Source organism: Tursiops truncatus, chromosome 15 (genome assembly GCF_011762595.2).
Source record: "Tursiops truncatus isolate mTurTru1 chromosome 15, mTurTru1.mat.Y, whole genome shotgun sequence".
In the NCBI taxonomy this organism is placed as follows: Eukaryota; Metazoa; Chordata; class Mammalia; order Artiodactyla; family Delphinidae; genus Tursiops; species Tursiops truncatus.
This window is the reverse complement of record NC_047048.1, coordinates 38,350,617-38,422,705: the sequence shown is the minus strand read 5'-3', so window position 1 is coordinate 38,422,705 and position 72,089 is coordinate 38,350,617. Positions and strand designations below refer to the sequence as shown.

The 72,089-nt window shown below is 42.8% G+C and overlaps 1 long non-coding RNA gene across 1 annotated transcript; it reads right to left on the bottom strand.

Annotated features, from left to right (window-relative positions):
- Positions 1-12,753: 12,753 nt before the first annotated feature.
- LOC117308277 (uncharacterized) lies at positions 12,754-26,867 on the bottom strand. The gene is made up of 3 exons (XR_004522260.2): positions 26,390-26,867; positions 14,921-15,023; positions 12,754-13,000 (listed from the first exon to the last, which is right to left on the bottom strand). It is a non-coding gene; the product is annotated as an uncharacterized lncRNA (long non-coding RNA).
- Positions 26,868-72,089: the final 45,222 nt, after the last annotated feature.

The window sequence follows — 72,089 nt, the reverse complement described above, 5'->3', positions numbered from 1 at the left end:
TCCAAAACCTATAGAATGTACAACACAGAGTGTGCCCTAATGTAAATGCTGGACTCTAGTTAGGAACAGTGCATCAATATTGACCCTTGATTGTAACACATGTGGGAGATTTTAATCACATGGGACATTGGTTGGGGATGAGGGGTCCATGGGAACTCTCTGTACTTTGCACTCAATTTTTTTCTGTAAACCTAAAACTGTATCCAACGAAGTCTATTAATTAAAAAAAAATACACAAAAAAGAAAAAGCTAATAAATCTAAAAAATTTTTAAGCCTCCAAACTTGCAGCTAGAAGAATTTACTACTGAAAATTGAATAGACGGGGGAAAGAAACCTAGAAAGTACTTTACAAATAACTGGAGAAAAGGCTCAGCTGGCTGAAGTTTCTCTAGCTCCAGAAAAAAGTTTAGCAATGAGAGTCTGCATGGCCAAAGAGTGTGCATGTTGGGGCATCTCAGGATAGAAGAAGGCTCCCTGTGGCCACCTGAGTTGCTGGCTCTGTTATTTCCTCTCCCCAGACCCTCTCCTCAAACAAAGTGGTGTTCTGCTGATTCATGGTTTTGCACCACCAAGCAAAAGAAGTCATCCATTTTTCTGTCCAAACACACACCACCTGGGATTTTAGATCCATTAAGCTCTTCCAAATGATTGGTAATGGAAAGCCTCGCAGCTTCATTAGCAGAGGCAAATATTTGACTTCATGAAGGATCAATGTCCTGTTGATTCCAACTGAAAGAGGCCTGAGACACAGGGCCGGCTGGTGATGCCCCACAAGAGAAGATCAGTCTGACACTTAACACCGCCCTGACGCTTTTGGATAAAAAGGACAACTGTCTCGTTTCTCACAGGTCCTGATGGCTCCTGCCAGGTACTTATTTCTGCATACCAATTTATCCCACACTTAATGCTTAAGGCAAACATTTTATTTTGCCCAGACATTTGGAGAGGGTTTGCCTGGACGGTTATCGTCTGATTCACGTGGCATCAGCTGGGACAGCAGGACTGCAGGATCCATGCCCAGGATGCCTTCTTTACCCACATATCCAGTGTCCTGGGGCTCCTTGGCCTCTTTCCTTTTTCACGTGGTGCATCATCTTCCCAGGCCTCTTCATGTGGCTTGGGCTTCTCACAGCATGGTAGTCTTGGGGGCCGTACTTGAACTTCTTCCACGGATCTGGCTTTCCTTGAAAGACAAGTCTTAAAGCGTGTTCTATGAGACAGAAAGTGGAAGCCGCCGGTCTCTTATGGGCCAGGCCTGGAGACACCTTGTGTCATTTCTGTCACATTCTGTTAGGCAAAGCGATTCCAGAGCCTGCCCACATAGGAGGGTTGGGGGCATCGACCCCCCCTTCACGGGAAGAATGTCAGAGAACGAGTCGCCATCACTAGTCGGCCACATAGCTTCCAGCACCCTACCTAGCTGGAAGGACGGCAGTGTCTAGTCTAAGCTGGCCCATGTCCTATGAACCAAAATAAAGACCAGCCATAGACAAACTTCTGGGGGGATACAATTCTCTTTTAGGTGCATCCTGTCACGTGATCATCAAAGTGTGGACAAAACTGAGTAACAATTAAAATGATCTAAAAGGATGATGGGAAAAATACCGTTGCTGCTCCATGACAAGACCCATATCCTGCATTTATTTTCATTTTGTATTTTGCTGTATCCATACATCACTTAGTGGCAAGCAAGTAGGATGCCTTGATGATGATGAATGTCCAGAGTAAGTTGCCTTGTCGTTAGTTTTGTTACCATCCCTATGTCAAAGTGTGGGAAAATTCTTGAAATGTTCTAGAAACTGTCATTCACTGCTATGTAGGAATCTTAGAGCCGTGAGCGATGTGTATACCATTTAGTACACATTCCCTTATTTTACATTTGACAGAACTGTGGCCAGAGTGGTAAGTCGCCTCGTCCAGGGTCCACAGTGATTCGGTGCATTAGCCAGAACCAATATGAGGCAGCCAGCTGGGTGCTCTGTCATCACGTCGTGCACTGTGGGAAAAGGCAGGACCAGTTTCTTAACAGGAATGCGGAAGAGCTTCTACTCACAATTCCTCAAAAACTACCACTGATGCCTGAAATTCTTCCCAAGGGGGGGTCATTTGATGTTATTCCTGGTAAAGAGTAATTATTACATTAAGTGAATGCCACTGTGTATAAGGGGAATGGGAGGGAGTTAAAACATAAAATTCCAAGGTTTGGTGTAGAACTGTTTCTTAGCCAGGTCTGCCCTCTTGTCGGCAAGGACCAGGAACAAAATAAAGAACATGGGAGATTCTGTGATGTGGATATGGCAGGGGATGTCAAAAGGAGTTCTTTACAGAGAACAGGGAAGATGGGGAGAAGGATGGGCCATGACGACCCTTTTTGGCTTTCCCATGTGGCTGAGGACCATAGTTAAAAGGACATATCCCCTGAAGAAATGAGAAAGAAATACCCATCCTTTCGGCCTCAGCTCAGAGCCCTGGAAGTGCAGATAGAAACAAGTGTCAGTTAAAAAAAAACCAAGAGAAAAACAAGATGAACAACTGTTAGCTGTAAATTGAAAAATAATTCCAGCTTAGATGCAGCCTAGCTGTTACTGTATATATCAGACTGTATCATGTGATTAAAAAAAATTAGCCATGTCTTGTCTGTCTTTTTGCCGGTACAGAAATGCTGCATGCCACAGATGTTTCCATAGAAAGATGTCAAACCTGAAATGACAGTGCTGGCAATCAAAGACATTGTACATCAGAGAATGCAAAATGCAGCAAATCACCATCTCCCAGCAGAAAATTCCCTCTGATTGCAGCACCCAGCCGGCTCCGTCCCAACTGTCAAATCTTACAGATGTGACATCGTATCATAGGCGACCCAGTTTCCTGGGAGCCGAGTGCTGCCCTGGACCATATGAAAGACACACAGCTGAGAGTCAGGTGATTCAGACTACCACAGCCATAAAATATATGAGCATCCACAAAGAGTAAACCTCCTTATATGAAGTATCAGCTTAGCCTCATTAAAAGGAGTTCTAGTTTGAACTTGCTGTGGAGGTAACACATCCCTTGCCTCTTGGAGACTCAGTTGAATGTGGGTACAATTTGGATATCCCCACGTGCCTTACTTTATCATACCATAAAGACATCTGGGGACAAATATCCAAAATGATATCTAGAAACCCCCAGGACAAAGGATTTGAGAACTGTGGAGCTGAAGAAGACTTTAGAAATACACTGATCCAAAGTCCATATTAAATATACTCAGCTTTGATTCAGTTTAACATAGATTCCCCTACTACCAACTTCAGTGTCCCAGTCAAGCTCTGGATACACGAAGATAAACAAAATACAGCCCAATGCCCTTAAGACATTTCCAGTGTACTAGAAAAGAGAGACAGGTGAATAGACAATTCGTATTCCACGTGATAATCTCTATACTCAAATACGCCTAAGAGGGATGGAAGCTTGGTAAGTGAAGCTAATCAAAGAGACTTCCTGCAGAAGGTGTCATTGGTTTTAAAGAACGAGTAAGAATAAGCCAGGTGGATGGGTGTCAGGGTGGTGAGGGTATTCCTGGCAGAGGGAATGGACCGTCTCACATATCACATGGCACAGGTATGGAATTGTCGGTAAGCAGACAGAGCTGTACCGGAGGATTGTGCCTGGCTGAAGTAAGCCTGCTGCAAAGTGCAAACCACTGCTAAGAAGCTGACTTTACTCTGAAAGAACAGGAGGAGTGAAACCCAAAGAGGTTCGTTGGCTAAGGCATTGTCAGCCGACTGAGGAAAAGGCTTCGGATTTGAGCCTTCAATGTGGGTAAAATTGTCTTAAATGAAGAAGGGCATTCTAGGGGTCACCTCCCAAAAAACAAGTTTCTTTTTCTCTTTCGGGAAAGCCTATGGAGCCTGTAGAAAGTGGATTTATTTTTGCTTGACGTACTAATTCCTTTTCCTTCTCACTGGCTCTGCTCATGCAAATGTCCTGTATTTGCTTGAATATTTGCTCTTTTTCTGCCTACCTAATCAATTCCGTCCTACCTACTTTTTCCATTACGCGTTTCCACATCTAGAAATACCCATTTTGCACTTTTATGCATTCATCCTCACTTTTTATCTCCAGAACTTAAAAAATATGACATTTTAACATGTGCTTCTGCTCTGGGACATCTAAAAAGGCAGGCTTCTCTCTCTTTGATCACATTTTCCTGTAACATTTTAAATGCATTTTTATTACAATATGAAACAAGGAATTCTGTTTTTCTGACAATAATCTAAGATGTGTTTGCTCATCACATCCTACTGCCTAATTTTGACTCTTTTGAAAAACTGATTTCAGTTATTACTACAGCATGATTGGAAAAAAGCTTAACCCATTACCTTCGAATTCCACGGCTTCTTGCTTGCATGTGGATTTTTGTCAGTTCTATTGGGCAGCCTCCCAGGGTGGAGAGCTGGGGGGCAGCGGATCTGCCAGGGGCAAAGGGAAGACACCCAGCACTCCAGGTGAAGAATATTATGACTCTAACATGAAACGGCAATTACTTTCATTGGACAACTATTTATGCACAACTTACAAAGCAACAACCAAATATACTTTGTTACCAATGAAACAGAAACAAGAAAATGCCCTGCAGAGATATTAAAACTTGAAAAGCAGTTTAGTAAAAAGGGACTTGCCAGTTCTAGATGCTTGTATTCCCAGAACCATGTCTGTGTACCAGCTGCAGGGCAAATTAGCTCTTCCCATTTTATGAGGCACTGTGGTGTAATGGGAAGAGGCATGTGGGACTGAACCAAGTTTTCCTATTTATTAGGAGTATGATCTTGGACTAGTTACTTAATGACTCTAAGTCTTAGTTTCCTTGTCTGTAAACCAGGAATGAAAATAGCTTATCAAAAGTGTATAAAGGGTGTCTCATTTTTTCGTTCCTCTAGAAGCTAATATTTGGTGACTATAGTTAATAATACTGTACTGTATATTTGAACGTTGCTATGAAAGTAGATCTTAAAAGTTCTCATTACCAGGAAGAAGTTTTTATAACTAGGTAGGGTGACAAATTTTAACTAGACTTATCATGGTGATCGTTTTGCATGGTGTGCAAATATTGAATCACTATATTGGACACCTGAAACTAATATAATGTTATATGTCAATTATACCTCAACAAATTTTTTGAAATGAGCCATAAAAACGGAAGCTAATCCTGAGACAAGGATTATCTGGATGAGGACCCCCAGAAACTTAGGGATGTGGGAAGTGAGATGGGGAAGGAAGCCAATCCGAAGAGCTTTAGAGAGCAGGATACAGTGAGGGCACCTGGGGCCTAAATCCTGCTGGGACTTCCAGGACACAAAGTAGAACATGCTTCCAACTGGTCCCACCTGAAGAAAACTAGGATATTTGTTTACCAAATTTAAAAAATCAAGACTCAAAGAATTGCATAACTTGGGGGTCCATCCATTCCCAGATGTCCCTGTGACATGACACTCCAGCTCTTTAGAAACAACCTTTCTACAAATATTGACAAATACACTTTGGTCACCAACTCGGAATAATTCAAGAGATCCCAATAGCCCAGAGACACATCGAACCCAATCATGCCAAGACTAGTTGTGCAACTTTGATTGTCACACTGGCAGCTACCTTCTGGCCAAGTTCCTGTAACACATGCAGAGTGAAGGCTGCAGCTGAAGTGTGTCCAGGGACAGCAGCCGCTGTTACAGAGTTCTAACTGGGAGGGACTGGAGCTGGGAGATAAACAAGCAAAAAAAGCTAAAATTTTGGAAATTTTTATTGATGGTGTTCTTTTTGGATGTTGTGTTGATGAAGAGAAAAAGCTGCAAGAGGGTAGGAGAGAAATTTCTTTACCTGAAGAAGAAGCACACTTTTCTCAAACCCTTCAATTATCTGAATGGTTCGAATAATTATCTGGTTTTCAGGAAGCAGAAGGAAGTTCTGAGGAAACCAGTTCCAACTTCTTGATATATTTGAGCTCAACTGATTAAAACTGAATCTAGAAGGCTATACCTCTTGGCGAGCATAATAAGTTTTTTTTCCTACCAGAAATAAGGGTTCATGTTAATTATTTTGACACATCGGTTGCTGTTAGCAGGTACACTCCTAGGTTGCATCAGCCAAAACTCAACAGCTCATGAGATTGCAACCTCACTGCTTTATTATTATTATCACCATTATTATTATTTACTATTATAACACATGGACCTACCTTGAATCCGAGCATCAGTACACGAACCTCCTATCGAAGAATTAAACCTTGAACCGCCCACTCATCACCTCTTACTGAAAAGGCAGCGGAGAGAAGCCACATTTAGGGAAGAAGTTGTTAGGGACAAGTCCCAGCTTCCTCCATGTTGTCTGAATTCTGTCCCTGTATTAAGTTTGATCACTGTCAGGCCCCATTCTTGAACTACAGCTGAGTAATTCCCTGAAGAACCACCTTGACTCTGTTGGATTTTAATATTTAGGCCCCCAGTAGATCCAGGGTCTATATAAACAACAGTCACATGGAAAGTCTTCAGTATTTTTTTTTTTTGGAAACTGGCCTCAGAAAATCACATGTAAAATTTCACAAGAAAAACATCTTTTAGAATTTGATGTCAAGGTAAACTCAACTTGAGGATCATGTTTGGGGGCCTTCAAAGTAGAGTTCACACTTGGGGGATTTTTGTAAACATTTAGGTGTGTGAATATTTGAAACCTAAACAGCTGTATTGGGACAGTCACTGAATATGTGAATTTAGTTTACACCAATTCTGCTTTAAATTTACAAAGTACTCCTCATATAAATACCACAGCCAACCATCTGATATCCTAGCCTGAAGCATGCAGTAAACCCTGGTGAACGTTCTCCGCTTATGTGAACAAAATACTCAACTCCGTTAATACTTTAAGATTAATATAAAGTTTGAAAAAACTTCTTGGAGGTGAACATACGTACTATAAAGTGTGTACTTAAAACGTAAGCATATAATTCAACCTATTTTTGCAAAACAAACACACCCTTGTAATCACTCCCCAGCTCATGAAATAGAGCTGCTAACACCCCAGAAGTCTCCTTGTGGCTTCTTCCAATCAATGCCCCTTGCCCTTCCGACATCCATCACATGATAATGTTTTTCATGTTTCTGAGCTTTATATTAATAGAAGCAAGTATTATGCACTTCCAGTCTAACCTCTTTAATTTAACATTATCTTGATAAGCTTCCTTCCTGTTGTTTGTTCTTTTTCATCGCTGTAAAGTATTTTATAGTGTTTTATGTATTCATGCTACTATTGTGAATGTAATAGTATTCCAGTTTGGGGCTTGTATTGTTTTCTAGGGCTTCTGTAACAACTACCACAAACTTGGGCACTCAAAACAACAGATGCTTTGTCTCACAGTTCTAGAGGCCAAAAGTTTGAAATCAAGGTGTCTGCAGGGCTGCGTTCCCCGCGAAGGCTCCAGGGGGAGATCCCTTCTTTGTCTCTTCCAGCTTCTGGTGGCTCCAGATGTTCCTTGGATTGTGGCTGCATCACTCCAATCTCTGCCTCTGTCTTCACATGGCCTTCCCTTCTTCCTCATCTCAGTTCTCCTCCTCTGCCTCTCAAAAGGACACTTATCATTGGATTTAGAGCCCACCAGCTACTCCAGGGTGATCTCATCTCAAGATCCTTACCTTAGTTACATCTACAAAGACTCTTTTCCCAAATAAGGTCACATTCACAGGTTCTGGGGATTAAGACGTGAACCTATCTTATAGGGGCCAACATTCCACCCACTCCAGGACCATTATGAATAGTGCTGCTGTGAACATTCTCGCGTACGTCTTTTGGGGGGCACGTGTGTGCGTTTCTGTTGGGTTTACACCTGGGAGTAGAAGTGTAAGCCACAGCGTGTTGTTTGAGCTTTATTACATCTCATCAAACAGTCACTCAAAGTGGTGCAGTGCCCCTTAGAGATGACTAAAACTAATCACAGCATGTTACAAATGCAAAATTGATAAAAAGGGAAGCTCAGATATGTTAACTAATTACCCAGTTTCACAGATGAGTAGTGGTAGAGCAGGAATGAACATATTTTTTAAAACAGCACAGGACTGTGCTTAGCAACATTAACATCCCCCCGGGTTTTCCTTGAATTTCACTTTTCAAGTAAAACAGGATTAGCAGATCCGTTTATTAGCCCAGATGCCCATATGCTGACATTTCTTTCCCACGTGCACAGCGTTGGCTCCCGATGGGCTCTAGGAGAATCCCAAAGTGGGGAATCACAGCTCCACTCTGGCATCTTAAAAATGAGAAACTCAAGTACAAAGATGGGAAGTGCCTTTCTTAATGCCCAGTTGCCATCATGATTTCAGTTAGATACAGGGCTAGCTTTTTTATAGGATCTTTTGTTTGCTATTGTTAGACAACCGAAGAAATTATTAAAGTGCTCTTTGGGATAAAAAGGGGAAGGGCTTTCAATTATCGGTCTTTGGAGAAGAAGAGAAAGAAAAGAGAGAGGGGAGGAAGGGCTGCATAGAAGGTCAAACCCCATAGTTGAAGGTGGCGATGGAGGACCAGGAAGCTGGGGTTGGCAGGGTTACCAGAAAGATTTTACGGAGGAGGAGCGCCTGACCTGTGTTTCTACAAGGCTTGCTACACGATGCACGGTGTTCTTCTCCTCAGATGCTTGATGTGAATAGGTATGTTATGCAGACAAGGAGGGAGAGACCAGGTTTTATGTGTAGGTTGAAACGATTTAAAAGAGATAACACATATTGAAAGATGAACCAAGATCAGAGGTACCACGGCAACATTTACCTCACTCCAGAAATTTACAGAAAACCTGGGAAATTGTGGAATTCTACATCATTTAGAAAAAGGAGAGTGAGGCAATGGTGTAGAGGTCTCAGCAAGCCAGAATGCCTATTGGATATTAAGGTTCCATTATACGGGTCCTTTCTAATAGAGTTGGTCTAGTACCAGGATTTTCTGACACCTAGCCTAGTGGTCCTTTCCGTAAATTAAATGTGGGTGAAATGCCTAAATATGGCTCACAAAATGGATGAAACCTTTGTGGCTGTCCTACACTGGGACAGGTATAATACCAACATACTCTTTGAACAAGAGCTTGGCTGAATTCAAATAAGATACTGGCAATCAATGACTAGCATTGCGGCTAGTACTTTGGGGTTTATAGTTTTTTCTCTTTGTCCTAAATCATTCCTTGGCTTTGAACTTTTCCTCCGCTTTCCCCAGGGTGACCCTTCAACCCATATTACAGGTGCTTCTTCAGCTGCCACTGAAATCCTACATTCCATCAAATGTTTTCCTCCTGACCCCGGGACAAGCCGATCTGAGAGCGACCATGTTTGGTGGCCTGGCAATTGGAAATCTTGTATCCGCTTCCCACTTTGATTGTTTTCTCTGATTCCTGGGGATTCAAATCAAACTGTCATCTCTGGGAGCAAGTGTCTAGTTCCGAACAAGATGCACTTTCCCAACAGCCTGATGGTGGAGGAAATTATATATTGTCTGGCCCCTGAGATTGATGAGTAAAGGAAATTGAAGAGGCCTTTGCCTGATTTGGGTTGATAAGGGGCACTTGGGCATGCGGACATTGTTTACCACCAAACACTGCAGATGCGGGCTTTGGGACAGGCCATACAAGGAGAGGCTGGTCTGATCGCCTGGGTGTGGATAAAACACCATGGTGTTCCCTTGAGAGCTTCTAAGGAGACTCCCACAAGAGGAAACAAAAGCCAAGGAATAGTCTTGGGGCAAATGTCAGCATTTACTCATGTGAGAGTGGAGGAAGGAGGGAATTAGTGACTTTTTTCTTTTTCCTTCTCATGTATGTGTAGGGAGGAAGGTGAATGTCAGCTCAATCAATAAGAGAGTATCAATGGCCCTGGGAGGGGGCAGACCTCTTCCTTGTGATAGTTTAAGCCATAAAGCTGAATGCTATGAGTGGCTACCAAGGCATGTGAAACATCCAATCAGTCTAAAATCTAAGTAAGTCATGTTATGTGGGTCTGAAGGAGAGCTTAACTCTTCTGGCACTGGAGGAAGTGGTACAGGGGCAGCAGGACAGGTCACCTTAAATGTAGAGAAGACCCTTCTAATTTGTAGACGGAGGGAAGGATGCATCTCCCTTTTAAGGTTTTCCTCCAAGAGAATACTGTCCTTCAAGGCACCAGGATTAAGAAAATGTTTTAAATAAGGATGAAATAGACTTTTATTTACTTTTAAAAATGTATATTTCATGGGATTCCCTGGTGGCGCAGTGGTTGAGGGTCTGCCCGCCGATGCAGGGGACGCAGGTTCGTGCCCCGGTCCAGGAAGATCCCACATGCCGCGGAGCGGCTGGGCCCGTGAGCCATGGCCGCTGAGCCTGCACGTCTGGAGCCTGTGCTCTGCAACGGGAGAGGCCACAGCAGTGAGACGCCCGCGTACCGCAAAAAAAAAAAAATGTGTATTTCAGAAAAGAGCTATGTCTTTGTCTTGAGGCACTTTGAGCTCATACACTTCATTCCGTTGGCTCTCACTGAAGCTTGCAGCTTGTGGAAACGTGAGGGTTTTTATGGGCCATGGAAAGACTCTGAGGATGGAATATGATTTTCTGTTTCAGGGCTTGAAAGCAATCCAACTCTATGCTTTGACAATGTTCCAGTTACTACTGCTGTGTAAGAAACTACCCTAGAAATTAATGGCATAAAACAATCTTTTTATTACGCTCATGGATTCTGTGTGTCAGGAATTTGGATGAAGCACAGTGGGAACAGCTTCTCTCTTCTCTTTAATGTCTGGGGCCTAACTGGGGAGATTCAAAAAGAGCGACTGGGATCATTTGGAGGCATCAGCAGGCCAGTGTCTGGTGGGTTTTGCTGGCACTTCACTGGGATCTCAGCTGGGCCATTGGCTGGAACATTTACACATGGACGTTCTGTAGGAGCCAGTTTGGTTTTCTTGCAGGGAGCTGGATTCCAAGACCAGTTGCACCAAAAGACCAAGGCAGGAGTGCATAGCATTTTAATGATCTATCCTGGGAAGTCACAGAGTATTATTTCTGCCATACTTTGCTGGTCATGGCAATGACAAAGTTCCATCCATGTTCAAGGACAAGGGACACAGAGTCCAGCACTCAATGGAAGGAGCCCTGGAGTCACATTGTAAGAAGACCATGTGGGGCGGGAGATATTGTTGCAGCTGTCTTTGGAAATACAACCAGCCACAGCCAACAATGATTTTTAGAACAACGTGGGAGATAGATTGGTGATGGGTAGACGGATGAAGGGTGCAGCCCAACTGTGCATTCAGAAATAGCTATGGTTGAAGTAGACCAAGGTCGTGGAATCTATACCTGTAGGCTCAAGGCCTACGGCCATTCTCTACCATGAACACATTTACAAATGCCTGTGGCTGGTCACAATTGAGACGAGGGAGGAAAATTTGAGTAGCTTGGTGAAAACTGATCTCCACTGCTGACAGACAACTCAACAAAGTGCTCTTCTGCCTGTGAGCTGGCAATGTGCACAGTCTGTATGTAGAAAGGCAAAGGTGCTTCCGAAGGTCTCAGTGTCAGAAGGTCTCAAGTCCCCTTTGCCTGTTGGCCAGTCACCTGGAGTGGCTACTTGATTAACTCCTGAGACACTGAACAAAGAGCATGTAGCTTCCATGGGAAGCACAAGCCTGTACTGTATTCAGCTGCCTAGGTCATTTGTTGGAAGCTATCATATTTTTAGAAGAACTAATTTTGGGTCTGGTTCTCTAGGAAATTTTACTCACAGTTTGCACCCTCTGTGGGAATTACAAATGAGCATCATCACCTTTGTAAAATCAAAGAGCAATTAATGGTCCTTATTTTCATTAACATTATATATAATTTCATACCTATATACACTCTTTAGAGAGGTTTAAAAGTCAGATGATTTATTTCAGGCACTTAAAAGGTGCCTGTTCAGTTAGCTTAGTACTTAATAAAATCATGAGGAAGTGCAAAAGTTCTGCTTCTCAATAGTGATAGAGGTTTTCAAAGTGATAAAAAGCTCTTTCATGTCTTAGGGTCTTTCTTTTGTAAGAACTACACTTGTGGGACTGACAATGGTAGCTCTTTCACTTTCCAGTGTGTTTGGGAACCTGCAAAGCATGATCTCAAGGCTGGATCCGCTCTGCTTTACCAAGTACCACAGACCTGACTCTGGCCACGTGAGTCTAGATCGTATATCACCTCCATGCATGACAACATTGGCTCTGATTCTAATTTTCTATTAACTCTCAAACAGCTACACATGTATTGAAATGAATCAAGACTTACTGGCAGCCCACTTGGCAACTGCATTTGCATCTGAGAACAATTGGGATGAGTTACCAGCCAAGTGGCTCTTGAAGATCTAACACAATCTTAAGTGTTTTCAATATGCTTAAAAAACAGTGATGCTGGGAAAGGAGAAGATGGGAGAGAATGAGAGATGCACAAAACCCACATTCTCAATGCTCTTTCACAAGCCTCTAATTGGAGAACCTTAAGAACGAATCAGACGACAAAGCTGACCTTCCTCTTGCCAGGAAAGTGGCATGGAAGTGCCTGCCTGACTGGCCCGATGTGAAGCACATCTTTCCCCAGGTGCTTCTATAACAAGGGGACTGGAGGAGGGAAGGAGAGGAAGGAATTTTAGAGACCCGGAATTGAGCTGTTCAAATGACTGAAATATTTGGGTTCTTCTTAGAAAGTATCTATCTAATTTTTTTTCTATGAGTGTTCTTCAAGAGGGTGTTTCCAACCTGATTTATTACCTTTCTCTTGAGAAAAGTGGATTTATGGAGCAACACTAATTTTACACAGACACATTTACACATACAAACATGTTCACACATATTCCTTAAACATTTCTGGGACAATCAGCCTTTCAGTAGGAAGACAAAGGGCAACAGCAGAAATCATGACCTCCACCTGTGCTGTTCCAGAAGCCGTGGGCTCCTCCACCATCTGCTTTCAAGTCCAGGAGTCAGCAGACAGAATCATCCCTCCTGCATGGAGAATGCTTCATTAAGTCTCCCAGGTGACAGCAAACATGGCATTTTATAGCCAACACAACTCAACCGCTCCAGTAGCGTGAGCATGGAAAGAGACACTTTGCTTTCCACTGGGTGCACATCCAGTCTGCCGGCTAAAAAGATCCTAAGGACCTCATAGCCAGGAGCTTGTATCCCGGACATTTGAATACATGAGGTCAGCTCACCCATCCTTTTTACAAACTAAGTGCACTTCCAAAAATAACTTTGCTTCAAATAAGACTAGTTCTCCTGACAAATAAGCTAAAGAAAACAGCATTCCTTTCCTTCAAATAGTTCCTAGGACAGTGTACCATTACTTCTTTGTACGATTCTGGAAAGTTGCATAGTCTATTACTCTCCAAAACCGAGCGGACTTGACTCCCAAATCTATCTCTTCAGCTTAAGACCAACCTCCAAACTCATAGCAAAATAGAGATAGTAATATCTCATCATATAATTGAAAGAATTATACGAAGCTGCATATGTAAAGGACTTTTATAAATTGATCATCACTACTTAAACATAACGCATTTCAATCGGTATTATGACTTTGTAGTCCACACTACAAGCTCATGGTCTGTATTTGTGGAGAGTATAGAAGGAGAGTCCATATTTTTTTTGCTTCAAAAAGGTGGCAAGACAAAGCTCACAAATATCCCAGCATGATTTCACACACTTAGTTTGGAAGATGCTGCAAACGTGGCCTGGGTGTTTCCCAGCCATAGGCATTTGCTTATTGTACTGTCAATTCCGTCCTCTTCAAATGTACCTCTATAAACTAACTTCTAAGAAGCCCAGTTTATATATCACTAGTCAAAGACTTGGCCCATTTTGAAAATTACATTTTTAAACCTTGGGCATACAAGGAAGAGTACTTCATATTTTTCTGAAAAAGACATAATCTGGGAAAATTTTTAAAATAAACTGAATTTGTGTGGATGATTGCTTCTCTAAAGATCAAGCATTCATTACCTATGAACACTGCAAGTAGTGCCTTTTCTCCATGCTGCCAGAATGTCAGTGATGAATACAGGGACACTGATTAAACGGAACTAGGATACAAAACAATATTCAACCACCCAATGACAATCAATTGAATTTGATATTATCTGATGGCAGAATACCAGATACAGAAGCCAAGAACTATCCAGGCTCCATCAACTGTAAAGCAGCCCCACGACAACTCAACACTCATATAATTGACTCAACTCTATAGACACTTTCTTAATCTAACCATTAGTCAAAATGGAATGAGCTAGGCTTCCTGCTTCCTTCATGCAACCTCTGGGTGTGAAGAATGGGAGGAAGAGAAAGGGGACTGGAGTAGAAAGAAGAGCTCAGAGGAGGACCTGGAAAAGGTCAGTCTCACATAGCTCTGCATTTCAGGATGTTGATGTAGCCAGAACCAAGCCTCCACAGTACTCATGCCTACTTTTTCGACCAGCCAGTCTTCACAGACATCAGGGAAATAAGTGATGTGACATCTCCAGGCCACAGTGCGATATCCTTTATAATTATCCTCTACGTGAGCTGCACTTCATCACCATAACAACCTGCACCCCATACTAAGCAGGAGATAATCGTGGAAAATGGAGACAATGAATCCTATTTCTGATCTGCCTTTGTACCCAATTAATGGATATTTATCATGGGGAGACTGTTTTATCTGGTGACCTCATGAGCTCTTTATATATCAATACATGGACCAAAAAATACTTTAAAGTTACCATCTGAATCCAGGTAATCAGGACTTCTTGACACCAGTGTGGTTCCTGGCATGATAGGCAAAGCTAGAGTGTCTATATCATTTAATGTGCAACCCAGGACCCTTTGATAGGAAAAGGGGATGCTATTAATACTTGCTACAGGGCAACAGGCATAAACCAAGGCTACCTTGAGCCAATGAGACACAGGTAAAATTCCTTCATGTGAACCTGACGACGTGTTCACCAGCTCGAGGTTGACAGTTGGCCAGGACAGCGTTTCACTTTGAAGCCTTAGAATCAGGGGAATAAAAATAACAGAAAATGACGTCAGACACTTCACCTGCTGTGGTCAGCCATGCCACGTCCTTCCATTTTTAGGAGAGACAACGCTTGGGGGGAAGACAAAAGAGGTGTGTGCCAGTTAGAAAGGAACTGCAGGGACTGGGAGGGAGACTGGGAGATGGGCTGAGAGTCTTGAAAATGAAAGGTTTTCCCATTCAGGTTTACGCCCATGCTGTAGAGTTGACTATGGCAGGATTTGACATAACCCATTATATTTTTCTGGGAAAATACAGAAGTATACACTTATGTTGAGTTAGAAATACTAGTTGAGTTAGAAATACGAATGCCTTCCGGACCTGGTAAAGAGGTAAAGTGAAGATTTCCACAGAAGGCTACCGTAAAGGAAAAAACACTCATGTGCGCCTCCTTTACTGCCCTCACAGAACACTTCACTTTTGACACTTGTGGTTACCAAAGGTGTGGGGGTTTTCGCCCATATGCAATCCTCTGTGACACCAAATGGATGTCCTACAACTCAGTTCTATTCTGAGACTAGCCAGAGTTATCATGAACCCCACAGCTCAAGGGCTGGATCTCACGATTTCCCCCACTTTAGACGCCAATCACAGTAGTAGGTCTCCAGGTGACCCACAACTTCTGTCCTACTTGGTTACAAGTCAGAGTTTCTCATATCTCCCTCCTTGGATTCAATCATTTGCTACAACAGCTCACAGAACTCAGGGAAACATGTTTACCAGTTAATTATATAACAAAGGATTCAATTAAGGATACAGATGAACAGACAGATGAAGAAGTACACGGGGCAGGGTCTAGAAAGGTCCTGAGAGCAGGAACTTCTGTCTCCATGGAGTTGGGGTGCACCACCGTCTAGGTACATGGGAGTGTCCACCAACCTGGAAGCTCTCTGAACCCCGTACTTTTGAGATTTTTATGGAGGTTTCATCACATAGGCATGATTCAACATTAACTCAATTTCCAGCCCCTCTCCTCTCCCTGGAGGATAGAGGTGGGCTGAAAGTTCCAGGCTTCTAATCATGGTTTGGTTTTTCTGATGACTAGCCTTCATCCAAGAGCCCACCAAGAGTTGCCTCATTAGAACAAAAGACGATCTTATCACGCAGGAAATTCTAAGGGATTTAGGAGCTCTGTGTCCAGAACCAGGGTCAAAGACCACATATTTGAACAAAAGATGATCCTAGTATTCTTAACACTCAGGCAATCACAAGGGTTTAAACACACTGATTCAGAAGCTCAGCCAATGCCCTGCTACGGTGGTTATCTCTGCAGTCATCATGCTTGCCCAACCCTCTCTACCTGGGATTGTACAGGAGCAGTCCCACACCTTTACATTCTCCAGGTCCCCGCATTTTCCCTCCACTCCAAAAGCAGGGTTACTAATCCTACTGTAGAATGTGACCCTCCCCTATCTATATGCTGAAGGTTTCCAGATTTGCATAATGCAAAGGGAGAGAAACTCAAGACTCAATTCAGTCCTTCCATTTTATTGTTGAGTACCATAGAATTATGACATCACTGTTTATTAAAACTACAAAAGGACTTAGAGATCACTTTCTTCATTTACCCTCTCATTCCACAAATGGAAGAAGCCAAGCCACAGAGAGGTGACAACAAGCCAAAGGTCAAATGTGGAGGTTAGGGGTAAGTCAGGGATTAGGACCCAGGCTTCCCGACTGCCAACACAGAGTTCTTTCCACTACGACACCCGATTCTCTGGAGCATTATTTATATGCTTCCCAGGTGTTTTATTTAACAGGTAGGAAGATTGATTGAAACCTTGTTCAGTGTTTCTAGGCAGGTCCAAGAGGTAGCCATGTTGCTTTTTGCCACTTTCTTTTGACAATGCACAGTCCAAACCCTTAGGTGGCCACCAATCAACTTCTCTAAAACCCACAGATTGTTGTGTAAGACTTTGATCAGAAGACAATCATCTTTTTTTTTCTAATTTGAATCTTACAACGTCTTTCCCTACTAAAAAGCCTCCTGCTATCAGCAAACACAAAATGTAGACATCAGTGCCTTAAAGCTTGGTAAGGTTAAGATTCTATTCATCATTTAGAGCTTCCTGCTAGTAGGAAATGTATTCAGGAGAGAGCAAAAACAGATGAAAAAGAATCTCAAAGGGAAAAGAAATAAATAGTGCAATTAATGTGATCTGAAACCAAAATAAGAAAATCTACTTTGAAGAAGCAACATCACCAGATACGGGAAATATTTCTTTGGCTGAAGGGAGAATGTTTTGCATCCAATTTCTCTGACAACGATGTTTTCAAGTTGAAAAATGCTAAGGGGTAAGAGAGAAAGCTTGCTTCTCAGAACCTTATGTTAATGCATATTTGGGGGCATTTTTAGGAATCTGAAGGTAGACAAAGATTGGGATGAACAAATTTAGATGTTTTGTTTCACACAAAGAATAAAGTGATTAGAACTGAAATTAATTAGTATGGAGGTGGAGGAGGAGGTGTTTATCAATGTTTCCTGATAGATGTGACCATAGTCTTCCTATTCGCTTTAGGAAAGTGATGGTCATGCTGGCAGCACAGAGGTGAAAAGCGAGAGAAGATCAAAGCTGGAATGCACTGGGATAAGACTGATTCAAAGAAGCAGTTCTGCCCCAGGCCTGCAGAACAGAAACCAAAAGTGTCATCAGAATAGTCCCTGTGTTTTCATTGCACTTGAGAAAAAAAAAATCCTTCTACAAGGAATCACAGCTACTGCCTCTCTAAATGAGTACATTCTAAGGAAGCCCTATACGCATACAAGCAAAGAGGATGCAAAAAATGTTGAATAAATATGCAGTGGATTTAACCAAACTATTCTGTTTCTCCCCCACCCCTTGGCAGCTTTCTTGGATGGTACCATTCAGATAACTGCCTCTCTTTTCCCCTGCATGTGCCTGTGTAGAAAATATTCATGGTTCCAAGGAATCAGCTGGACTCAGGGCCGTAATATCTCACACAACACTCAGCAGCACACAGAGTCTAGAAAAGTGCGTTCTATTGCAAGTTTTTCCAAAGGAACACAAATCTGTGGATGGGTTCAAGTTGTTATACATGGCTCAGTTTTACAAGGAGGGACTTCTGCAACTTTGAATAGCCGCGCATCATCAGCAGGGATCAGGGAAGACCTGTTTTATGCTGTTTCATGTTGGAGCAGGTTGTTTTATCAAATGACCGTAGTATCATTGAGTGATCAAAGGATGGTTAAGTCACAAAGCCATGGAATATTCTAGTTACAGGATCCTCTACGGCTATAAGGTTTACAAAATATTTAAGGTAGAAAAACATTGCATAGCAGGTGCCTCTGAAGCTCGAGCTGGTTCCCCAGCATTGGTAAAATACTGGCTTTTGATTTCCTTTATCTGATGATACCCATGCAGGGTTTTACTTTTCATCTGCCCTTGAGAATGAATTTGAAATAGAAAAGTTTTGCAAGAAACTCATAATCAACACAAATACTATGTCATCCTTGGATGCCTCTTGAAATAATCTCAGTGCTCATTTCTGCCACTCATATTTTTTCCCTTCAAGGGTCAATTCATTTCTTCTCAAGAACACACCAGCCCCCGTGAACTCTCAACGCCTCCACCTTTACCCTTCAGGAACTGATTGTTCAAAGAGCTGCCTTGTGACATTTTCTGTGTTTTTGTCTTGCAGAGCTATTCGACCTTCCCTATCTCCCTCTCATCTTCCGGGCTACATACTAAATCAAATTCTCTGTCCAAGAGCAGTAGCATTTTCCCCCACCTTTCAGCCACTTTTTGGATACATGCTTAGTGAACTTACATATTTTAAAAACATACCAACAGAAAGTTAAACATACAGGAAACTTGCAATACTTTCATAAGCTCTGTCCTACCCACAGCTAACAAATCCACAAGGAGAAAAACACACTAAATCACCATGATTCACTGGGTTCGCACAGCAGGAAAACCCATTCACCCTCTATGATTGCTTCAAAGAACTTGCTGAAGATAGGTGTTATATTAATCTAAGAGATTCCTGGTATTGCAATGTGCCCTAATGTAATTCTTAGCTGTTAAGTACCTTTATTGATTCCAAAGAGTTCATCGGAGAGACATGGAATAATAAGGTACATTAACACTTTCCACGATGCATAATCCTTCTCAGGAAGCTTTGATGCCCTAAAGGACCGGAGCTGAGAAAAATAATTTTCTCTCCAGTCTCCTGTGACTCTTCTCCAGGAAGGAAGGCAATTTCTCTCATCAAGGTTTGCATTTCGCTGACTGTTTTCCATACCCAATACAATAATATTATCGTAGTAATCTTCTGCTTGCAAAGGAATGTGCAATATTTACAAGTGTTTATTTTTGTTGTTGCTCTTTAAATAACACATGTTGTTTCTTCACAAATCCTGGGATTAAAAGAAACTGCTTAGTTCTAACTACATTCGACAAAATAGGAAAATTGATAAGCCCTAAATAATACAATCGACACCAGTTTTCCTGGCACTGGATTTAACTTGTGCTTTACCTAGAAATGTGGGCCATAGAAATCAGCATGTAGAGAAGAGGTTGAGAAGCTTGGAACTCTCTGGGGCACGATAGGGTTCCTGAACTGAGGACTGAAGAGGGAGCCCATCCGTTTAGTTACTCAGTCACGCAAGTTGTGTTTATTGGTTGTCTACCATCTGCCAGGCACACTGCCGTAGCCATAGAAGCCAACAACACAGGCCTGGTCCTTGCCTTCATGGAGTTTATACTCCAGTGGTGAACAAATCATCAGTCATAACTTTATGCCCACATATTTACTCATAGTGCCCCAGGGGAGGCTGAGGCACAGGCTGAGAGGGTGTGCCCTTAGTTCCACCTCCTCTCCCTAGGCCTTCCAACGTGAACCTTGGGCACTTTGGTCTTTTAAGACATCATGGTGAAAATCACAGTGGAAGTCAGGCAGGAATAAGCTTAGAAAGAGCGCTTTGGCTCTAACGTCTATGGGGCTTAGAGAAACACTGAGTCCTCAATACTAGATTTTTTGCCCTGGCTCTGACATCTTGGATAATTCAGTCCTGCCTTGGGAACTTGGATTTTGTCTTCTGTATAATCAGGATGTCAGGATGGGTGGTGAGTGAAGTTCCTTCCGGAGCCTTAAGATTCTCTGTCTCAAAGCACAATTTTTATATCTTCTATTTTCTGCTCGCATCCACCCTCCAAGCAAGGATCTTTCAGATCCTTCCATGTCTTTCTTGCCTTCTTACCTTTTCACGGGTCGTTCTTTCTGCCTGGAATGATGTCCTCTGCCTGAATAACTCTAATCCATTCTCCAAGTCTCCCCTTAAGGGTCACTCTTCTGATCGCTTCACTCTAATTGGTGTCATCCTATTGCACGCCACCACGGCTGCCCTCACAACCACTGCCTTCTCTAATACCATTGTTTTATACTCATCTATGCGTACATTTGTCTAATGACTATCTCTGCAACAGGGCTGCAAGTTCCATGAATGCAAAGACCATGACCGTAGAGCTTATCGCCGCTTTTCCAAAACTTAGTACACAGCCAGTGCTCAATACATACTTGGCAACGGAATGGATGCTTGAATTTAAAGGACTAATCTTTTCATGTCAGCTCATTTTTAGATTATGTTCTAAACCTAACATTCCATTTTCCCATAGATTTCCATTCTAAGCTGAAATGCTTTGTTTCCAAAAACTCCAGAAAATCCATTCCCCTTTTTTTTTTTTTTTTTCCATTTGGTTGACAGTGTTCAGCTGTTGTTTGGAGCAGTATTTTTCACAGTGTCTGTCTCCCGACCTTGACAAATTAGCAGTCACTTAGGAAGCGCTTCTCTATGCTTTTGCCCAAGGACTTTATAAAAGGTTAAAATAAACCTTTTTAAAAGATGAGCTTTTATTGGCAATTTATTTCTCTAATTGACGGAATTAAAATAAAGTGGCAAATTAGCCAAGTTTGATCTCAGGTACAGGGATTGGACGTGAGTAATCCTTGTAATGCAGTCCTAATTGCCATCTGCATGACTCTGGGAGAGGAATATCCCATTATTGATTTAGCCTTTGATGCTAATCTTAGAACCAGAACCAACCAATAGTTCTTCAAATTGCTACTCTCAGGTGCCATCTGCTGCTTCTGTAAATTTAGACCATGAGGCCCAGGAAGCTGCCCGTGGTGTACCCAAAGCCTGATGAGGGGACACCTTAGCTGCCTGAGGAGACCGGGAATGGGGAGGAACTCTGGGTTCTGAAACACTGGGGAAACTACAGATCGTCAGAACAGCAAGAGCAACAGGCAGTGTCTTAGAAGACGAACCACAAGCAAATCTGTGAGGTCAGCAAGCTTGACAGTAGGAACAGCAGTAGATCAAATTGGGGGTAGGCTTGTATTGCCCTCGGTGTACCCGTCAGGCTGCCCTCCTGGGGTCTGTTTCTCACTCCTTATCAAAATTGCTCTCCTCGGTGCTAATTCCTGTTCTTAATTACCCTGATAAGGGAGGCAGCTTGCTGTGGTGCAGGGGCAGGGAATTTGCTATCACAGGGACCGGGATTTAAATCCCAGCTGACAAGCATAGGATCTTTAGCAATATCTAATTATCTTTCAGCTGAACTACCGTTTCCTCTTATAAAACCTGGGGATAACAAGAGCTCCTTCATCAAGTTTTATGTGGTGCAGACAAGGATCAATAAAGTATTACTTTCCTGTCCTTTGTAACTATTAAAGTCTGCATTTGTTAACTCTCAAGTAACAAGAGCTTTATCAGAAATAATGTCTCAGTCTGAAGAAGTTACTGTGTGTTGGCAAAATGTCAGATACTAGAATGTGTGTGTGTGTTGAGGACTGGGTACCTTCGGCCCAACGTGGATTGAACCATTAGCTTCTGCTCTTCATTCCTCTGAAGCTGACTTTTTTTTTTTTTAACATCTTTATTGGAGTATAATTGCTTTACAATGGTGTGTTAGTTTCTGCTTTATAACAAAGTGAATCAGTTATACATATACATATGTCCCCATATCTCTTCCCTCTTGCATCTCCCTCCCTCCCACCCTCCCTATCCCACCCCTCTAATGAAGTTGACTTTTTTATCTTGTCATGCCTCATGGACCCAGTAACTAGGCTCTTGGCTTTTTTCTTAAAACTGAGCACCCTCAACCTCCATACCTACAACGCCATCTGATTATCCCTATTCTTGGCTCCCCCTGGCCAGGGACTATGTCTAGATTCCTGGTGCCCATGCTCACCTGCTTGGTCAGCCTTGATTATTTGCATACAGAGCCCCCTCTACTGAGATATGCCCAATTCTTGAATTCCTGTCATTGATCATCTGTTCTCCTTCAACACTGACTTGAGGACAGGTTGTGACATATGGCCAGTTGTCCTTTTTTGCAAACCTCTGATGGTGTGAGACCATGTGGTCAGCACAAACTTTTAGTAGGTAAACCACTATGGGCACTGCATTTGTAACCAACTGTGTTTCCAGTAGTCTTATCTGCACAGAGGACCTATTGCTGTTTTTCTGCTATAAAGACGGCTGAAAGCATTGTAATTAATTCTTAAACCACTGAGAAGAGAACTAGAATGGGAAAAAGTACCCAGGATTTCTTATAAAGTGGATTAATCCAAAACTGACCTCTTTGTCAAGGAGATCACTTAGCACCAATTGCAAAATTTCCCAACACCCAAGCGATCGTTTGATGGAGTTCACCACACTCCAGTCAGCACTGCTCAAGCTGCTAATTATTTATTTTGGATTAAAACCTTGGTAATGAGAAGAAACTTTGAGAGGTCTCATGCACAGCCATGCTAGGATTACAGTCAGAAAGCAACTAACAATTTCTAGGAGGTTCCTTCTTCTTTGGGAGAAGAAAAAGTATAGGATATAGTCCCTGCCATGAAGATGAAGCTTCTACGATGAAACCAGCAGGGATGAGATAAGTTGAGAAAAATACTGTCATGAAATAATGATACAACTAACACATCACTCAGCTTTAACCAATATCAGGTTAATTTCAGATTCTCCTCTTTTTAAAGAAATAAAATACTACAGATACAGGTGAACCCCTCACCCATTAAATTTCCCTCTCACCCAGAGGTAAACATGAGTCTGATTTTGGTGAGCATTATTCAGTCATAATTTTATACTTTTACTATGTGCACAGGCATCCATTAGAAAACATTTAGTCTTATTTTCTTTGTTTTAAAAATTTACATTCCATCACACTCTGTGTATTTCTTCCCAACCTGCTCTTTTGACTCAACATTGTTTTTAGATTCACACGTATTGATAACTATAGACCTAGCTCCTTCATTTTAAATGCTGTATATTATCCCATTTAAATACTGTAATATACAGGTTTTTGTATCCATTTCTTCTACTGATTGACAGTTAAGCTACTTGATTTTTATTTTTCCTTTATAACTAGTTCTGCAATGATATTCTAGAACTTATCTCAGTATTATGCTTGAGAGTTTTTCTAAGTTATACGCCTAGAAGTAACTGCAATTTCAACGTTCTATCTATGATATGGTATATTTTCCTCTTATTTAGCTTATTTTATATGTATTTCACTAAAGACTTACATTTTTCTCCACAATGGTTTTGTACTTATTTTCATAGATAAATATTTCTTGCCTCTTAGAATTCATGTTGCTTTTGATGATGGATTTCTTATTATTATTATTATATTTCTAATTTGTTTCTGATTATTGATCTTGTATCCAGAAATCTTGTTGAATTTGTAGTAATAAATAGCATACATATATTGGGCTTTTTTTCAATGCAGATAATCATATCATCAGAAAATACTGACTGTTTTGTTTCTTCCTGCTGTATATGATTTCCTTTACTTGCAGAATTGGCTATCGGTAATACAGATAGAAACAACTACAGTGATTATCTTTGTTTTATTCCTGAACTAAAGGGAATGGTTCTAATACTTCACCAGTCGGAATAGTTTTTGGTGGCATGTTTTTAGGTAAAGTAACTTCCCTTTTATTTCTGTTTTTGTTTTGTTTTGTTCTATTAATTTCTATCATGAGGATTTTATCAAAAGCTTTTTGCATCTATTAAGGTGACCATATGGCTTTTTTCCTTTAATTAATACAATAAAATCATTGAAATGTTTTCAGATTTTATGCTATCTTTTTATTACTTGGGCCAATATTATTATTTTTTATATCTTACTGGCTAAAAGTATGAACATATTTTCTGCTAGAGTCAAAGGCAAGAGCCCTCTGTGAAACTGAGACCAATTTATACAGTAATATCATATATTCATCCATCTGACCCCTGGGTTCCTGTTCTTTTCATTCAAAATAAAGCAGGGATCCTCCATCTACACGGTAACCATCCACATGGATGCAGTAAACCTCCTCCCACTGTTTTCATATTTACCCTTGGAGCTGTGGTCAGCCATTGTCTACACAACTAGGGAATGAGGGAATGTGTGACCCTGTTCTGTTGGCTGCCTGGATCTTTTCCTTAGGGAGTCATGGCCATGCGTGACCTGTAATGTGTTGGGAATTGTGTCGATGATGTTCGATCTCAGTGACATCATTCCCACAAGAATGAACCCCACCTGAGAGGACTGAGGAGACAGCATCTCTGCAGACACCCTGGAAGGCTCTCAGTTCACCCTAGAACTTAGGAGTTTTTTATATCTATAATGCCTGCTCTTGGAACCCCTGTGCCCAGGGTCACTACTAACTCTAGTCTCTCGAGATTCTCTTTCAAAGATCCCCTCATGTTTAACCCTCTCTCTCCTGCATACAGAACACTAGGTATTTCACACTTATTCCATCCCTGTGTTGACTTACCGGTAGGTTTAGTCCAGGGTTACTCAAACAGGTGGGTCCAGTGTCTGTGGTGTATGAAAGGTTCTCTGGCAGCTGTGATGCTGACAGAGGGTTGAGAACCACTCAGAAATACTCTAATGTTAAGAGTGGTTACATATGAATTATATGGTCTTTGCCTCTTTCTTTTATACATACATTTCTGAATTATTTCCAAGTAACATTTCTTTTAAAGAGAAAAATAGAGCGAATTTCATAATCTAAAGGAAGATTTGAATTTGTACAACTTGTCCAGTTTTCCTAGAATAGGCCAGAGGTGCCTGACACACAAAATCCACACCATCCCTGTACTGGTCCCAGTCACTGCATCACCCGGAAGCTTGTTAGAAATGCAGCCTCTCGGGCTCCACCCCAGACCTGCAGATCAGAGTCTACATTCTAACAAGGTCCCCAAGGGATTTGTGTGCACATGAAAGTTTGAGAAGTGCTGATCTATCGAACCAAGAATATCCTGGGCTTTAAGTATCTCCTAAGATAAGAAAGTTCCCAAGATGAATATCAGTAGGCCGTCTCTCACAAGCTCCAAGAAGACTAACTTATTAACATTAAATCAAAATTTCAAGTTAAGTGTTCCTAAGTGTTCCTCTTTGAAGCCACAGCAGTAAACTGTGTTTTAGTCACATTTGTCCAGAATGCCATATATGCCATAAATACAAGGAACCTTCTCCAATATGAACATAATTCCTTTAGCAATCATTCCAAAGGTAAATGAGGCTCTGCTTACGCTTCTCCTGCTGCATGAAGTATTTCTGTAACTCATTTTGAACATGTATCAGGATGACCTAATCCAACTTTTAATTTTGTTTCTACTCAAATATTTGGACTCAAATATGCTCCTTGTTGAAACATGCATTAATTTCTCCTTGCTCTGCTTTCCAGGGGAATGGAGAAGAGCTTATCAGGGCCCTAGAATAACAAATTATCTTTCTAAAAATCAGAACCCATAATAAACACAAGATTGTTCAGATTCAGAGGCTATTTATCAAAGCCCCTGAATGATTTTGAAACACATAATTTCCAAGCTTCTGGGGGAAGAATTTTAAATGTTCCTGCAATGTTCTCAATGTGTCAGTTTTTGACACGAAATAACTTCACTAGGGTCCTCTGGTGGGTGTCTTCATAAACACCATTTCCCATCTATTCAGAAGATGAAATACATGAAAAGGGCTTTCTTGGGCGTGCTTTTCTTTATCCTCTGACAGTCAGACAATCACAGAAGGCAAAGAAGTCGAAAGAAAGCAAAAAACCTATACACTCAAAAACCAGCAGACAAATGAGGTTCCCATCCCAACAGCACCTGCTTTCCGAGCTCCTGAAGCGTGTACCTCGGACGGAGGTGATGGTTACATGCAGTGCCTGATGGCGGCCACTTGGCATGACATTTCCTACGGGCTGAGAATCAGTGCTGTTGAGCGGATTTAACTCATCTGCTGAAACGGTGGTAGCGAGGTAACTCATCTCTTAACACACGGCACACAGCTACCTGTGGCCACGTAAGAGAGCTTGGTACTTACCCCAGTTTTGAGGTCCCACTCCAGTTGGGTGAGTGTCCCCAGGAGGAGAAAAAGAATATTTGAAATGGCAACAAACCAACACTTGCCCACCGTTTGTGGTACCGAGTTAACAAAAGAGCAAGGTCAGGTCATCAGAGACATTTGCCTTTGATGTGGACAATAATCTTCCTGGAGATTTCCTATGTTGCGCACTTTAGATGATTCCTGAAAATGGGGAAAAAATCTTCAGTACATGAATCGCAGTATGTGAATGAACTGGTTTATGAGCATGACTATTACTTTTCCATAATATAAAGGGCCATATTTGAAAAGAAAATGTTGTTTTAAGCTTTCCCTTGGTGTTCAGAGTCCATTCAATATTCCCGATTTATGTCTTCAAACCAGCCGACAGCTTCTAGAAAATCCCAGGCCAGTCAACGTGCATTTCTAGAGTATGCTTTTAAGTAGGAGAGCTGCTAAGGTTTAAAAAGAAAAGAACGTGACAGACATCTACAAGTTGTTTCTTCTGGAACCTGATCTTAGGATCAAGGCTGTCTGTGTGGGAGCTCTGAACCGACCTTGAGCCTTTCTTTCTAGCAGAGCCAGCGCTGCTGCCCAAGGGTGGGCAGAGAAACTTCCCCGTGGGATTTTTAGTGGGGTCACAAGCTACTGGGCCAGGATGTCAAAGCCCTGAATACTCTTTGTATAACTTTGCACAAAGGTGCTGTTCAGAAAGCCTGCAATCAAGTGGATACTTTTTGCCCTATTAGCACAAATTAGTTCTATTGATCGGTTTATCGGATAGCACCAAGCACAGAGCTGGTTTCCAAAAGGATAACACCTACATGGTGGCTGGGTGATTTAATTACAGAGATCGCATGAGGGATACACAAAGGTACCATATGCAAGGCAGTGGAACTGGACAGGACAGAGCAGGTGCCACGCAGAGGGTGATAGAGCACATGGATCCTAATATCTACTGGCTCTTCAGTTACGTCCTTAGTTGGCAACTTATTAGCTCTGTAGCCTTACGCTCACTTCTTAACCTCTCTGAGCCTCTATTTCCTCATTCACTAAATGAGTGATAATGTTAGTCCCCATCTCCAGAAGCTGAGTGAGCACTAAAGAGTTAACCGCTCCCATCTATGTAAATGGCACAAGCCAGCACCTCGGAGTCTTTCTGGACATTCCCCTTCCCCTCTCCTCACATCCACCAACTCATCAAGTCCTGCGCATTTTCCTTTTTTGAGATCTCCCCATTCCACTCATACCTCCCCATTTCTTCTCCTGCCACACCTCACAGGCTACTTGTACCTTGCTGGTAAGTCGCCGGGGTCGTCTCTTCATTGGTCTCCCAAATTGTGGCTGATCTACTCCAACCATTCAGAACTCTGGAACTAGAGCAATCTGCTCAAATGCAGTCAGACTCCTCCCCCTCTCTACCCCTTGGCTGTAGCTTGAACGTGGCAGTGGCTTCCACTGCATTTACCCTTCATGTGTCCTTCACAGTCTCCAAGCTTCCTCTCTACCACTCACCACACACCCACCTTGTTCATTATTTTCCAGCCACACCTGGTCTGCTCTCAGTTTCTCCAATTTTCCATGTTCTATCTTCCCTCAGGGGCTGTGCATGTGCTATTGTCTCTACTTGAAGTGTTCTGATCCTACTTCTCTCCTCGTTTTCTCCTGCTCATCCTCCAAGCCTCAGCTTACCTGTCCTTTTCCTGTGCACCTTCCTCTAAACCCCCAGGCTAATTCATCGGATCTCCAGGAAGTGCAGTTCATCCATCAGAACCCTCACCCGAGCGCAGACATTTATTTATATCACTGTTCAGCTCATGCCTGTTCCCACACTAGTCCACCCTCCCGTAAGGGTAGAGGCAGTGCTTGTTTTGCACACGACGTTATTCACAGACTCCATCACAGCTCCTGGCCGTGGGGAGTATTTGATGAATTTGGCTGAATAGTTGAATAACTAAATAACCGATCAATGGATAGAGCTGAGTACAGCGCCTGGCACATTGGAAGAAACCTTCTCTGCCTGTGATGGATTATTATTATGGTTGTTGGTTGGGGTGGAAAAAAAAAGATGGTGAACAGAGACAGAAGATGGGAACTTCAGTTCAGCCCGCACATTGCAGCAGAGCTGCCAGAGCCCCGCCCTTATCCTCAGGGTCCTCACCTCTACACGCAAGACTCTCTGCCTGAGCAGTTTCTTGTTTGTATGTTTTGTTTCTGGCTGAAGGAACCTTTTCTATAATCACCGAGGAAAAGCCAGAGGTGCCGGAGAGCTAACACCCCTGGAAGCAGCCTTCAGCAACCGATGACCAGAGGTTTGCAGGGCGGTGCTGCAGCGTCCTCTGCCCTAGGTTGGTAACACTCATGTTCCACACTGCTTCTCGGCATTCCCCAGTGGGGCTAAGCTCTCCTTGCCCACCTCGTTGAACACTCCATCCTTTTTGCTTCCTCCCCTTCCCTACAGCACTTCCTTACTTCCCTACTGGTGCTTCCTGGGATCATCCCACAAGTGAACCACCTGCACTTGACTTTGTCTGGACTCATACTCTGAGGAGGCCGTACGATGCCCACAGTTTCACGGTGAGGAAGACAAACTTTAAATCCATCGTGACTGGGTTAACAATGTCTACACTTACTCTTAGCACGTTTCACCTTGTAGGGCACGGCTGAGGTCCTGGAAGAGGCCCTGTAATCCTTGTTTGGGCTTCAGACCCAGATCTGAGGGGCAACGTGTGCCTTCTGAAGATGCTCTTGCAAGAGGAGCTACAGAGTCTGGCTCCAATTCCCCAGACGCCAGGTGCAGCCCCCCGACAAAGCTGAAACCCTGGTTTTGAGGGGTGTAGAGTCAGTGACAACGGACTATAAAATCTAGGAAGATAGAAGGGAGTTTGCAGAACTGTCCAGCTCAGTTCCAATCTATCTCAAAGTTCCTTACCTTCATTCCACTCCCAACACATCATGTGAAAAACAGGCATTTACCGTGATTTGGTGATTCTCAGGTGAATGACTTGTCGGCATGCACACAGACCCTGGTGGAAAGAAAGGGCGGAGCCTGTTGGATATTGGGGAGAGGATGGGACATGGACACTTGACAAACTCTGTACCCCCTTCTGTTGCCTTTCTGCTGACAACACATTTTCATTACCATCCTGTCCCACAGGGCCGCCTGGGTTTATGATCTTTGCTGTGGCTTAGCTCAAAGAGAAACCCTCAGCGAAAGCTTCCCTGACCACTGAGGCTGAATAAATCACTGCCTCCTCTTGGTCCCCATAGCAATACATAAGCTACTGTGCAAGATTCCGCTAGCATCCGTCCCCACTGCATTAGAATGAAGTGGGCACACCTCTCTCGCCCCTTCAGGTCTTTCATATTCACCCCTATCTTCTTTTTTCCTTTTTGAGGTGAAATTCACCTAACATCAAACTAACCGTGTTAAAGCGAGCATTTCAGTCGCATGTGGTACATTCACAATGCTGTGTAATCAGCTAGTTCCAAAGCATTTTCATCACCCCCAAAGAAAGCCCCATACCCACTAGGCAGTTACTCCCAACTTGCTTTCTGTCTCTCTGTATTCTTAGCACTAAGCATGTAGTTAGCATTTGATACATTCTTTTTGGGGGAATGAATGATAATTTACTGTGATAAGAGGCAAGGGGTGGAGCTGCAGCATCTTCAAATCCAAGCACAGGTGGTTGAAAGGATCACTCTGGATCCAGACTGCCTGAATTTGGATGCCAGGTTTACATCTGCATAACTCAGCAAGATAGCTAAACTTTTGTGCCTCCGTTTCCTTGTCTATAAGATGAGAACAAAAACAGAATCTACCTTGAGGAGATGTTATGTCAATTACATGAATCAGTATGTATAAAACACTCAGAACAGTAGCTGGCATGTAGAAAACCAGATTAGTGTGTGTTAAATAACAAGTGACACCCTACACTATTGCTGTTGGAGTAATAGCCTCTGAGTTCATCTTCCAAGAAAGAGTTAGAACAGAAACCTACACCTAGAAAACTGCCATGCTGACATGCGACAGCTCTCCATGAAAAGGATGTTCATGCTGCGTTTGCTCTTAAGTAACTGTCCATCCTCTTATCCCACTCCTGCCACCCTGACCACTCCACCCCACCGCCCTCCCCCACCCCAACACCCAGACTACTGCCCTAGTCTCAGTTGCGTGTATTAATGCGACCAGCATGCAAGTTCCAGGAGGGTAGGGACCATGTCTGTTTTGTGCATCTCTGTTTTACCTACACCTAGCACATAATCAACACTCAGTGATTGACTGTTGAATAAATAAATTAATTAATGTATACAATGACCTATCCTTCTAACCATAAAATTTCAGAATATATTACCATCTCTGCCTCCTCAGCTGCTCCCTATGCTTCAAAAAGGAACTTGTCAGAGCATAAAAGCTCGTGCAAGGTGTACTCCTCCCTCAGCTTCCTGTCTGTACCTGTTCACACCTCCTCTTTCCACCTCTGTCCTTGGTGGGGGAGGGAGAAGAGTGACAGGGGATAAGGGTTACTGATCCCTCGTGTCCCTTTGCCTCTGAGCTGGTCCCCACACAACTTTATGTTCTAGCTGGGCCTCAGCCTTGATGTAAAACTCTCCAGTTCCATATAAATAATGGTTGTAATTAATAATAAATGAACAGCCTGGGGGATTGCAGAGCGGAATTTAGTGGTTGGAGATTTACACATCTGTATTCGGTGCCAATAGGAGTCATGGATATGGAAAAGAAACGGTGGAGCTACCATCTCAGATCCAGGACACTGCTAAGAGGCACCAGGCAACTGGCAGCTCTCAGCCTTGTAGAAAATCGCAGTTGTAACCACAGTTTCCTGGGTGTAAAGGAAAGGAAGGTATTTTTATCTTTTTGGTCTTTCTCCCTCCAAATCAGGGTTATATCCCCCCAAAGTCCAAGCAATTTATTTGGGGAAAGGCAGAAATCTGAACGTGAAAGCAAGGCAGGGGAAAGGATTTGGGTACATGGAAGGAAAATGAAATAAGAGCGCTGTGTACTTTTACAAGAACCAATGGGACCAATGAGTCTTGAAGAGATGATGAAGACTGACTTCTACAGAAAGCAAACAAAAATGGACCATAGGACGCACGGTTGGGGTAAAAACCTCTTAGCTCAGACGTTCTCACTGAGTGCAGTGGGTGAGCTTCTTCATTACATCCAGTCCTTCCAGGCAACACACGTCTACATTTCCCAGTCCAATTCCTCCACCTTCTCCCAAATCTTGATTTCCTGAGATGGAAGTCAACAGCTGCAAACATTTTCAAGGTCACTGGCTGATCAACTGCCCATAGCCACAAAGAGGCAGGAGGTAGAACAATGCCAGGCTGCTGACGGGATTCCAAGACAACACATGTGAAGGGCTGAGCCTAGTAGCTGACACACAGCAAGCACCTGAGTGAAAGCCGTCACTGTGATGTTCCAGGCTCAGGGCTGCCTGATACCTGTATATTGCCCCATTTTCTCTACGTGAAACACACTTGAGATTCAGAACTCTACTCAAAAGCAGCTCATAGCACTGTAGAAAACTGCATTTGTAACCACACATATTTTCTGAGTGCAAAGGAGAATATTGTTCTTCAAGTACCATTGTACTCAATTTATAGAAGCTGAACTGAGGCTTTAAGATGTTAGGTAACTTGGCCAAAACTACAGCTTATAAATGACAGAACTGTGATTTGAACACAGATCTGTCATTTCTAAAGTCCCTGAACAACAGCCTCCCCTGTCCTGGACCTCCAGGTTAACGTCTCTGTGTGAAAAGAAAAGGGAGAGTGGTCACTAGGAACCTTAGGGGCTCACCAAGTCAAAACTCACCAGACTAGGGACTTCCCTGGTGGTCCAGTGACAAAGAATCCACCTTCCAATGCAGGGGACGTGGGTTCAATCCCTGGTCAGGGAGAACTAAGATCCGTGGGGCAACTAAGCCCGCGCACCACAACTACTGAGCCTGCGCACCACAACAAAAGATCCCTCATGCTGCAATGAAGATCCCGCGTGCTGCAACTAAGACCCGACATAGGCATAAATAAATAAATAAAATATTAAAAAAAAAAACTTACCCAACTAAACACAATTCCTTCTGGACGCGATGGATGAGGGAGACACCCTGGACATATAAGACACAGATCATATAAGACGTTGGATAAGGAACCGTAGTGACCGTGTGGCCAAGATGAAGAGATCTGAAGTAGATATTGGTACAGATGACTAGAAATATTGGGTGCAGGCTTTGAGGAGGCTTCACACATCCATCCCAAGCAAGGAAAATGTCTAAGCTTTTATTCATCCCATGCATAGTTACAGTTGGTGAAATGGCAGGGTGCTGCGGAGGTACTAAAAGAGATGCCAAAAAACAGGCATTGTCTTAGGTCAGATCCCCTAGAAGCAGAGCCTGAGAAAAAGACTTGGGGGCATTTAATTTTTTGAGGACCTTCTCTTAGGAGAAAACTGCAAAGAAGTAAGAGAAGCAGGATAGGAAAAGAAATAAGATAGGATGTAGTATCAAAGAACATTTAGCCTAGGCCTGATCCACAGGAACATTCTGGAACCTAAATTATATTGCCAAGCTGTCCTCACCTTGAGGCATAGGGCTGGATTTTGCACTCTGCATAAGTCCATCATGTCTCTGGGTTTCCCCTCCCAGGGTGGGGCATCCCATCAACAGAGGGCAGTTCTCCGGACAAGGGAGCAGCTCTGGGCCGTTAGCAGCCAACACTCACAGCAGCTGGGGAATGGTTGCATGGCGGGCACCAGAACAGTCTACTATAGACGTTTTCCCTATAGGAAATGCCATGACAGTGAGAGGAAATCTCAGTAGAGAGACCCAGCCAGGCACTGCGTGGGGTTCAGAAGAGGCCAAAAGAGCAGGTATGATTAAGAGGCTGATGAGAAGTGACTCTGAACATGAGAATGGTACGGTGGGTAGGATTATTGCTTTCAATTCTTCACTCCCTCCTGGTTATAAAATTAAATGTCCCTGCCATTGCCATGGCTTCATGGTGGACGGAGGGCACTTTTCACCCCTTGTTTTGAGCCTGATTTGCTTTGGTCAATGAAATATTAAGGAACACCATTTGCACAGAAGCCCTGAACATGCCTCCCACACTGCTGTGAACCTCCATGGAAAGGGCATAACCTCAGCGGCTACTGGTCAAGGAGAAACGTAGGGAGTAGACATCAACCCAACTGCCACCTTGAGCCACATCCGGCTGAGACACAGCTGACCCACAGACCACAAGCAAGAGGATAAATGTTGCTGTAGACCCACTGGTTGGTAGGCAGCAGGATCTAATTGACTAGAGGGAAAGATTTTAATGGTTCACTTTTACAATTGTAGGCGGAAATAGAATTTTATTAGGGCACCTGTACTAAAAACACAATTTTAAACGGTAAACAGAGCTCACCACCTTCTGATATGCCATCTCCTCTCATTGGATTTTGTCTAGTCCACCTTTTCCTGGCCTAGAAAAATATCCCAATGACTTCATTTATCAGATGGGGAGACTGAGGCAACAGAGTGAATGACTTTGGGGACAGTCCTCACCCAGCGGACAGTGAGGACAGGTGGATGGATGCCCAGCCTTCCTCCCCACCGCGGTGTTGACTCTGAGGTTGATTGCTCACCAAGTGCCCCAGGGGCAACACTCAGTAACACTCTCTCTCTTGCCTTCTTTCTTCCTTGCTTCACTCTCCTCACCTCCTCACAGAGCTTTGTGGGACTGTCTCCCAAATAAACTCTCTACTCCCAAGCCCTTGTCTCAGTATCTGCTTCTGGGGAAAACCCCAACTAAGGCTCTGTGCCACTTCTTCCCAATGCTGTTTGAAATGGCAAAGGGGAAAAATGAATGTTAGTAATGGTTTGACTACAGAAACAGAACTACAACGAGTGATATACAATGAGGGCTTATTATGGGGATTAGACCTCAAGGCAGTCTCTTAAACTATTATACTATTTTGGCCTTCTGCTTCAAAAGTTCTAAAATTTGATAAACTCCTCCAAATAAAAGGTCTGAATAATTTTCTTGATGTGCCACACATTTCTCTACAGGGGGCCATTCAGTGGAGTGAGCAAAATGTATGTTGAGTAACCACTGGTCAAAATAGTTGAAGTACTTTGTTGACCTGAAATGTTAGTTGACATGCTTGGACCTTCTCTGGTAGGAGTGAACTTCACCCATGAAGGTAAAGGTCACCATCCCTGGCTGCTGAATCGGAAGTTCAATGGACCATGGTTGTTTGCCACCATTACAGCATCACTGCCTCAAAGTTGTTTTCCAGAGTCTGCTTCAAAGGAGGCACAGAACTTATACCTAAGGAATGAATGCCCTGTCCAACCAGCTTTGGTATTGTTGCTTTTCCCAGCACAGAACATTGAGAAAATTAGCACATGTGGAATTCATGTATGTACTCAGTTTGTTCCCATTCTAACTTGACTCATGTTTGAAGAATGTGACATTGGATTATAGGACATTAAAACTGGGCAAAGGAGAAATATTTCCCTATTTACCGTACACATGCATATATTCACGTACACACACACACACACACACACACACACACACACACAGCCCTAGAGTGCAGGATCCAACTTCAGAGTGATAAATATATTCCATCCAGTCAATGAAAGGATCAAAGGAGAAATGGGAGAGAGAGAGAAGGTGAGAAAATGTAGTATAAAAAAGGCCAATTAGGGCTTCCCTGGTGGCGCAGTGGTTAAGAATCCGCCTGCCAATGCAGGGGACATGGGTTCGAGCCCTGGTCCGGGAAGATCCCACATGCCACGGAGCAACTAAGCCCGTGCGCCACAACTACTGAGCCTGCACTCTAGAGCCCGTGAGCCACAACTACTGAGCCTGTGTGCCGCAGCTACTGAAGCCCACACTCCTAGAGCCTGTGCTCCGCAACAAGAGAAGCCACCGCAGTGAGAAGCCGGCACACTGCAATGAAGAGTAGCCCCCGCTCACCGCAACTAGAGAAAGCCCGTGCACAGCAACAAAGACCCAACACAGCCATAAATTAATTAATTAATTAATTACTTTTTTTAAAAAAAGGCCAATTAAAAAAAAATAGAACATGACTACAGAGGTAATATGATTTCAAGTAAATCATCTCTACTAATTTTTTAAGAGCTAGATTTTTAAAAGAAAATATACAATTTAACTGGGCAGATATGTATATGTCTACTGAGACTTTGAATATACCTTATGTAATCAGCAAAACTTCTCCTTCCTGTATCCATGTTGTTGCTCTCCTTTGACCCTGGCTCTGACCTTGGCCGTGTGACTTGCTCTGGTCAATGGGACAAAAGCAAAGGTGACAAGAGAAGTGTTTGCACACCGAGCCTTTCCTCTCTCGCTGTTCCTAGAAATCTGCTGTCACTATGTGAAGGAGCTGGGCTCATGTGCTGGCTGCTGAGAACCGTGCAGCCAATCAATCCCTCCATCTCAGCCAACAACCAGCCAACTCCAGAAGCAGCGCCGCGGACATGACGCGACACTGAGCACAGATGTGTGAGTAAGCCCAGACAAGGCCAGCACCACAGTGCCGCCAAGCCTAGCTCACGTCGTCAATTCACAGAAGCACAAGCTAAGTCAACGGCTGTTATTTTAAGCTCCTAAGGTGGAGCTTAAGTTTTAAGGTGGTTTGCTACGCAAACCTAACTGGTACGTTTGACATTATGACATGAAGTACAGCAGAAGGAAGTACAAGACAAGGTCCCTGCCAATAGGGACCCACAATCCAGTTGGGAACCAAAGAATGTAGAATAAAATAGCCAGGTAGCGAGGCAGCATGCTATCAGCGTTATGTTCTGGCTTAATAAATTATAGAAAAGGTGCTAATTAGGAGGTACAAGCAGGAAGTGAGAAAGAAGTAAAAGGTGGGAGCTAATAATGTGTCTTTAGAGAAGGCAAGGTAGGACAGCCTGAACTCGTACAATCCAGGGAGGTACTTGGCGGGGGGGACATGGGAAAGGAACACATGCAGGGAGTAGGGTAGCAGGAGGGCTTGGGATCTTCTTGGCAGAAACTAACATCAAAACAGAAGGCAATAGGCAACTGCTCAAAAGTCAGAAATAACTTAATTCTCAGTTAAGTCCAATAATGTGCTTACCTTAGAGGCTGTACTGGGACGTTAATGAGGACGATGAACTGTCTTGGACATCTAGGGCTCCATCTGCCCAACCCTTCTCTTCAGAGCCCCGTGATCCCCATGGCAACTCTGGGCCATCATGTTATTACTCTGGGTCTTTGCTTGGCCCAACGAATCCTCCCAGAGGGAGAAAAGGGGGGGACTGTAAGTCCCTCTGTGAAGTTGTTAAATACAAAGCTTGGGAGATGCCATCAGCCATGCTTTCCTTCTCATGGGAGAGAAATGAAACTATCACAGAGAAACAGACATGAAAGTCAAGCACAGACCGAGCACCATTCAGGGCTCCCGAGCAGTGGGTTCACCCTGTGGAGGGAAGCAAAGGTTTTCCCGGACCCTTGTAGGGTGCCTGACTGGGTCTGAAAAGTAGACTGCCAGAGACAGATGAACAGGAGAAAAGGATACACATTTCGTTAAGTTTTACCTGACATGGGCGCCTTCATAAGGAAAGGAAGACCCAAAGAAACAGAACTGGGTATTTTTATGCTGGGTTTGAGGAAGAGCAGACGGTCATGGAGGAACATGACAGGCTAAGGGGTAGGAGGAAGGCTAGTAAACAGGGGAGACTTAGCATGTCCTGTTTGCTTAGATTCTTCTTGGTGTCTCTTTGTCTTGGGAGACAAAGATTCTCTTTCCTATGGGTATAAGGAGGGCATCCATCACATGAGGATTTTATGACCTTTTTCAGGGGAGAAGATAGTTCTGCTGTTTTCTCAGACTCCTTTAGCTTAAAATTTTCAACACGCCAAGGTGCCGTATTTGGGGGTAGAGTATCCTGAACCCCATCACTGGTCACTGTCCTTCCCAGGGTTTGGTTGTACAACCCACTTGGATCTGGCTTAGGCTGGGTCTGCAACCAAAGTAACACACTGTGAAAATTGAGGTGTGTAATTAACACGTAGATCAAGATTTCCCCAAATAGAATCTGGGCTCTTTGCCCTCTTTCATGGACCTATCTGAGGGAGACTCAAACAAAAAAAATGCTACTGGGATGGGGATTTTTTTAATCGAAATAAAGAAAGAGCATCGATTATGGTTCTGGGGAGACCAGAGAGAAGGAGAAAGATGCTCTTATGCGTGGAAAAGATGAAGACACACCCTCAGGAAAAGGGGAAAAGTGACTGGAGAACTGCAGAGAGAAAACCCTCGCACCTGTCTTCCCACAATTCCTGTGTGTATACAAATGGAGCCAATCCCCGGTCCCCTAGCATTGTCACTTTGAGCAAATCCAGGATCTGTTAGGAGAGAGGAGAGGGGAAGGGACAGTGGGAGACAGCAGTGGCATCCTGAAAAGACAGGAATTCCGTTTCCCACACAGCTCAGGGAGCCCAGCAAGGAGAGCATTTCTGTCCACCTTGGTGGACTTCAGATGTGGTTAGGGTCAGCGTCCTCATCTGTAAAATGGATACGATAATCACCCGTAGCTCAAGGGCAGCCATCGGTGTTATACGAAATAACCCACGAGAACGCTGGAATGATGCCTGGCACTCAGCACACACTCAGGATGCGTGAGTTATTCTGAAGAACTATTCAACAGTGAAAACCCTGTGGCCTCAAAAGGTCACATGACTGATCTATAAGGCAGAATATCAGGAAGAAAACAATTATAGTAGAGGTGAGTCTACTATACATATATAGTAGAGGTGAGTCTTCTGAATAAGAGGTAGCCCACTACCACCTCGAAGGCATGGCCTCCGAGACCCGTGAGCAGAGATGGGAGTCTGCACAGTTCTCACTGATCCTTGCTATCTTCCAGATCCTCCAAAGGACAAAGAACGCAGACTCCAGGGAAGCTGTCCCACAGTCTGAGTGTGGTTGTCTGGAGGGGGCATCGTACGTAATAAGCAATTCTCTAGTTTCATAGAGTCCCTTTGGATGTGCCCCAAAGCCCGCCTGTCCCACCAGGCCACTGGCTCATTAATGGGGCATCTTTGTCATGCAAATGAGATCTCCCGCCAAGCACATTTTGGAAATGTTTGTAGAGAGAGACAATTGCTCATCTTTCTTTAGTGGCTGCACAAAGCAGTAAACACAGGAAAGATCAGCTTCCTCGGAATTCAGGCATAAAGGCAGCAGAGATAAAAGGCAAAGAGATTCTGTCAACTCTAGCTTTCTTCTGCTGTAGACTGTGGGGAGGAAGGACTGGACAGGGAGTTTCCATAAAGCACAGTGAAGCTAACAGAGCAAATAATGGAGACGGGGGTACTGCCTGCTCCCCATAAAGCACAGCAAAGCTAACAGAGCAAATAATGGAGACGGGGTACTGCCTGCTCCCCATAAAGCACAGCAAAGCTAACAGCAAATAATGGAGACGGGGTACTGCCTGCTCCCCATAAAGCACAGCGAAGCTAACAGAGCGAATAATGGAGACGGGGGTACTGCCTGCTCCCCATAAAGCACAGCAAAGCTAACAGCAAATAATGGAGACGGGGGTACTGCCTGCTCCCCATAAAGCACAGCAAAGCTAACAGCAAATAATGGAGACGGGGTACTGCCTGCTCCCCATAAAGCACAGCGAAGCTAACAGAGCGAATAATGGAGACGGGGGTACTGCCTGCTCCCCATAAAGCACAGTGAAGCTAACAGAGCGAATAATGGAGACGGGGGTACTGCCTGCTCCCCATAAAGCACAGTGAAGCTAACAGAGCGAATAATGGAGACGGGGGTACTGCCTGCTCCCCTTCTGGGATGGGTACCCAGAGAGCCGGTTAAACGTTAGTCCTGGGTGTGTCTATGAGGGTGTTTCTGGAAGAGATTACCATTTGAATTGGTAGTTTGAGTAAAGGAGATGCACCCCCTCACCCCCAAGTCGGGGTGGGGAGGGCATCATGGATCTGTTGAGGGCCTGAATAGAACAGAAAGGGGGAGGAAGGTTGAATTCTCCTGCTTCCCGCCCTCTTGCTTCCCAGGTCTTTAGGCTCAGACTCAAACCTACACCATCAGGTCTGCAGTTCTCAAGCCTTAGAACTACCACCCTTCCTGGGTCTCCACCTTGCGTAGGGCAGACCTTGGGACTTCTCAGCCTCCAGGATTGTGTGCACCAGTACCTTATAATGATTCTCTTCTATCATATTAATTCTATTTCTCCAGTATGCTTTCCTTCCCTCCCAGCACGTATTTCCAGGTGCAGAGACTAGAATGATGAGGGAGAATCACGTGCTCCCTGTCCCGTGGAGCAAGCAGCAGCTGCTTGGCCAGTTGGCTGGTGGCAGTGAGTCTCGAGGGCAGAAGATTTGTGGTCAGGTGACATCTGTGATGTACGCAGCAAGAAGGACCTGTTCCTCTGAGGGTGCGTCTGTGTCAAAAGTACCAAGAATAGGATGGCTTCTTCTTCACAAGACAAAGTCACGCCAGGGTCTTATCTCCGTAGGTAGTGTTGAGTAGCATTCCCGACCTGTGAAAGGGCTCACACAGCTCTGGGAATGAACTTCGGGTCCCTGTTTAGCTCTCGGGCCCCACCTGACCTCTGTTCTAGTGCTCTAGCCGCTCTGGCCTTCTGGGATGCCATAACCCTACCCCCTCCTTGGAGCCTTCGCCTCACTGCTGTTTCTGCTCCGTTGCCCCAACGCCCCTCTGCTGGCACCCCCAGCTGATCAGGCCACGACTGGTTCATGCTCCTCCCCGAGTTCAGTGCAAACATGCCTCGCAGAGAAATCACCACTAACCTCTCCTATTAACGTCCAGTTTAATTTCTTCATAATGGTTATCACTTCATGGCACTATCAGTCTCTGAAACTCTCTTTTTTATGTTTACTTGTTTACCAGTTGCTTTTCTTCTTTAAAGGGGTGGCATAGCCCGATGGTTGAGTCTGGACTCTACAACTAGACCCCCGGTTCTAATTCCAGCCCTGCCACTTTCTAGCTGCAGGATCCTGGGCACATTGCTCTACCTCTCTGTGCCCCTCTGTAAGAAGGGTGTGTAGTAGCACCAATCTCGGGGGGGTGGGGGTGTCCCATGGGGGACGGGGGGAGGTCGGATGACATTACACACCTGGTGGCTGCTTGCTGTTAGCCCTGCTCCACATCGCCCACTGGTATGTGTGTCTCATGACAGGAGGGTTGCCCTGTCTCACCTCTTTACTCTGTGCATCTGCAAAGTGCCTGGAACATAGTAGGTGCACAATAAATGTCTGTTGAATAATGAATGGGTATCACTGATTCAAACCAATGGGATCACAACCAATCAGCCAGTCTTTCAGGTATGCATGAAAGTTTTGTCAGGCTAGCCTTTCCTGGGAAATGTATTGTTCAGTAATAATAAATAAAGAAATGTTTTATTCCATAAAAATGCATTAAAATTGCTAAATGAACCTAAAGAAAAAAGAATCATTCTAGAGAATAAAAATGTAAAGGTAAACCTAATGTCATACAAGTATTTTGAAGAAAGCATCTTCTGTCCTAGCTAGTATACGTTTAGCCCTAGGTTGTAATTTCCTTGAAGGTAGTGGATGTTATATTTCTCTTCAGCCTCAAGCGTTCTGTTTTCCTAAATGTATGTTGAGGAACTTTAGACTTTATGGGAGAAGTCTATTTGTGAACTTGTGCAAGTTCTTTCACTTGATATTTTTTCCATTCACTATAGTCAAGTAGAGCATGAAATACTTAATGAGAAAATATACTAATGATATTTTACACATTTTTGTGTTAACCCGACTCCCATGGAATTGACACACTGACATTTTGTCCATTTGTGTATCCGTCTAACTCTTATGAATTTGTTCTGTTCCTTTAGCTCCGGCACCAGGAAATCTGCCAAGTTCCTTACATAACTTAACTAATTAAACTTCATGGGACTCTATAGGAGGTAGTATAAAATTCCTGTTTTATAATGAAGAAATTAAGAATCAGAGAGGTGAAGTGACATGCCAAACATCACACAGCTATGAGAGGCACAGCAGAGATCTGAACACAGTCCTTTAAACTGTAAATCCCATGCTGTTAACCACTACCTTAAAGGGTTACCCTGAGCAGAGGAGGGCAGGAGAGCTAAGCTTTGTGGTCATCCTACCAGGCTCTTGATGCCTCCAGACCTGAAAGCCCACCTGACCTTCGGTTTGAAGGTCCCCCTTTTCAGCCCTCTATCTGTTACCCTGAGCTGGCCCCCAAGGGAAGCTTCCTAAAACAGTGCCAGCATCTGCCGCCCTTAATGGGACTTCCCAACCAACCACTACTGTCTATTGATTCCAGAGTTGGCGGGAATTCTCAGGTAGGTGCTTCATCTCCCATCCCATTACAATGACACCTGTCCAGCACCAGCATTTCAAAACGGCACCATTTTTAAAGTTCATGGCCCCTTGTTAATTAATTCAGGTATGTACTCTTTTTCAATTAAAATCTTCCTGTCTGGCCTGGAATTACTTTCACACTCACTGTCATAAACTGGCAGGTTCTTTAACTCTTATCTGTAACGTATTCATCTAAAAGATTTTTTACCACAAATTTGTACAACTAAAACAAATAAATCCTACACTTTTAAACATAATGTGTGGGGGGGTTTTGTGGGTTTTTTTTTAAACATAATGTGTTTTAATGCCCCTCCTCTCTCAAGACAGTTATGTGACTATTTTCTTAAGGGAAAGTAACATGGATTGCTTTTAAAGGAAACTCACGATTTCCAACCAGATCATGACTTAGAATGCCACGCTGAAGACAGGGGCTAGGAAGCTGTGGCTTGGCACTAAATACAAACCCTATTCCACAAAGAACTCGTGCATTTCTGTAAAATGGGACCGATGATACCCAACTCCTAAGAATACAGCAAGAATTAAAGGAGATAATACCTGGAAAGCATTTCACTCACTGTCTGGCACATCGTAAGTGATCCACCTAAACTTCTATTCAGTAGTTCAAGAGTTCCTTGGAGGGAATGCAAGATACACTTGCCTTGTTTTTAATTCTATTCAACAGAGAAAGCACAAAGACAGATCCTAAAGCCCCATGGCATGTAAGTTTCCAAACCCTCATTGGACGTTTAAATTCAGTTCTGCTTTTAAGACTTCCCTTAGGCCATTCTCAGTTCTGAATCTGTACCAACCTCACTAGTTCTCCAGATAGGAATGGTCCCTACAGCTGCAGCATCAAAGCATTTATCTGGCCAAACACGGCACAGTTCTGCAGGTATCCCCACTCTGGAAGCCTGAATGGAGGTGTTTACTAAATGGGGAGGGGTTGTGGATGGACCCACATCACTTGACAGCAGTGTTTTAATATTGCTCTGCTTCTGTACACGTTGGCCAAACCATCGTTCAATACTGTAAAGCCAACAGCCTGTACTTTTCCATTTAATTTTATTAGATTATTTCTAAAGAGAGTTTCCACACTCTTTGAAACCCATGTTTCCATTTTAAGCCACTGAAGTTCATTCCAGTAAGGGCTCAGTGGCCTCTTTAGTTCAGAAGAGGGAAGGAAAGGGTGTAGGTTTGGTACCCATATTTATTCAAGATGCCCATCCCTTACTGGGGGGCAGACTTAATGCAGCCACATTCCTCATCCCACCCTTTTTCCTTGGCACTGCTCTTTTCTCCTCTCTGCCTCTTGCGTTATGCAGCCTTTTGAATAAATACCTATTCCAAAAAGCATCTTGACATGTTGTTTCCAATTAGTTTCCTCTGTAGATTTGGCTCCAACACCAGCACCTGCAGAGGTGGCCGGTAACATCTACAAGGTTGTTTTTACATAACTGCACGGCAGAAGGATAAAGCCTGGGCGTACAAGTTAAAGTGGTGTGGAAACCGATTTGAGAAACAAATATCCCAGGAAGTGATTAATAATTTAAACCCTGACCCAAGCTCAAAACAAATGTGGGATGACAGAGAAAAATGAGCCTTCTGCAGTGCCGTGTTGGGACAAGGATGTGAGTCTCCAGTGAATGGGTGTGCGGCTCACGGCCAGAAGTTCTCAGTGTGTTGGTCTTGCCTGTCATTCAAAGTCAGCTTCCCTCCATGACACATCTGTAGAAGGGAACTGAAGGACACTAAAGAAAATACCTTGGGGCTTCCCTGGTGGCGCAGTGGTTAAGAATCCACCTGCTTGGGCTTCCCTGGTCGCGCAGTGGTTGGGAGTCCGCCTGCCGATGCAGGGGACACGGGTTTGTGCCCCGGTCCGGGAGGATCCCACATGCTGTGGAGCGGCTGGACCCATGGGCCATGGCCGCTGAGCCTGCGCTCCACAACGGGAGAGGCCACGGCAGTGAGAGGCCCGCGTACAGCAAAAAAAAAAAAAGAATCCACCTGCCAATGCAGGGGACACAAGATAGATCCTTGGCCCGAGAAGATCCCACGTGCCACGGACCAACTAAGCCTATGCACCACAACTACTGAGCCCGCGTGCCACAGCTACTGAATCCCGCACGCCTAGAGCCCATGCTCTGCAACAAGAGAAGCCACAACAATGAGAAAACCGTGCACCACAACGAAGAGTAGCCCCTGCTCGCCGCAACTAGAGAAAGCCCGCACACAGCAACAAAGACCCAACACAGCCAATAAATTAATTAATTAATTTAAAAAAAAGAAAAAGAAAATACCTTGGATTCAGGCCAACTCATTCAAAACCAAAACCAAAGTGAAGAGGTTCCTCTGGCTACCTGTTTCCCATAGATTTTTTTTTTTTTTGGCTGTGTTGGGTCTTAGTTGCAGCATGCAGGATCTTTCATTGCGGCATGTGGGCTTCTCTCTAGTTGTGGCGCGCAGGCTCCAGAGCACATGGGTTCTGTAGTTGTGGCGTGCGGGCTCTCTAGTTGTGGCATGCAAGCTCAGTAGTTGCGGCACGTGGGCTTAGTTGTGCTGCAGCATGTGGGATCTTAGTTCCCCAACCAGGGATCGAACCGGCGTCCTCTGCATTGCAAGATGGATTCTTAACCACTGGAACACCAGGGAAGTCCCGCCCATAGATTTTAATCCAATCACTTTGGCATTTGGCATCTGCAGCTTTCAATTGCCTTAAATCAGTGATTCTTCATCTTTTTGCACCATGATCCCTCTGGCTGTCTGAGCGAGTCAGTGGGCTGCTTCTCAGGATAATATTTTAAATCATAAAATACAGTACACAGGATTTCAAAGGAAAAGAATTATTTTAAATACTTTTGTCAAAATATTATAAAAACAAATTTGATAGAGTAATATATGTGGTTCTCTATTTGTTCTTCAGTTCCCAAATGTAATTCTTTCTAAACTTTTCTTTTGAAATAACTTTAGACTTACAGAATGTTGCAAAAATAGTAAAGTACGTTCAATACACACTTCACTCAGATTCCCCCAATGTTCACATCTTAGATAACTGTGGTACATCTATCAAAACTAAGAAATTAACATTCTCTGAACTTAACTGTGCACTGTATTTGGATTTCACTGGTTTTTCCATCAATGTCCTTTTACTGTTCCAGGATCCAATCCAGGGTCCCACATTGTATGTAGCTGTTGTGTCTCCCTAGTCTTTTGTGACCTTGATACTTTTGAAGAATACTTGCTAGTTATTTTTAGAATGTCCCTTAATTTGGGTTTATCTGGTGTTTCTTATGATTAGATTGTGATTACGCATTTCTCACAAGAATGTGTTTTCTTATGAATACATTTAATAACCAGCTACCTTAATAAATGCAGCAAATAACTATCTATTTAATGCACTGAATAGCTAACTACCTTAATACATAACTATCCTAATATTGAAGTGGCGAAGGGCATAAATCATATTTTGTGAGCTGCAACAACTAAAATGTGGTATGAAAATATCTGTGACTTCTGTTAGTGACAAAATCACAAATACTGCTAATAGTGCTGTGGCTTGTTTCCAAGCTTTAAATTGGAGGGAAATGATAAATATCAGTCAGGAAAACAAAGACTTTCTTCAATCCAAGTTCAAACCTCCCTGATTTCTATTTATGGACCTGGGGACCCCTGGTGAAGAGCCCCTGTCCAGAATTACCAATATTCACAGATAAGAGAGATGAATAAACCATATGCTAAAAGTTATTGCCACAATTGATCTCCCCATTTTTGCCTGGAGACTTCGGAAAAATGACCACAGCTGGATAGATGATCTTTCTTGGAATGCCTCCAAATCATTCAGGCATAAATCCACAACAGAGCAAGGTGACTACAAGGTGACCCAATGGCTCTAAGGTACAAAGACTTCAGTTCTTGGGGGAAGTCTGAGGAACAGACAGCTCTTTGTAAAAATACAAGGGACTCATGTGGCAATGGAACCAGTGACTGACCTGATTTTTTACTACTTTCATGGAATGTCCTCGTTTATGTGTGTATGTGTATTTTTTTTCTTCATGCTACAACTCACATTTACAAACATATCTTCTATATGTTTCCACCCTCATGACTTTGTTTCTATTTGGATAGGAAGTTTCGAAGCAATGGTTTCCTGACCCCAGTTTTGAGACAGCCAATGTCCAGTGTCAGACAGGTCTGGGTACCAAGTCCTTCAGTTACTAAGGCCTAGAAGGGTGAGGTTGGGGTGATGAGGCCTCCAACCCAAGACTGGGCTGAAGTGGAACCTGCAACAGTTAGTAACAATGTCCTGAATGACTCCATCATCTCTGAGTCAGAGCATCACATGCATTATTCCCCTTAATCCCCCCCGCCACCAACCAGCTGAGGTAGACACCTCATTTTATAGACTAGGAATCAGCAGCACAGAGAACAGTGTCACAGAAAGCGTCTTAGCCCAAATTCAACTTCACGTCTGACTCCAGAGCCCTCGTTTCTAACCGCTGCACTGTTCTGTGGCGGGTGGACCTATTCTGGCCCTACCTGGGGCTTCCCTTGTCACAAATCTACAAAGATAGCCTTGTTAGGCAAGGTTTTATTTCTCAAAGGCCCGGCTTTTATGGAATATAGTCCAAGGGCAGGGCCCTGGATCGGTGGCAGTTCTAACAACCAAATCTTCGAGTTATCAGGCATTGACAAGAGGGTCAGACAGTTGTGTGAGGTCTAAACAGGGATAAACACCTGGGAGTCATGAGAGCAGCCTGGATCATGAGGAGGGACACACAGAAGACTAAATTCCAGTGCACAATTCAATTCCTTATCACCCCCTTTCGTGTTTCCTGCTGAGTGTGGATCTCATTAACTTACATTGGCTCCCAGGTGTGTGTGTATCTGGAATTCTACTTGTAATTCCCATAGAGGACCAGGAGAACCCTGAAAATAATTAGCAAGACAATGGGCTGATGCTTCTGGTGAGATGAAAAGAAGAGCTAACAACTATGATACAGATGAAACATAACAAGCGTGCCTGCCTGGGTATGGTATCAAGCTCTTCTCTCGTCACTGTTGATGATGGAACTCCCAAAGTCTTTTTTTTTTAAATACAATTGACTTTCTTTTTTAAAGGCTTTATTGAATTTCTTACAACATTGCTTCTGTTTTTTTTTTATTTTTTGGCCACGAGGTACGTGGGATCTTAGCTCCCTGACCAGGGATTGAACCCACACCCCCCTGCATTGGAAGGGGAAGTCTTAACCACTGGACCGCCAGGGAAGTCCCTAGAACTCCCAAATTCTTATCTCATAACTGGCTATAACAGCTTATAGATCTGACCCTCATATGTTTTATTCAGGCTACTCACTTTATTAGGACCCCATGTTTTCCTATTTATTGTATTTTCTTAATCTCTAGGAAACAAATTGCCCTAGTTTACAAAATAATTAGTAAGTTACTTTCAAAAGGAGTTTTTTTCACGTGCTTTGCAAAATCATAGGAAAGTTGTGGGCCTTATTATCTGGCCTTCATCAACAGACCACTTCCAAGTGGAATGAAAATGGAAGGAACTTAGAATATATTTAAGAGACACTTTATTTCTTTAACTGGATGGATTCATAAAAATTCATAAATTTTGCAACTGTCAGTGAAAGAGACCTCATGGAGGGTCTTATAAAACTTTTAGTTAGGAATTTTACCCTTTAGACCTCCATGGAAAGAGGATTCCAGGATGAACTTGGGATATTGCCACTCAGTTGTAAAAATGCTTTACTTGGATTATAGCAAATAGCCCCCAGCCAGAGCATACTATTATTAAATTACTTCTCCAGCATGAAGGTCATCCATGACTAATCATTTTCTAATTGGCAACTCAGTGCCAAGTTCTACTGTGTTCAGAGTTCCTGGTTCTGAGGGTTTTGCTAGAGCCAAGGAGATGTGTTTTCAGGGAAAACAAAACCAGCCTGTTATAGCGAGTCTTTTTAATTTATAGTCATAATAACAATCACAGGCTGATTAAAGGCCATTTATGAGTAGAAGAGAGTCTGGAAAAGGCCATTTTGGTCCTGATCACTCTACCTATTCTGCTCACACATTCAACAGATGCTTAGAAAGCACCTTCTCTGCCATAATACAGTGGTGAATGGTCCCATGTGGATGGGTCGGAACTCTGGGGCCTGGGTTTTGTGAGTGGGTCAGGAAGGTCGGCCTTTTGTCAGATGCCAGGCCTCAAAGGCTCTCTGTCCTGACCTTGACATCTGTGTGCACTGCATGTTTCTCTAGGGGTCCTCATTTGGGGCACAGTCAGCTTCCACAGGGTACAGGCCTCTCCACTCAGCAGCCCTCCTTGAGGCCACACTTACTCCTCACAAGATGCTTCCTTGTTACCTCTGGGTCAGATGTTGGTCTCCAGAGTGACAGTATATACACAGTGATACTATATACAGAAAAGTTTGGTTTTCTGACTTATTAATAACTCTTTATCCTTAACATCATCTATTTCTGCAATCCCAGGGAAATTTAGACTCAACACCTAAGAAAATCTGCTAACATGTTAACAGAAATTATCTCTGAGTAATGAGTTAGTGATGCTTTCTTCTTGTGCTTATCTGTATTTTTTCAAATTTTACATACTGAGGATTTATAACTTTTGTCATTAGAAAAAAAATAAAATCTTCAACAGTGACATTAAAAGCATCAAATGTAATGTGTTGATTCTCCAGAGTTTCTTCAGGATATGTATTTTCAACCCAAGATGGTGGCATGGGCAAAGCAAATATGATTCCTTAGTGACTCTATTTTCTGTACCATGTACCCTTCAAAACAGGGTAAATCACACTATATTTTTTTCTTCAAGTTTTACTGAGTCATAATTCACACTGTATAAGTTTAAGGTTATAGGACCCAATTTGATTTACATACATCGCAAAATGATTATCAAAGTAAGTTTAGTGACCATTCATCACCTCATATTAAAGAAACAGAAAAAATATTTTTCCTTGTGATGAGAATGCTTAGGATTTAGTCCCTCAACAACTTTCATATACAACATACAGCAGTGTTACCTGTATTTGTCACATTGCACATTACACCCCAGTATTTATTTGTCCTGTAACTGGAGGTTTGTACCATTTGACCACCTTCATCCAGTTCCCCCATACCCCCCAAAATCTGATCTCTTTTTCTATGACTTTGTTTGTTTCTGAAGTATAATCGACCTACAACACTATGTTAGTTCCTGTTATACAACATAGTGACTTGATCTCTCTATACATTTCAAAATGTTCACCGGGTAAGTCTAGTTACAATATGTCACCATACAAAAGTGTCACATAGTTACTGACTGTATTTCCCACACTGTACATTTCATACCCATGACTCATTCATTTTGTAACTGAAAGTTTGTACCCTTAATCTCCCTCACCTATTTCTTTCCTTCCTCCACCCCTCTCCCCTCTGGCATCTACCTGTTTGTTTTCTGTATCTATGACTCTGTTTCTGTTTGACTGTGTTTGTTCATTTGTTTTGCTTTCTAGATTCCACATCCAAGTGAAATCATACAGTATTTGTCTCTCTCTGACTTGTTTGACTTAGCATAATACCCTCTAGGTCCATCTATGTTGTCACCAAGGACAGGATTTCATCCTTTTGATGGCTGAGTAATATTCCTCTGTGTGTGTGTGGTATATTTATGTATGTATGCCATTTAAGTGTTTCCTAATGGATTTTGTCTGGATTTTCAGCACTGGTGCAGACAGGCTGGTGGGCGGGCAGTGCCTGCACTAATAAGCTAGAGGCAGGATTCCAAAATAGTGCTTGTCAGTACCAGCGTCCTTGTGGTAGAAAGAGCTCCCCCATGTGGCTGCCCCCAGCGTCTATGGCCCCAAGGGGAGCTCCAGTCCCCTCCAGCCCCTCCAGGAGGCTCTCTAAGATCAGTAGGTGAGTCTGACCCAGGCTCCTTTCATTGTTGCTTCTGCCCTGGGTCCCGGAACTTGCAATATTTTGTGTGCCCTTTAAGGGTAGAGTCTATTACCCCCAGCCCTCTGGCTCTCCCAAAAGCAAGTCCCACTGGCCTTCATCGCCAAACGTTCTGGGGGCTCATCGTCCCTACACAGGATGCCTGGACTGGGGAGATCAATGTGGGGCTCAGACCCCTCACTCCTGGAGAGAAACTCTGCATTCCTCCCGTTTGTGGGCCGCCCACCTGGGGGTGTGAGTCTACCCCTCCTACCTATTTTGTTGTGATTCCTTCTTTATATATTTAGTTGTAGAAGATCTTTTCCACTAGTCTGCTGGTCTTTCTTCCCAATAGTTGCTCCGTAAATATTTGTAATTTTGGTGTGCCCGTGGGAGGAGGTGAGCTCAGGGTCTTCCTACTCTGCCCTCTTATAAGTCACACTGTTACCGAGTCCCAGCTCGCTCTGCTCGCCGCACAACAGGCCAATGAATCAGAGACGAGGTGCTGAGGCAAAGGAATACGACTTTATTCGGAAAGCCGGCAGACGGAGAAGATGGCAGACTAAAGTCTCAAAATAACCATCTTATCGGGGTTTGGATGCCAGTTTCTTTTATAGCACAGAGAGGGGGAGGAGATGAGGAAGTAAAGTAAAAAGACCGTAAGATTTGCAAATGTCCCCTGGAATGGCCAGCCTCGGGGAGGGGATGTGTTAGTTTCTGCTTTCTTGCAGCCATCCACAGGTGGAACAGGGTCCGGATGTTTGCCTTCAACATTCAGGCAGAGGGGCAGGGTTCCCCGAGGCAGGCCATTATGTGCAGACGTATCCTCTTAGTGAACAAAAGCAGCGGAAAGCAAAGGGTAAAGTAAAAGAAACAGATCCAACTGTGTAGTCAGATTTGGCTCTTCCCTGTTACAACACTCTTTAACGTAAACATCCATGATTTATGTATAGCTGTTATTTTATTCAAAAACGTGTTTGAGATTTTTGTATTCAGTTAACATTCTAGGACTTTGGGGAAAATGTTGTTTCAGAAGGTCTTGCCCTCTTTTTGTTGATTTTAAAATAAATCAATCTTCACAGGAGAACAATCTCCCTTTCTTCATAAAGTGTTGGGGCTATTTGTTCATTATTGTTTAATTTCTTCCAACAAACACAATACAAGCCAGAGAAGTGACTGCAAACCCTTAGAAATTATTAGGTCCAAAGTATCTTTCATAACCACTGGTATGCTATGCTAAGGCATGCTAGTATACTGAAAGCCATCACAGGTATTGCCAAATTTTAAAATCGTAATTATTAGCAATGCCATTGGTGGAATGTTGAGCTGGATAAATTAACATTATTAACATTATAAAAATGTCTGGAACTGGAGAATGCTTATTATAATATTAATTTAAAAATCGAGACAAATCACGTGTCTTAATATTAAGTAAAGAATCAAATCACGTGTATGTTAAAATATACAAATATGGTCTCTCATCTCACTATCCTAACCCTTGAGTCAGAAAGAACAGCAAAAAAAAAAAAAAAAATTTTCTTGAAGCAGAAAAAAGTCATCAAGACTATTAGTAAGCCAAACCATTCCATAAAACCCACCAGGACAATCCATTTGATCATGCTTAATCCTCAAGTGTCTTCCATGAAGCAAAAGCCAAAGGAAGCAACGTAGCTCCAACACCTTCTGTTTGTCTACAGTGATTATGACTGAATCATTGGGGGACGATAATAGCTAATATTTACTGTTACTTTTCCTTGGATCAAGTGCTGTTTTTAGCATTGTACATCCTTTAATTCTCAGTCATCACCCCAACTATTACCGTTCCCATTTTACTCTCAAGGAAACTAAAAGGCCAGGCTTCTTACCAGTCTGAACTTGGACTCTACACCTTTAAACACTGCACTAATTTGCCTCCTCAAATCTGTGGGGTCTGTGAACTCTTGGATTTTACTTAGAACCCAAGTCCATTCCCCTCGTGATCTCCTCTTCCTACTGAGAAAACTGCTCTCTCTTCTTCCTTGGCCTTCCCCCAGGTGGAACTTTCTAGACCACACATGCCTTTGCCCCAATTACTGCTTACTGCAAATGCATGTGGCATTTCTCATTGTATTATTATTGTCCTAGAGGAGCCCATAAATGGGGCAAAAGGAGTTGCCCCTGCTGGGTTTCATCTTACCTAGACCTCTGCTTCATTTAGTTGAACTCCAAAATGAGTTACTGGCTCAATCCTTTCTAGTCTCAAAAATGTAAACATTGTGCAGTCTCTTCCTCCTTATGTTTCTCCTCATGTGTCACTTTCTTAACACACGCCATTTTCCTGTACCACCACACACAGAACATTTCCCCACATTCCTAAACCTGATTCAACCTACCACTTACGTTTTATACATGTGTTTTAACCAAATACAATACCCTCCTCTAATACAAGACATTTTACTTCCAATCATACTATCAAACTCTATGAAAAACAAAAATGTTAGCAGTTTCCTCTCTTTAGGGTGGGTGAATTTATAAGTAATTTTTCCCCTTTTTTCCTAAAAACTTATAAGTATTTTAAATAAAATAAATAAATCATTTAGTTTAAAAAGGGAGATTCCCTTTTATTTCAAAACTAGGGAGCTCATAAGTGGTACTTAAAGGAGCCAATGAGTAGTGTCATATTTTAAAGCCTGAATCAGTTTTATCTCTTTCTTTATGAAGCTCTCTAACTGCCCATTTTACACAAGCTGACATGTGCCAGTGGGCGAGCCCCTGCTTATGGGTTATAAAACTATCCAGTCATATACAGTTCACATGATCCAATGGTAATACAACTGACAAATGTACAAGGTGAATATTATTTATGACAAATAATTCACAAATTTTATTTGGACCACAACTTCTGTAGCAATACCAAAGCTGAAACTTTGTAAATACAATGGCTTTCTTGGAGAATAAACATTCATACTCACTGCAAAGAATCTATGATGTCTGAAATAGACAAATTATCTTCTTGCATACAAAGCAGTCTTATGTTTTTCTTTAGAAAATAATTGGCATATTACAATTACAGCTCTGAGTCGATTTGATCATGCATGAGCCAAGTGCAAGAGGATGCATCTGGCTTTATTAAGGGAATGCATATTGCAGGAGCTCTAGAGAGCATGGAAGCAGAAGTCTTTACTCTCCTTCCTATAACCAGCTGCCTTGAACAAATGCTTACCTTTAATATAAGAAAACGATTCACAAGGCATTGTAAATATCTCCTCGGTTAAATTCCACACTTGATAGTCAACGACGGGGCCAAGAAAATGGACCATCAGGTCCCAATGTGCTGGAGACTTTACCAGGTCGAATGACAAAGTGTGTAAATACATGAGCTGGCCATGGGGTAATGAGCCATTGAGTCACCAAGCAGGGTTGCCCAAGAGTGGTTTCCATCTGGCACCTTAAAGAAAGCCAGGAACATCAGCCCCGCACAGCAGAAGAACAAGGGTGGGACTGGCTCTGCTTTGCTTGCCATCTGCAGATTTAATCCCAGTTGTGTTGGAAGAGTCTCTCCTTTTCTTGGCTTTCGCATATCCCAAGAGTCACCTTTAATTAAGAATAACAACAGGGCTTCCCTGGTGGCGCAGTGGTTGAGAGTCCGCCTGCTGATGCAGGGGACACAGGTTCGTGCCTCGGTCCGGGAAGATCCCACATGCCGCGGAGCGGCTGGGCCCGTGAGCCATGGCCGCTGAGCCTGCGCATCTGGAGCCTGTGCTGCGCAATGGGAGAGGCCGCGACGGTGAGAGGCCCGCATACCGCCAAAAAAAAAAAGAAAGAAAAAGAATAACAACAAAAAAAGTTAAACACTCTCGACTATGCACACCCATGTGAGTATTGCCCTTTCTTCTTCCATTCACAGCCAAGTTTCCAAGAGGAGGGTTCCTATTCGACCATGGGGTTAGTTTAGAGCAGTCTTTTTTTTATTATTTATTTATTTTATTTATTTTTTATTTTTGGCTGCGTTGGCTCTTCATTGCTGCATGCGGGCTCTCTCTAGTTGCGGCAAGTGGGGGCTGCTCTTCATTGCAGTGTGCAGGCTTCTCATTGCAGTGGCTTCTCTTGTTGCAGAGCACAGGCTCTAGGCGCAAGGGCTTCAGTAGCTGTGGCTCGTGGGCTCAAGAGTGCAGGCTCAGTAATTGTGGCGCACGGGGTTAGTTGCTCCACGGCATGTGGGATCTTCCTGGACCAGGGCTCGAACCCGTGTCCCCTGCACTGGCAGGCGGATTCTTAACCACTGCGCCACGAGGGAAGCCCTAGGGCAGTCATTTTTGTGCCACATTAAGTCAGCTGAGTCAAAATGGGAAATTACTGCTCCTTATTACCAGGCAATGGATATGACTGATATCACCTCAATATTACTCCATTCCAGTCTCTTATCCAATCTTAATTCCAAACACAAGTATAAGGACGTTTATCATATTCATGTCTGTATTGCTTAAATGATTTATAGGTTTGAGAAATTTTATGACTAAAAAATAAAGGTCTACCCTGGGGCTGAGAATAAGAGCTCGCACTGTGAGCTAACACCTCAACACCCCCACAGGCCAAAGATAAGAGATCAAGTAAGGTCAGCATAACTAAGAACCTCTAAACAGAATGTGATGTACACTCTGAAAATTTCAAGTGGAAAATGGGGTAAGTTCCACTAATAATAGGCATCCATAAGTGACATCATTAACATGGCGGCACAGGTGGTCCCCAACACAGTACCCCTCACAAGGAGACCAACTAGCAACTATCCAGCTATAGACGAGACACCACTGTGAAAATCCCAGAACCAGAAGGTGAGGCTGAAGCGTTCCCTGGACCATAAAGACTGAGAAGGATGCACTCTGACTGCATCACCCCTCCTCCAGGCCAGCACAGCACTTCCCCTGGCGGGGGGGGGAGCCCGGGCTTGTGGCTTTTCCAGTGGGAAAAGGGAATCAAAGATGTGGAAGCACTTCCCAGAGGCTCACTCAGGTCTGACCTCATGGGGGTCACTAGGGCAATCTACTGAACTAGACCATGGAGAAGGGGGGAGGGGCTTACCGAAATTGGTGCTCAGATCTTATTAGACCCCGTTCCTGAGCAGAGATCCCAGCCAATGGCTCTGCCCATCTACAGAGCTGAGCTGGCAGCCTCATTTAGCCAATGTTGAAAGAAGCCAGAGGGGGAAAAAACACCTTAGCTGTAGAGTAACAAATACAAGAATTACATCCAACTTCTCCTTAAATACTATGCAAGTAAGAAGAAAGTGGGATGAAATATCTAAAGCGATGAGAGAAGACTTTGAAAGGCAAAAGGAGAAGAAAGCTTTATAAGAAGAACGTGGACAGAGTGAACTCTACACCTTGATGTCGGGGTCTGAGAGTCAAGGGAACGACTCTTCTGTCTCCTGCCTGGACCTCTTGGGGATGAAAACACTGCACTTTCTGTCTATCTCACCTGAATGATAGAGAGCATTACAGAGTTGCAATCACGGCAACTCTTGGTGTTCAAGACACCTCACCTCCCTTGAATCCAAGTGGAGTGTAAGAGAATCCTGAACTTCATCATGACTCCAACCCTGATATAAGGTTTGCAGAGAGAGAGAGAGCAAGTACAAGGGTGAGACTGACAACGAGAGAGAGAGAGAGACAGAGAGACCGCTTCTGGGGTCACATGGTTAAACATGACATGCATTATTGCAACAAAATGTGCCATGATAAGAGCCGGGGGAAACGCAGTTACAGCTCCAAAGCTCCAAGATTGAGTGCATATGGATGCTGGAGTGAGAGTGGAACTCTGCCTGGTCCACATGTGCATCACTGATTTCAAGATCACTTTAGACAGCAAGTAGTGGACATAGTTCACCTCTACAGGTACCTCTACAGGTACCTCTACCTCTACAGGTACCTCTATATCCCCCGGGGTAATGGAGCTGTCTAGGTGGCTTAGGGCTTCTAAGCTCTAGTCTGTAACTGGGACACAAATGTAAATGAGCCTCAGCTGACCTGAGAAATCACTGTATTTCACAGGGACAAGAGCACGAGTAAACTAGTTTGGATTATACTAGAGAGACAGTGTGCGGAGTCATCCAACATTTTCAGTTACAAAATCAAAGATTACATGTATAGCACACCTGGGTTTGAGACTAAATTTCATACGCATTGCATTTCTTTTTTAAAGCTAACAGTTTGTTTGTTCTTTTAGACTTATCACGACATCCTCATGTAAAAAACAACACAAGAAACATTTTTTTTTTTCTGGCCGTGCCACGCAGCATGCCAGGGGAGTCCCCAAAAAACATGTTGACGTGACTGCATGTCAAAACTAGCTATGTCAAAAAGTCATATACCAAACTTTCAGTTATAAAACAAATAAGTCCTAGGGATGTAATGCACAGCATGGTAACTATGTTTAATAATACCGAATTATGTATTTGAAACTTGCTAAGAAAGTAGATCTTAAAAGTTCTCAACATAAGAAAAAAAATTTTGTAACTATGTGTGGTGACGGATGTTGACTAGACTTACTCTGGTGATCATTTCACAATATATACAAATATTGAATCATTATGTTGTACACCTGAAACTAACATAATGTTAAATGTCAAGTATATCTCAATTAAAATGTATAAATAAAAGTAATCTACCCAGGACTTGAGGATTACAGGGGCAGTTTGAGAACAGATTGCCCAAAATATTTTCTTTTTGCCATACAAAATAATAAAGACACCGCCAAGAAAAAAGTAGTAAACATCAAGAAAAAAGACGCCATCATAAATTAAAGGGAAGAAACATATGGCATACTTTGTGAAAAGAAAAATTCAGTGAATAAAAGAGCCAAAAATGTCTAAGAAACAGAATAACTTATTATAGCTAAAGCTTAGTTCATAACAAACTTTAAACTCTTAAATACCATATAATTATTAGGAAACATAATTAAATAAACAGCTAAATCGAAAAGACAAAGAAGAATAAAATTAGCTAAAGGAAAACAGAAGGGAAAAGTAAAAAAGAGAAAGTCAAATAAGGAGTTAGAAACAAAATAAGAGATCAAAATAAGAAATAAGAGAGTCAAATAAGGAGTTAGAAACAAAATAACCCCCAAACACGTTTAAAACAAAATGACAATAAACTATAAATGACAATACACTATAAAAATAACTCAATTAGGTAAAAGAGGCAAGAATATAGAACTATAAAAGACGTAAAATGTTAAAAGGGAAACACTAATTGATATAGAGAGATTTAAAAATAATCACAAAACAGAACATTTCTAAAAGCTCTGGGAATAAAATGGAAAGTCTAGCTCAATTAATTCTAGAATAAATACCAATCTTTCTCGACCTGTGCACCCAGCATGGTAGGCACATGGAGCAATTTAAATTGAAATGCACTTAAATTAAATTAAAAGTTCAATTCCTTAGGTTCACTGGCTGCACTTCAAGTGTGCAGTAGCCACATGTGGCTAGTGGTTACTGAATTGGGCAATGCAGATAAAGAGAATTTCCATCATTGCAGAAAGTTCTATCAGCCAGCACTGGTCTAGAGAGAAGACCATCATTTTCATTAGTGTTTGCACAACGTTCCGGCCCTGGAGTTGCCCATGTGGAACTGTTTCCTGATGTGATGACTATGAACACCACCACAAATAAACACACCTGCTGAGGTCTCTTTGTCTTAGAAACCTAAATAAGCTCAGCCCGAACTCTGCCTCAACACTCCTGTGGAGGTTTTAAGTCCTGCCCCAGATTTCTGGATGTATTCATGATCCCTTTGTTCCTATGGCGACCTCTGTCTCCCCCATTCCTGCCGTCTTACCACATCAACCCAGACATCTAGCCAGCCCCTTGACATTGTTTTCCACGCACAAAATATCCCACCCACAGAAAATGCTTATGAGTAGGGTAAGGGAAGAGGAGACTTGCCGGTGCAGTAAAACGAAACTTGTCAGTTTAATATCAGGCATCTTGGAATTTCCTCCAGGTGCCTAAGCATAGAGCATCCTCCACCAGCTCCTAAACTCCAGCATCACCACATGCTGGTATCTCCTCTCTCCCCACCAGTTTCTCACTCTTCTCTCCTGCTCTCAGGCACACTACGCATACCTCCTCTGGTGCCACACGGAGCTCTTTAGGCGTATTTTATAGTCCTGCCTCTTTTCACACCCTTTCCCCCCTCAGGATCTCAGCTACTAAAAGAAAAACTACTTTTGGTCATTTCCAAATAAGAAACACTCTAGTACTAGTAGCTATTAAGAGAATGGACATTTCACCTCCATATGTGAGCACAATTCCTGTTTTCTTTGAACCCCTTAAAGCCTGCATCATTATATAGATTCTTTACGCTGTTGCAGTATGCTAATGAAACAGAAGGAATATGTTATATGCCAGGGAGAGGCTATCCTCTGAGTCACAGAAAGGCTTGCAGTGGACAGGAACTCACAGCTCTACTAAGCACAAGACTCAGAATCTCAGAGTATGGCAGTGTTAGATTAGGAGGATTTTAAGATCCCACGGAGCTAAAAAGGATTAATGCAAACTTTTCAGGTTATGACTATTTTTTCCTTAAAGTCACCTAAATGAGAATGATTCTTATTTCTACATGCAAATAAACATCTGAGCCTTCATTCCTCAACACACGACTGTTACCTATAACCCCAACATTGCTTTAATTTCCTGGGTAAGTAGCTGAAGCAGAAGCAGAAAACCATTTTGGGGACTGGCTCCTCTCATTCAGAGTTTCTTTTTCTTTTTTTTTTAATGGTGAGCTGTTTTTCGGTTTTTTGGTTTTTTTAATTTTATTTATTTTTGGCTACATTGGGTCTTTGTTGCTGCGTGCAGGCTTTCTCTAGTTGTGGTGAGTGGGAGCTACTCTAGGTTGTGGTGCACAGGTTTCTCATTGCAGTGGCTTCTCTTGTTGCGGAGCAGGGGCTCTAGGCACGCGGGCTTCAGTAGTCGCGCCAAGCGGGCTCAGTAGTTGTGCCTCGCAGGCTCTAGACAGCAGGCTCGGTAGTGTGGCTCACGAGCTTAGTTGCTCCGCAGCATGTGGGATCTTCCCAGGCCAGGGATCAAACCCATGTCCCCTGCACTGGCAGGCGGATTCTTAACCACTGCGCCACTAGGGAAGTCCCCAGAGTTTCTTTAACATAGTGGTTCCCCAACCTTAGGGTCCCCCAGGATGCCCTAGAATGCTCATTAATTGGCCTCACCCTGGAGTTTTTGATTTTGGCTTGGCCTCACCCTGGACTTTTTGATTTAGTAGGTCTGCAGTGAAAATGTCTGTTTCTAAATGCAAATTTGGAGAATTTAAAATTTAAAGATTAGACCTTTTGTGTTTGTGTGTACACATGTGAGCATGGACTGACGCTACATGTCTCCCGTAAATGTGGGCTTATTTTTCAGTTTTCATCTTTTTAGCCTAGACTCCTTCCAGTTCCCCAGGCAGACTGGGGAAGATTTTGGGAACACAGAGATGATAGCACACCTGATTGATTATCCCACCTATACTCGGCAGATGGCATTTAATCCAAACCAGAAATTTAGAACCCCTAACTGGCTTCTGATTACCTCAGAAGACAGGACACTTCTGGCAGACAAGGTTTTCTGAGCTTTCCAGGCAAGGGAAAATAGATAAGTTATAATGGTAAGGCCAGCCACACTGGGACTGCACCTCAATTTTCGAGGATTCTTTGTTGCAGGAATAAAGTAAAGGTAGCTATGGGGTAGGGAGAATAAAAGGGCCTATGATTCTGTTGGCCCGTTTGCATGTTTACCTTCATCAGGACAACTGTTCTCCCAGAACCCTCCTAAGACCCTGGGATTTCCTTGTCCTGAGCTCTCTTTAAAACTTGGGGACCATCTATTCACCCTGACAATTGGCAGCTACCTGTCTTGGCCAATCTTACCATAACAATTGGCTGTGACGTGTCTCATCCAATGTTGCTTCCTGCTAAAACTGAAAACTGTATGTACTGGGACTTCCCTAGTGGTCCAGTGGTTAAGACTTCGCCTTCCAATACAGGGGGTGCGGGTTCAATCCCTGGTTGGGGAGCTAAGATCCCACATCCCTTGCGGCCAAAGAACCAAAACATAAAACAGAAGCAACAGTGTAACAAATTCAATAAAGACTTTAAAAATGGTCCATGTCAGAAAAAATCTTTAAGAACAAAAAAAGAAAACTTTATGTACTGCACGGCTCCATTTTAACTGATTATTTTATACAGGGTAACATTAATAACCAGAGATTTTTCACGTGTAATTACACAGGACCCCCAGACATCATGACTCTCAGATGGAGAGTCCCGGTAACCCAATGCCATTCAGAATAATTAAAGCTTTCTTCTTGTCATCTGTTTTATTCTTCTGAAATTGGAATGCAAAAAAAATCACAATTCATTGAGTCAGCTTGAGGTTTAGCTCAGTTAGTTAGGTTTTACAGTGAAGAATTACTTTGTTATTAAGTCTTTTATAACAAAAAGGGTATTGTGTTTAAAACAAAGTCCATCTTAAATCATGAGAAGCTGGATTATCTTGCAGCTGAGAGGCAATGCTTACCTGAACATACATTACTAGAGTGCACGAACCAGAAGTGTCCTGAAAATGTTTTACTACTTCTCCACTAATTGAAGAGGAGGATGCTAAGAAAGGAAGCCCTTGGTAAAGCTGTGAATTCGTGAAAGTCTGTCTTTGTTCACAGCATCCTCCTTCAGCTTTTACCTTTACCTGATTGGATATATGGGTGCGTTCTTGCAACTTTTCTATAATACTTAAATCATTACAAAATAAATAGCATTAAGTATACAGTGACTTTGGTTATTATTGAGTGAAAGATAGGTCCTGACAGTAAACACACTCTTCACTTTTCTGATATTCCGCATTTCGCCTCTATTCCTTCAAAAATATTGCTATTCTTAGTCATGCTGTTTCTGGGGAGAAAAGTAAAGGTTTTCTAGAATACAGTTTCTGTTAATTTCATTAAAAGAAAAATTTATCGTCTATGAATTCAAAGTTCTCCACTGGGGTTCCCCTGGTGGCCCTGTGGTTAAGAATCTGCCTGCCCCGGGCTTCCCTGGTGGCACAGTGGTTGAGAATCTTCCTGCTAACACAGGGGACACGGGTTCGAACCCTGGTCTGGGAGGATCCCACATGCCACGGAGCAACTAGGCCCGTGAGCCACAACTACTGAGCCTGCGCGTCTGGAGCCTGTGCTCCGCAACAAGAGAGGCCGCGATAGTGAGAGACCCGCACACCACGATGAAGAGTGGCCCCCACTTGCCACAACTAGAGAAAGCCCTCGCACAGAAACAAAGACCCAACACAGCCAAAAATAAATAAATAAATAAATAAATAAACAAACAAATGTGGGGTTTAAAAAAAAAAAAAGAATCTGCCTGCCAATGCAGGGGACACAGGTTCGATCCTTGGCCAGGGAAGATCCCACATGCCTCAGAGCAACTAAGCCTGTGTGCCACAACTACTGAGCCTGCGCTCTAGAGCCCACGAGTCACAACTACTGAGCCCAAGTGCCACAACTACTGAAGCCCGTGTGCCTAGAGCCCACGCTCCGCAACAAGAGAAGCCACCGCAATGAGAAGCCCACGCACTGCAATGAAGAGTAGCCCCTGCTCACTGCAACTAGAGAAAGCCTGCGCACAGCAACGAAGACCCAACACAGCCAAAAATAAAGACAAATAAATAAATTTATTTTAAAAAATAACCCATCCACTGCTACACTCACCAACCCTAACAGCTAATATTGAGTACTATAATATGCCAATCACTTTGCAAGTTGCATTATTCCATGGAATCCTCATAAAATCTTTAGAGGTAATTTCAGATGAGGAAACTGAGGCAGGGAGGTGAACTGAACGGCCCAATGTCAGTGTGACAACAAAACTCATGCTGTCTTCCAAAGGTGGGAACTCATTTTTTGCTTCCCAGTAGAGGGGGAAATCCAACACCCCACAGGGAGAAGGACAGCTCCCATAATAGACTTTGCTGGCTGTAAAACAGACTATTTTATAGGGTGATATAAAAAGCAGGCAGAAAGGTGATGTTAATGACACTTGAGACTCCTTCTTGGTATCTTCGCAATTCTAGATGCTGAGCGGGAAAATTTCTCTGTCCCTAATTACTTTTGACAGTCTTGAAAATGAAGTCAGGTCAAAGTTACAGTCAGAATATTTAGTCAGAATATTCAGGCTGCAGCCGAATTTATGATGAGAGGACAGAGAAGAATTTGATTTTAGTATATACAACTCAGTCATTGCTTAAAAAAAAAAAAGAGTTAGCAGAGGCAAAGGTGAAAACATATATAATTGAAGGAACAATAATAATAATTATGAAGATGCAAGGTACATTCCTATAGAACCCAGTAAATACCCAAGTCAGCGCTTAAATCATAGCTTGTAAACTTATCTGTCCTCTGTGATGCTAAAGCAATGTTCTAAACCTGCAAAGAAATGATGGAACTGAATAATGAAAAGAACGAAACAGAACACTGTCCTTGCAACTTCAATGGCCCTGTTCTTCAAAAGAACTCATCATCTCTCATGGAGAGACCCAGAAACTCTTTAGAAACACGTTCCTTCCTCGTCCTGTGAATCTGCCCCGTTTGCGTGGGCCCCCCGTTTCCTCCTGCCGTTTCCCCTGACTGCCTCGCCCCTGACGCTCTTCTTGACCTGTTTGGGTCCTGCCACGCTCCATGGTCGGCCCAGTTTCGCTCTTCCAACATCCCACGCAACACAAATGTCCTCTCCAAGACAGTTACCACACATGGTCTCGTGATCATCCTCAAACTGTTGTCTTCAATGGCAGTTTAAATCTTGAATCCTATTTTAACGTTTAGTATATCGCAGCTTTGTGTTTTTATCCAGTTTGGAAGTTTTTTAAGGCCAGGTTTGTGTCCAGCGTGATTTGATGGAGAGTGGGACCCTTGGCTCTGGCAGAAATGGCAACGGGGCTGTTGGACCAAAGTGGAGGCGGAGGGGAGGGGAGACAGCCCGAAGATGCTGGGGCAGAGGTGAGACATACAGTAAGCAATTTATAAGGTACAGAGCTCGAGAGAGAGAGAGGTCAGGTAGATCCAGATAAAGAAATGGGGAGAAAAAAAAAAAAAAAGGATTGGGGAGAGTAGTACTAGAAGTTTGGAAGCCAGGGTCAGATAAAATTAGCTGCTGACTCTCAACGTTGAAGATGTTTTAAACAACGTGCAGAGAAACTGCAAACTGCGAAAATGAGGCAGAATGATGTAAAAGAAAGAACATAAGCTTAGGAATCAGATGGCTGTATTTGGATTCTGATTCTACCACTTCCTAACTGAGTCAGATCAGGCTGGTTCCTTCAGCTCTCTGAGGTTTCCTCAGCTGTAAAAAGGAGATAAAACGACTTATCTCTAAGTACTGCTGGGAGGATACAATGAGATAACGTATGTGAAGAGCCCATCATGATGTCTACGCCCTGCAGCTGTGAATGCATGCCCCTTTCTTTCTACTACAGGGGAAATGTGAGAAGAATTACAGGATTGGAATTGGGCTCAGTGGGAAAACATGGGAGATATTTTGAGATCCAAGGGCCAACCTAACATACATGTAGTAGACATCTGAGTTCCAACTCCATGATGATGAAAGAAAGAGGACAAGGGAAAACAAGTGCTGATCATGTACCTCTTATGTCTCAAGCAGTCTGTTGGGTTCTAGGGAGTCACGGATAGTGAATAAGACACAGTCTTTGCAGCCTGAATCCCAAATAACCGGAAGTCTCTTGTAGCAGATTAAATACCCAAAGTCTGGAAAATTTAAATAACATTATTTAAAGACAGAATATAAGCTTGAGTAGGGGCTTCCCTGGTGGCGCAGTGGATAAGACTCCGTGTGTCCAATGTAGGGGGCCCGAGTTTGATCCCTGGTCAGGGAACTAGATCCCACATGCCACAACTAAGAGTTTGCCTGCCGCAACTAAGGAGCCCACATGCTGTAACTAAGGAGCTGGCCTGCCGCAACTAAGAGCCAGCGTAAATAAATAAATAAAAATTTTAAAAAAAGAATATAAGCTGGAGTAAATAATTACATGCTAGTCAGCTTAACACCATTTGTGGAAAAATACTAGAAACAGTTTTGTGAAAGGAACAACTTGACAATCATAAGGTAATTTGATTAGGAAGAGACAATATGCTTCTAACGGGAGCGATGTTCTGACAGCTCACTTGTTGGCTTTCTCTGACAAGTCATTTACTGCCATTGTGTCTGACTTCAGATCAACACCCCCCCTAATAACTACAGAGAATTTGGACCAGTAATCATATGATAGCTAATAGCTTAATATTTTTTAAGTGTGGAAATAGAACAAAGAATAAAAACAAAGGCATCCAATTTTAAGATATCTAAATGTTGAAGGTGAAAGAGACAGTAGGTAAAGAATATATAGTTCAAATCTGAGAAAATCGCAGATAAAATGTGAAGTTTTAAATTTCCACAGAGTTTGCATTTGGAACATGGGTAAGTATTCTCATCCTTTCAAAAATACTGTATGGAAACCAAAAGACTCGTTGGAAAATTTTAGCTAGTGAGTGCATTAATCAATGAATGCATTAATAAACTAAGGACCATTTAATGAAGATGGTTAGTGGAGGTACATGGGATGAACCTACCCCAATGCCTCAGATAACACATGGCACAATCACCCCCCTTGATTTTCTCTTCGCCCTGATCAAGAGCTCCGCCTAAAAGTCAGATTCTAGAAAGTGGCCAATCAATGACTTCTGTCCAGCCATGAGGACGCCCGGCTCTCTGTCCAGGCACTCTATGAAGGCTCCAGGTAGAATGTGGTGAGGGCACAACCATCTATTCTGGGTCAGCTTCATGTCAGATTCACTCCATGCTGGGGGTGGGATTGTCCCGCCTCCTGTCTCAAGCGCTCTGGGGTCTCACACACTGTCCTTTGGATGTGCAGATCCCACTCCCCCCCAGAGCAGCAAATTCATATTAATATTTCGCTTCACTTCCAACGGTGAATTCTTGCCTTTCTCTGGCACTAACCTGCTGTGTGATCCTGAGCAGACCGTATCATTTATCTTGTCTTGTGGAGACAATCACAGCCATCTCGCCGCCCATCAAGCTGTAAGGTGCCATCTTTCAACCAGAATAGAAAAGCATCATCCCCTTTATCCCTTCGGAGGCCTTCCTAAAATACCTTCTGGATTGGAACGATAACATCTGCGCTACCTATCTTACCAGGTTATCTGGGTGTTGAAATAAGCTAAATCATGTCAAAGGTTGTTGAAAAAATTGAAATGAATACAGGACAGCAAAATAAGACTTTTTTTTTTTAACACTACCATTTTCTATGAGATCAGTTTTTGCAAACTTCCTAGAGGAGATATTTAAGTAATATTACTGCAAATAATCTCTAAACATTTGACTCTGTCACAAAAGACAACTTGATAAGTGAAACATTTTCATTTTTCACTACAAAGATAAAAACTAAATGCTGAGATGAAAATTAATGATATGGAGACATCTGACTCTTTAACTCCTTCGTGACTGCTACATGTTTTATTCGTCTCTGTATCCCTAGGATCGAGCGAGGTGCTGATCCCACAGTAGAAGCTTCATAGATAGTTCTTGAACTAAGAAACATTCTCCAGGCCACATGGCTCATCTAAATAGTACAGAAACTCAAGTTCCCTTGTTTCTCTATGAATAAAGACAGTGCATGATTAATTCTCTTCACATGAATGTTTGTGAAATGCCAAACATCTTTTTGAAGAATTCAGTGAATTAATTATCTCCTATTGCCTTACTATTTCTTATGGTGATAAATGTTTCCTAGTTCCCTCAAATACACATGAAAGCCTTTTCTTTCTCTCCTGATGGTCAGAGCATTGCTGGACTTCCTGTCATGGTGACGGGCAGAATGAGGGCTCCAGTGCAAAGTCTGGGCTGCACACCATTTTGTGTTAGTGAAAATGAAAGGAAAAAGAGAAAAAGGGATTGGAAATTAAATTGATAGAAAAAGTTCCTCATATGGCTGGTAAAGTGACGCATAGACCATGTGGCGCTTCACCATTGCCAAGAATAATCTGCAACTTGGTCAGAAGTCATATAACTCACCTTAAAACTGGAGAGACAAGGGGTTGCCTGGAGATGGGGTGTCGGGAGAGATGGATTGCAATGGGGCACAGGAAACAACCGTGATGTTTGGTATTTTGGTCTTACTGGTCGTTTCATGGGTGTATACATCTGTCAAAACTCATCCAACTGTATACTTTAAATATGTCCAGTTTATTATAGATCAATTGTACTTGAGTAGAGTTGTCAAAAAAAAAAAAAAGGTGAGGGGGCAAGACAAAGAACACAGGAAGAATTAGCAGGTGAGGGAAAGAAAGAACCTTGGCTTTAATCCTAGTAGGACTCTAAAAATCATCAAATGCCATAGTCCTAAAGTGGGTTTTATTCAACAATAGTCTTGAAAGATGGGATGAAAGTGTGCTCCAAGGTCAAATAAATGTGGGGAAAGGATGCATGTTTTCCATCAGAATATGTTAGCATAATAAATGGACTTTAAGAAGTCCTGTAAAAAATTCTCATTTATTTCAACTGGTATTCCCCTAACGTATTTCAAGTGACATCTATTCCAAATACTCTTGTCTAATTCAACTCTTTCATGTAGACATAAGAAAAGCCATGTGGGTAATTAGGAGACAGTGCTCGTTAAGAGAACAGGCTTTGACAGACAGATGTCTGGGCCTGTTCCACTACTTACGTCACAGTGGGATCATGGACAAGTCATAGAAAGCCTCCAAACCTCAGTTTTCCTCTCTGTAAAATGGGATAAATAATAGACCCTAAATCATGGGATTGCTCTGAGGACTAAATAAGTAATTCGTGAAAATGCTTAGGGCAGCACACAGCAGGCTCCAATAAATACTAGATTTTATGGGTTAGTAGGAAAGTTGTGACTACAGTTCACATTTCAGATGTCCCCCAGCCCATCACCTCAGATTGCTGAGCCATCAGCAAGCAAACTACCTCTGAATTGGTCAGGCTCTCCGTGGACATTCATTGCCCACACTTAGTATTCCACAGCTGACCTCCTCCCTCTTTGTCATTCACACCATCTTACAAGTAGCACAGGGAAAAAAGCAAAGGATATAGAAAGACTGACTCCGTGAAAGAGAAGTTCGTCCTCCTGAGGTTAAATTTGCTGCTCTACTCAAATCAATCAAAAAATTTTGTGACATTTTTGTCATTCCTCCAAATAAAGATACAATTAACCTCCAGGAGGTGGGGGCTTGGAGTGGGAAGAAGTATGAAAGTAGCAAACTCAGAGAATCTCTAAAAAAACAAAACCCAGAAACCAGATCTCCACTTGTTTTACCTGTGATGGACCTGAACCAAACACCCAGACACTTAATTCAGATTACCGAGAAGTGCCGCTGATGGTTAATATTCAGATGCGCTTTTATTTAATTATCCTGCTCTATCCACAAGTCCTCATCTCCAAATTGACGACATGAACGATCTGCACTCCATCAGAGGTGGAGCCCACCGCACAGCACAGGCAGCCTTTCAGAACACACGCTGGGAAAGGATGGGGTTGCCATAGCAACATCATCCAGCACTCCCCTTAGCACCCTCCTTGCCAGGCTCTCATCTTCCCTGGCAGATTTCTTTATTTTTTCACTTCATGATTTACACGGACAAAGAGTGCAGAGGGGCAGTTAATGCCACACCATGCTAAGCACTAGACCTCTGTCTTGCTACAGCACCCAGGATCAACAAAGTAATTATGTCCAGTTATTCCCAAAATGGGATGTACATAAGAATCATCTGTAACTTAAAGCCTGGGTGCCTGGGCCTGACTCCAGACCTATGAACTCATTCTTCCTAGGAATTCAGCCTAGGAATCCAGACATTTAATAAGCTTCATGAATCTAGGGAGACATTAATTCACTCCAAATCTTTTATTTTGTACATTTAAAAAAATGAGATCCGAAGGCCCTGGGAAATAAATGAGCCAAATCTCCTGACCCTTGGCAACTTATTTGTATTTGACACTCAAATTGAGCCCAATTTGATGTCCCCAAGTTCCAGGAGAATTATCTGCATGTACCTGCTCTGTGCCTAGTCTTATGGTAACATATCCTTTCCCCAAATTCTCTGCCTCTAATTTGCTTGATTGATTAGCTGCTTGGCTTGTCTCTAAGTGTGGCTGATAATAGAGATTCTCTGGAAAACCTAGAAGAAGCTTCCAGCTCCCATGTGTTTGTATTGGCTTCTGTACAGATTTTCCATCAAATAAATAAATCTACAAACTTTATTTCTGGGCTAGATAATGGCTAAAAGTCCCCTCCTCTACCTTGTGAATATTTTATAATCCTTTGAAATTGGATTCAGAAATAACACACCGTCAATGAATTCTGATTATTTTAAAATTAAGATAAATTTATTTTCCAATCTTTAGAATAAATGGTAACTTTTCTTTGATCCCTTAGAGTTTATGAAAGACACACTAAACGTGGGACATGCCTATAGGAACAAATTAAAGATATACTATTTATTTCCAGGCTATCAGCTCTTGGAAATTGATCAAACGTCAGTGAATTTCCCCCAAGCCACAACCTGGGTGGTCAGCAACCCTAAGAATCAGACTGAAGACTGTTAGACTGTGAAATTCTCAGTATAATGATGCCTTTGGGTAATAATTTCCTACCTCTACTTAATCCAGACTCGTCTGGTAGGGTGGGGAATACAAAGAACAACCCTGTGAAGTAGGTACTACTATTTGTCTGACTCCTTTCAGCTAAAGCAGAATTTCTAAGCCTCAGCACTACTGACATTCTGAGCTGGATAATTCTTTGGTGCAGGGGCTGTCCTGCGCATTGCAGGATGTTTAGCAGCATCCTTGACCTCTACTCACTAGGTACCAGTAGACTTCTTCTCTTGTTATGACAACTTAAAATGTCTGCAGACATTGCCAAATGTCCCCTGGGGGACACAATCGCCTTTAATTGGTAACCACAGCTCTAGAGTTTACTGGTCTGGGATACCCCATCTCTTATTCTTCCCCACAGCTACTTTTAGAATGCTTTCCCCCAATGCTTCAGCCAAATTACCTACTTAGTTCTTTCCTTTTTAACATCTTTATTGAGATATTATTTACATACCACGAAATTCACCCTTTTGAAGTGTACATTTCAGTGGTTTTAGTATATCCACAGAGTTGGGCAGGCTTCACCACAATCTAAGTTTAGAACATTTTCATCACCTCAAAAAGAAACTGCCCATAAGGAGTCACTCCCACCCCCTCTGTCCAGCCCTAGACGTTCACGAATCCACTTCCTCTCTGTATAGATTTGCCTATTCTGGATTTTTCACACATACAGACTCATACAATATGTGGTCTTCTGTGACTGCCTTCATAGTGCTTGCAAGACTCATCCATGTTGTAGCATGTGTCAGTGATTCATTTTTTTTATTACTGAAAAATATTCCATGGCTTGGACATACCATATTTTGTTTATCCAGTCTTCAGTTCATGGACATTTGGGTCATTTTCACTGTTTGTCTAATATGAATAATGCTGTGCTGAACATTCATGTACAATGGTTTTTTTTTTTTTTTGCATGGTTATATATTTTTATTTCTCCTGGCAATATGCCTTCAAGTGGAGCTGCTGGTCATATGGTAAGCCTATGTTTAACTTTTTGGGGGACTGCCAAACTGTTTTCCAATGGCTGCACCGTTTACATTCTCACCAGCAGTGTGTGAGAATTCCAACGGCTCTGCAAGTCTACTTCATTCTTGTGATCCGTCTACATCACTAGGGGCCGTCTCCTAGGTGCTTATTCAATTTAGTGGCATTACAAGGCTTCCCTGGTGGTGCAGTGGCTGACAGTCCACCTGCCGATGCAGGAGACACGAGTTCGTGCCCCAGTCCGGGAAGATCCCACATGCCGCGGAGCGGCTGGGCCCGTGAGCCATGGCCGCTGAGCCTGCGCGTCCGGAGCCTGTGCTCCGCAACGGGAGAGGCCACAAGAGTGAGAGGTCCGCGTACCGCAAAAAAAAAAAAAAAAAAAAAAAATTTAGTGGCATTACATATAACGCTATGCCCTTTGGTGATAAAATAAATATAAAAAAAATAAGAAGCAGTTTCTTGTCTGCAGTTGGTGAGGTTTTATCATCACCACCTATGCAAGTTATTGTCAGGAAAAAGGGTTAGAAAGCAGTCATTTAAAACCAAAACCTTTGGTTTAGAACACTAACTCCACCTCTACCTGCTTTCACTTAAGCTCTGCATATTTGACATCCCTCTGAAACAACTCACCTCATTCAAATGTGCAGTCTGCAGTTAGCTAATTTTGGAGGAAGTTGACCTTCCAAAGTTGGACTTGCTCATTTTCTGAGTTTTATTTTACTTTTTAGTATGTCTAAAGTGACTGTTGGTTATGCCAGCTTTAGAATTTTCCTACAACCATGCTTAGAAAGTATACTTTGCCCAATTGTCCAATGTGGTTAAACCAACCAAAGATTGCCTTCCAGGGAGAATCGTGGACCCACTGACAAATGCTTCCTCTGATTACCTTTAAGGGGAGATGAAGAAGACATTCATTCAGGAATATGTCCTTTCCCTCAGCTTTTATACCATGTGAGTCCTGACCCTAAGCTCTTGAGTCACTTAAGCAATGGTTCTACATTTAACTGAACCTGCAGGGTGGTTAACCCACAGGTAACAGCACACGGACAACTGGGCACTAAGCACTTGCTATTCATCAGGAGCCAGGCTTACTTTGAAATGTTTTTGTCATTTATCTATCACAACAATCCTGTAAGGTAGATATTATTTCAGTCATTTTATAGGTGAGGAAACGTAGGGAGCTTAAGTAACTTTCCCCAGATCTCACACTTAGGAAACAGCAGAGTTCGAATTTTCACCAGGATGACCTGAGCTCGTACTCAGTCTGGTACTTGTTAGGGTATGTAATTTGGAACTCTTTGTGGCTTGGTATCTTCAAATCCTTGGCAGAAAGAAACAAGATTTAATTAGAAACACATGATGCAAAAGCAATCTTTTCATTCCCCTAGATACTTTGAGATATCCCTGGATTAACTTGGATTCGTAGACAGCCACACACTTGGGCCAAATCATTTTGTTCCCCCTGAAGACTGCTTATTCTGAACTGTGCTGTCACAATCGCTTCAGCCTGTGCTGAGGGATGTTGTCAGAAATAGCCTGATGGCACTGATTTTGGTTATTACTATGGAAAGGCAGTGGTTAAGATCATGGACCAACTGTTGTATTGTGTCTGTCACTTGTTCCTCATCTGTAAAATGGGCATGTTGGTTGTTTCTACTTTATGTGATCATTGTGAAGATTAAAACAGTTCACACATGTCAAGTACCCATGACACTGCCTGGCACACAGGCAGGGCAAAATGTGTGCCCCATAAGGACATTTGGATCAATACGGTCTTTGATTCCAAGCAAGAGAAATATATTTGCCTAAATTGAACAAACAAGGAAATTCAACAGAAGGAAGCTCACAGAACCTAAGAATCAGGGGAGGGCCAGGAACCCCAGGGAGCAGTAAGAATTCAGACAGCGGAAGGAAATGATGAACCTGTTGTGTGGTCTGTTTTGAGGATTTATGGAATAAAATGTTGTTTATTTTAAAAAATTGTAAATAGTTGTACCTCTTCCGAACAGTTGGTTGGTTTTGACCGTCTGAGTATTGTGAAACTTTTAACTGTTCATGTTTCTTTCATTGTGATCAAGTCTAAACCATCTAAGTGGCTCATAACCGGCAAACAGATAAACTGTATAGCTAGAGGTTTGTATTTGTATTCAGTCTTCTATTTATTTAGTGCTTCTTATGCTCCAGGCAGTATGCTGAGCAGCTTAAGTGCATTATTTTCTTTAATCCACATGCTCACCCGCCAAAAAAAGCCTGACATGATGCTACTGTTATTATCACATTTCACAGCTGAAGGCACTAATTTTCAGAGACTAGGTGACCTTCACAAGGTCACACGGCTATAAGGGGCAGAGTTGAGTTTCAAGCATTTAAAAGTGACAAGAAATTTTTAGAGTTATACATAACTTCTCAGCTCACTTTAAACACACCTTCAATTATACTTTTAAATAATAGTAGTGATGGTGTCACAGCCATTGCTAACATTCATCGACTGCGTACTGTGCACCAGCACTGTGCTAAATGAGCTACATTCAATTCAATTTTGCAGCAGTGTTACAGACTGAAATGTGTCACCCAAAAGTTATAGCTTTAAGCCTTAACCCCCAATGTGACTGTATTTGGAGAGAGGACCCGTAGGAGGGACTGAAGGTTAGATGATTCATAAGGGTAGGACCC